Consider the following 55,039-nt stretch of genomic DNA (forward strand, 5'->3'; position numbering starts at 1 on the left):
CAACAGAGCATTAGAGAGAGCTCTTAAAGATAATGGAGTCAAGGGATATGGGGAGAAGGCAGGAACGGGGTACTGATTGTGGATGATCAGTCATGATCCCAATGAACGGCGGTGCTGGCTCGAAGAGCCGAATGGCCTACTCCTGCACCTATTGTCTATTGTAAGGTTTAAAAGATGACGTGATGGGAAAAAGTGGTGATAATGGGCAAAAAAGGAAAATGGGCTTAATGGTTGTAATTATGTAGCTTTGAGGCATTAAGCTGGGAAAATCTGATAAAGACAATAGCTTCCATGACTTGGTAGTTCATGAGTTCTAGGAGCAGAATTAGGCCATTCAGCCCCTCAAGTCTACTCTGCCATTCAATTATGGTTGATCTATCTTTCCCTCTCAACCCCATTCTGCCTTCTCCCCATAACTCCTGACACCCTTACTAATCAAGAATCTCGGCAGCTGGCGTAACACCACTAAAAGAAAAAAAATGTGCTGTGTAAGAGATTAAAATCGGAGGGGTTCAGAAGCAAGTATTTTGACACTGATATTTTAAAATGCTTCATTTTTGAAAAGGAATGAGTTATACAGTAATTCTTAAAGTTATAGCTTCTATTTAATTTAACTTGTAAGCTTCTTCACAAAAAAACAATCCCTGACACTGTATTCAGAATATAAATTCATTTTTGATATTTCCATAAAACCACCACATACAATCTTATATTGCTTCAAAGTACTGGACAGAAATATTAAAACATCCATTAAAAAAGTGTATACCTGCAATAAATTCAACATAAGGTATAAAATGGGCTCTTGAAAATTTAGACTACAGGTACACAACCTTTTATCCGAAAGCCTTGGGACCAGCCACTTCTCGGATTTTGGAATTTTTCGGATTTCGGTATGGAAATTTTTTAGTGTAGATTAGGTAGGTGTGTAGATTAGGTAGGTAGTGCTGGCGGCTTGAAAAGTCTGGAGCGGCTGCCTCCTCCCCGGAGACCGGGGAATCATTGTAAATCATTGCTTAAATGTTAGTCAGTTAGTTTGGAGGGCTTTTATATGAAGGGGGGGGTGAAGGGGGAAACTTTAATTCTTAGTCCCCTACCTGGTCGGAGAGGCGGGGAGCGGGCAATGCTTTACCGGGTCGCCCTGTGGCTGCTGACTCCCAACATCGCGGAGCTGGGGCTGCGGGCGTCCGGCCGCGGGCCGCGCTGGATTTGGAGCGCCCCGCAGCCAGGGGTAGAGTTGCCGGGGTCGGAGCTACAACTGGCGCCGCCCGCAGCCAGATGCCCACAGCCCCAGCTCTGCGATGTTGGGAGTCGGCGGCCACAGCGCTCCGGAGCTTACTGCACGGCGACCCGGTAAGGCATTGCCCGCTCCCCGCCTCTCCGACCAGGTAGGGGCCTAAGAATTTAAGTTTCCCCCTTCACCCCCCCCCTCCTCCCCTCCCATTCACATAAAAGCCCTCCAAACTAACTGACTAACATTTAAGCAATGATTTACAGATGTTTAAGTGTATCCCCGGTCTCCGGGGAGGAGGCAGCCGCTACAGTAGTACAGACCTGCGTTGACCGTGGGTCGTTTTGAGTCAAGTTTGGTGCCAAACGCGAGCTTTGGTGTGCAGATGACATCCTGGAAAAAATGTCGGGTTTTCGGAGCTTTTCGGTTTCCGGAATATCGGATAAAAGGTTGTGCACCTGTATTTAAACTGGTTCAAGTGTAAAGATGTAAAATATGTTAACTGGCATAATATATATTGTAGTAATTTACAATGTCTTAGATATTAATAAAAATCAAACAACAGATTTCCATACTTCATAAATCATAAAATGGTACTATTTAATGGGATATTGGATAATAAAGGATCCTGATGTAAACGAACAAACAAAATATACTCCATACAGAATCGCAAATTAATCTGTTCTGTTCTTCACTTTGGTTTGAATTCAAATTTGGTCACATTCAACAATAGGATTTGACTATTAAATCAGTTATTAACATGCACACCAGATGCCTATCATAAACTGTATGTATTAAATCATTAAAATTAATTCTGATCACACCTAGTGGATTTAGATACGTAAATCTATACAGTACAACCTATTTTCCCCTTTCAGAAAATGTTATATTTCCAATTAAATAAATATACTGCATGCACACCTTTTTTAAAAAATCAGCTCAAATCTTAATCCTAGGTTTTGCAACAATAAAAATGTTAAAAAGGGGTATAAGTAACAAAGTGCAAATAATCTAGAATGATTATTAAAATAAAGGCCAGATTATTAATTGTATCAGTCATTCACATTCATAGTCTACATCATTCATGGTACAAAACGGGCCACACACAAAATTTCCTTTGCGTTGTTTCAATGCCTACAAGGCTGTATCACATGGATTGAAAATAACATCTGTTTTTTGAACATATTGTCATTCATTTTGCTACAGCACAAGGACAGTTTTGCACTTGTAATATAAAATACTTTTTGGTCACATTTTCTTTTTGATTTTGTTTTTTCTTTGTCATAATATATAATTTAAGGTGAAGTAAAACAATGCAAAGTATAAAAATTACATCCATCGTCAATGGTAGCATTACACTAAATGTTTCACAACGTGGTGGGAACAAAGATCTCCAAGTAATTATTAACTTAGAAGCATTGCTTAATACTATTGACTAATGGGTTGAATACCAGGAATGTTAACTCTAGCCACTCGACAGATGAAACGAGGACCAAAAAATCATACACAGAAAACTTGAACCATTATATAAAATCTGTTGCTTGACAAGCAGTTTTACATCATTATAATAGTCATGAAATGTTTAACCCATATATTGTTTGGGGAAAAAAATCACTGTATCACTTAAACAAGGCCACAAATGGGCAAAGCATTTGTGGAATATACCAGGAGAATCAACTTAAAATTTGAAGGTAGACACAAAATGCTGGAGTAACTAAGCAGGTCAGGCAGCATCACTGGAGAAAAATAGGTGATGTTTTGGCTTGGAACCCTTTTTCGGACTGAAAGTATAAACAGGAGGCGAGAAAATTATGCAACACAATACAAAGTTTAGATGTAATTTTATTGTCATTTGGCTGATGCCAATCAAATGACATTCCAAGTCTTGAACGGTTTCATTGACACGATCAACAATTGCATAACAAAGCGAAATGACTACACACCATGGCACAAATCATTTAATTTAATCGTTTTCACACTGGGAGACTTCAGTCTCAAATCATCCATGTGATCACCTGGGATTAACCATGGGCGTATAACACCCCTCCCCCCCCCCCCCACACACACACACACACACACACACACACACACACACACACACACACACACACACACACACACACACACACACACACACACACACACACACACACACACACAGAATTTCATTCGGAAATTAGCAAAAAATGCTCTGGAATTTTATAGCTCCTCAATTCTTTTAGTTTGAGTGAAAATAGTGTTGCCTGTGGATAGCATGATGTACCCCGACCCAATCCCAGTTGTTCTACGTAGACATCTAACAAATCAAACTGGTTTACAGATTTTACTATTTTACCTGCCCTTGACTGATAGTAAAAGGTGAAGTGTGTGGTGTGGTGGGAAACATAAACAACATTTATTTCCACACCTATCCATTGTTCCTAAAATATTCTAGCATATTGTAAGAAATTAATTTCTTGCTTTGGTCAACAACAAGACTGCTATTTGACTACCATACATAATAATTTATTTAAAGTAAAGAACAACCACATTTACAAAACTGCTGAATAACAATCTGTACGCTACTTCGCTTGACCATTTTGTGAAAAAACATCATTGTCAAGATTAGTTTAGAATATATAGATTTCTCTCAGTATTTAACAAAATACAAATTACATTTAAAAATTTGCCATAAATAACATTTTCTAAATAACATTAATTCCATTTTGGTAAGCGATTTATCTTACTCTCACTCATTCTGTTATTTAAGGCAGATTTAAACAGCTCATTGTGCAGATTTTATACTAATATCACCGGGGAAATAATGCAAAGCCCAAAATGGCGACCAAAATCATTACAACACAGGAGTTAATTGGTCCCTGCGTGGACCGTACACACACTTGCTTGGCTATATCTTCATATAATCTATCAAAAATCATATTCTTTGAGTGCAACATTTCATAAACTGTAGTAACATATTCCAAAAGGTATTTCATGAAGCATGGTCCTTGTTAACCACAATAGCCACCACAACAATTCATCATTTCCTTATTACTCTCAAATTAGGCACAGCATGCTTAAATGCAGAGTTACCTCTAGTCATAAGACCCTTATATCTGCAGCAATGTGATATTTTAACAATTCTCAAAAGAGCCATTCCTTGACTAATAGTGACAATTTATTGCCAAATCAGGGGCAGGTTTTGGATTAGTGCCCAGTTTTAACTAAATTAATAAAGATGCTCAAGCTCTTTTAGAATGGATATTTACAACAAAGATAAATGTGCCGATCTGTTCAGACTGACCTGGAGTCTCTGAAACAAAGCATGAATGCGCTTGAAATTTTCCACCGCAGTAACTGGTCTTGTGAATTGTCATTCTGTAATGTCATGTGTGCAGGGGAGGGTGATCTATTAGTGAAATTTAATAGGAACGGAGGGTGGATGAAGAGCAGAAGGAAGGTGGGGAGGGGCAGGACCAGGGAATAGTTTCACAAAATTAGCTCCGGGCAGATACACTGAACAGGAGGGTAATGAAAAGAAAATTGAGCAATTAAAGTTATTGTCTATGAGGCAGCAGTCTATGTCCCTTGCTCCTTGCTGGGATCCTTGGAAAATGAAGGGAGTGGCTGTGGGTTCATCCAAAATTGTTTTAAGTCTGAGTTGTTAGCGGATAATGGCAGAGTGTGCATTGCAGTGCAAATTCACAAAGTAGGTGGTAGTGGTAAGCAAAATACACTAGAAAGGAGAAATGAAAAGTGCTATGATAGGAAGAAATAATGAGCATCATGTCTCGAGAAAATAATAAGATGGAAACAATCAATGTATGGAGCTTCAACTGGAATGCGTATGCAATTGGAAAGGAAGCGAACAAAAAACGTTTTGGAGGAGCAGAGTCTCAGTTGCTGCTTTTCTTGAGGTTATTTCGAGGAAAACAAACAACTGAAGAATGGGGCAGTATACAGTGATCCGGGAGAGTATGTTTCAGTGATATAATTGAACAATGTCTTGCAGTCTCTTGTTGGAATACCTGTGATCGGGGTAGACAAGGTAGGAACAAAACATCAAGCACGACGAGCAGTGAAGTTCAGAGAAGGGCAAGAGGTGAATTCAGTGTCACTGCTAATGTGGTATTAGGAACACATGAGATTGAATGCAGAATTATGAATGAGCTGTCTGTTCATTGGAGAACATGGAGTCAACAATTGTAGGGAGTGAAGAATGGCAACAAGAGAGAGAAATTGGTTAAGTTAAACATATCATTAGCTTAAACAATAGAAAAGCAGAAAATGGAGGACACAGGATAAGACGCAGTTCAATGAATAATACAGAGAAGACAGGATTACCCAAAGCAGAGCTCATTAAAAGACCCAAAACAATGGTGACCCGGCAGATTTCTTATTAGGATTAAACAAAGCAGTTATTTAATGGTATTTCCTCGAATATCTGAAGACTCATGTTTGCTAGCAGTGTGATTTAATTTGTGAGACAAGTGACAAATTATTTATGTACAGTCATTTATGTTTGTTGAATTAAGTGATGTTAAATGTAGCAAATGTGGACAAAATAAGAAAGCTTGATGGATTGGATGCATCACTTGGATTTCTATAAGATTTCTCCTGGAATATTTCCTATTGAAGAATTAGTTGGAACTGAAATTAATCAGCCTTTATGCTCCTGTCCCACTTAGGAAACCTGAACGGAAACCTCTGTGACCTTGCGCCCCACCCAAGGTTTCCATGAGTCGCCAGAGGTTTTGGTCACTTGCCTGGAAAGCCTCGACCGAAGCGTGAGCTGCATCTACTTACCAAAGATCCTACAGGATCTTTGCTACTGACCGCACACGCACACACACACACAAACACATCGCGAAGGTGGGAGCCAGGGACAGCGGAGGAGCACTATCTGCGCGATGAAGAGGAAGGTAAACGGCTGCCACAGTGCACGGTAAGTCCTTTAGAGAGCGCAGGAGGGAGGGAGAGAAGGGGAAAGAAGGGGAGAGAAGGACAGAGAAGGGGAGAGAAGGGGGGGGGAAAGAAGGAGTGGAGACAGTTTTAAGAAGTTTAATAAAGTTAGCGGGCATTTTACCTTCCGGCGGATCTTCTAGGTCCTGAAAACCAAAGATTCTACAGGATCTTTGCTGAAAACTCCAATGAGCCAATCAAAATGGCCAGTTAGTGAAGGAGATTGCCTTCGACTGCCTGTAAGTAAATAACGACCCCACTCCACTGGCTTCGACCAAACGGCAACCTATCTTTAGTCGAGGCCGGTTTTGAATTTGTTGAAATAATCGCAGGAACATAGAAGAAGCCTCGACTACGTGGAAACCACTTTCGACCATTAGGGAGCGCGGCCAAAACCTCCGGGAACCTCACGGAAACCTTGGGTGGGGCGCAAGGTCAATAGAGGTTTCCGTTCAGGTTTCCTAAGTGGGACAGGGGCTTTAAGAGGTGTCTTTATGAAAGGATGATCACATCCCATTCGTACTACTGAACAAATCAAACTGAAATGACACTGCCTAAAGAGCAACAAGCCACAAAAAACGGGGGTCCAAGATTAATGCATTTTCTAATTTTAGTTAATAAACAAAATACATTAACATTTGTTAAATATATCTTTGTAATACCCTTGTGATGATTTCTTCAAGGTTAATGAAGTGTATGCATTTTTCAAGCCATTCCTTGATTTTTTTCTCCAAAACAACATACATTTCAAAACCCACAACACAATTTGAAATAAAAATAATAAATTCAATGATCACCATCTCAAACTGTACAAAATTAAAGCACAATTATAAGCTAGGTGTCATTAAATTCTTAATTTCTGAAACAAATTATTTTTTGGTATTTTGCTGGCTACATTATAAACAATGAGTTTTAACCGATAACCTAATCAATTTTATGTTTTATTAAGTTTTCCAATATTATGCTGATCAGATAATTTTCAAAGATAAATTGGGATGAATATGGTTTAATAACCCGTTTAGCATTACAAACTATTCACGTTCAGAGTTCTTGAAAAGTACGCTTAATTTTGTTTATTTGCCAATTTACAAATTACTATCGTCATAAGGTTTTAAAATAATCTGAACAGCAAACTCAATATATTCATTATTATTTCTAAATCAGTTACACAAAACAAATTCAAAAATTTAACTGAACCATCCCAACCAAGAAATAATGAGTTGCATTTTTCCGTAGCTGTGTTATTATGGCTGATTAGAGAATACAAAAGATATAGCAGAAATTTCAAAAGTTCAATCTTACTCCTGGTTCTGATGGCATTATCAACCCAAATTAGAATTTTGACAGATGGTTTGAGCCCTGTCAAATCATAGTCTTGAAAAAAATTGTACAAAATAAATACATTCTCTCTCCCTTGCTCACACACACGTTTCTACGGTGAGGATTAATGGCCTGTGTACCCATATTGCAATGATGACAACAGATGATCACTTTGTATTTATGTACAGTATGCTCATTATTTAATAATAGTATTGAACAATTAAGTACCTTCATGAGTACTCTGCTTATGGCTAGGTTTGTGTTAATGCGAATGTGGCTTTCATCCAACCTTAGTTAATCTAGATATGGTACTCAAAGTATACTTCCACAAGAGATGCAGAAGGTTTTACTTATGTGTGTTACATGAAAAATGTCATTGGCTTGGATAGAATGCGAGCATACTTTTGGATGACTGGAGAGTCCTTCATAGAAAGCTAAACCCAGTGATTGATGACTGATATTCAGATAGAAGTTCCCCCATGCATTGTTGGAAGTTGATGGAAATCACTGCAAGTTGGAATAGCAACCAACAGAGAAAGAAATTCATTACTGGGCAGACATTATTTCATTTTGTGAGGCATACAAAGAGTCATGAAAACAAACACATGTTTATACTGGCAGAGTTCTGTTGCCTTCAGGCTAGTTTTACTTAAGTGGCAGTTTCAAATTTGTCATAAACTTGCTTTCTTCTAGGTTTATTTCGGATTACTGCAGAGGCAGAATTTTAGAACAATATAAAGGATACCAATTTATTGAGTGTTTGGGCTGTTAAAGCACAACGGGAAACTCCTGTGGTTACGCTGTAGCAAAAATCAATGTGCAAATAACTCTTACCAATTCCTTTTAACTGTTTATATCAATATACCAATAGTCAATGACCAGGCAATAAGCAAAGCATTTAGAATTACTGTAAATTATACTATATTAAATTAGATGCTTATAACATAATTTAATAAAATTAAGTACAACATTTGCATTACACTGAATGGGTTCAGACAAGGTAGTTGCCTCATAAATATTGTTTTAAGTTCTAGAAATACCAGTCAAACAAAAGTAACCATGGGGAAGAAAAGGAAACAACTGTTCATTTTTATGTGGGCCAATTTGTGGTCGTTATGAATCACATGGCATTGGCTCACACATCAAATTAGATTAATGATGAAGTCACCTGACTTTTGTATAAGTACTTAAACTAATGCAAGAGAGAGATTTAACACCTGCAGAGTCAGGGGTTCATCAGGGAATAATTTAGGATGTGAAACAACACATCTTGTAATTGTAATTAGATTTGAAACTCCAGTGTTCATTCAAATGTAGAGAGGAAGAGTGGGACCAAAATAATCCCAACTTTGTTCCAATACAAGGTGTTGGCAACATTCAAGCAAAAATTTATTTAATATAAGTACTCTATAAAACTTCATTACCACAAGAATTAATTTCAAAACAGATGCTCCGGCCTAATCCGTATTCCAGTTTGTTCTATGGGTTTCCTTCTACTCAGTTTACTTCCTTAAGTACTCTAAAATATCAAACATTACTTCCTTGCAAAAAAGGCAGCTAGTCGCTGTTTTTTTATTGGGAGGACATGGAAATCTTGTGAGCTCATTTTCTTTAATTTTATGCCTCTATTTTTGCTGTTTTTTTTGCTGTCTCTGAGCTCAAGTTGAGATTTGACATCGTAACATTGTAAAACAGATTCTTGCGATAAATCTGTCTTGTAAGAAAAGTTTTTTGTAGATACTCCGACAACAGTTTTTATTTTACCACACAGTATAGCTGGACCAGCATCCTTTACAGACACGATAACTTTCGTAGTGTCCGTGCTGCTCAAGGTGTCGGTATTATTGCCAGCTCGCGAGTCATCACTAATTCTATTGTAGTTTTGATCCACTACCCACTTATGCTGGCTTGAAAACTCACAACTATTAGACGTGGTATGTAACACTCCTTCCACTTTCTGTGTACCTATCAGTGGCATTGTGTTAGACCACGATTCACTAGACTGAGGCAGAGCCTCACTGAACAAATTAGCTGGCAGATTAGATGATGTATTACCTGGTAGGTTCTGACTTTCTTTGAATTTCTTGGGTGTTGCAACTGATAAATCCAGCACACCATCCTGTTCAATCTGTTGATAAAAAAACTCATTTTTCTTTACTACAGATGTTCTTTTTATTGAAAGATCAAGAGCCTCTGCTTCAGTATTGAGCTTACAGCTGGTGTGTTGATAATCTTGTACTCCCCGGTGCTGGATGCACTCGAGGACTTTTGCATCTTTTTCAGCTGTCGTCTGAGTTCCTCTGTTTGTAGTGCTGCTACTGAAGGTAGCTTTTCTCTGTGTGTCTGTCAATTTATTGGGATCTGAATCCTTGGCCATGGGAATAGGAATGGGGATGGGGATAGGTATTGGGACTGGAAGAGGAACTATCACTGGATATGGAACAAGAAGAGTAGCCGGAGGAACTAATGGAGCAAGCAGACCGAGGTTCTGGTGTGAAAGCGAGGAAAAACCATTTGACATGGTCTCAGGGCCCAATTGGACATTTGGCAATGATGGCATACTGTGTGGAGGGAAAAAGTCCTGCAGAACAGCAGGAAATCCAGGGATTGGAAGGGGTGGTGGTAGGTCATACTCCTGCGTTTGATTTGAGGATTTCTGGCCCAGTGGTTGAGACTGAATGCAAGAACCAGCAGTGCCTTGCAGAATGTGGTTTTGGACAGAGTTCACAGGACTTGGGGCAGGTGATGCCAGCAGGAGTGGAGAATTTAAATGCTGAATCAAATGCTGCTCCAGTAACACAGATAGTGGTACTGCACCTTGATTAGTCATCACCCAAGGTGCGTTGCTACTAGGTGGCATCTGTGGTGTTGAACTACCAGCTACCTGCAGATGAATTGGTAGGACCATAGGATTTTCTCCTAAACAAATTGGTTGCAGTAAAGTGGCAGCCAATTTAAGTGACATCCCACTTGGTGGGTCTGTTTGCGGTGTCATAAGAGAAGAAGCTGGTACTGCAACTAAAGGGGAAAGAGCCTTCTTCATGATACCTGTAGGATTGATATTCCAAGCTTCTGCTGTGATGAGCTGAGTCACTCCATTCTCCAGTTTATTGTTTGGTATTGTAGGAGATGAAGAGTCTGTAACATCCATCGTCAGGTTAGACTGAGCCTCTTTGTAAAATCGATCCATCTTGTACTGGTTTAAGCATTTCATGCTACAGAACTGAATCTTGCTCTCACTGTCACTGGTGTCCACATTGTCTTTAGTATGGTGAATGTGCTTACACCAATCGCAGGCCTGCAAGTTAAATGGAAACATATTTATTAGTGACCATGACCTTTTAGGTATATTCACCCATGACAATGGAATATAAAAGTTTTAAAAATAAAACATTCTGACCAATTGAATGGAGTGTACACAAGCTATGTTGGAATGCTCGACGTTATTGTAAGTATTTTTAAATTCTCTTTTGTACCTTGGTTCAATAGTTCAGTGAACTAACTGCCCAATAGATAGATCATCCACTCAGTTCGCCACCAAAATCTCAAGTCTCTCAGCTGACCACTTACATTTCCTCAAGCTATCTTCCTTCTATAATCTACAGCTTTATAGCCATCTACCCTCACACAGCCCATGCTTGCTTCCTTCCCAAGATTTGTAAGGATTGTCCAAGAGGTCCCATTGTTTCAGCCCACTCTCACCAAATTGCTTTCAATCTTGATTTCATCCTTTTTCCCCTTGTCCCATCCTTTTGCACTTGCACCCATAACACATTTCATCACCTATGGCATTTTAATAGTTTCCTGGCTCCATTTGGTTCATGTTCTCCACAGACAAACAATCCGTCTCCCCTCCCAATTGCAGAATGGTTCCGTGGCCTTTGCTTCCTCCATGAGGAGGCCTTACGTTCACCTTCACGAATGCAATCATTCACAAAGCATAACTCAATCGTAAATTGAAAAACTACTTTATTTTCGCTCGTATTCTTCAGATCAAAAGGTATAGTGATGGGAACTCACATGACCCCAAGCTATGCCTCGCTTTGTAGGATAGGTGGAAGAATCCTTGCTTCAGTTCTACTCAAATACAGACTGGGTGATCATTTTGCAAAGCACCTCTCTGCAGGTGTGACTCTACACTTCCACTTCCCTGTCACTTGAATTCTACATCCCACTATGGTCTCCTGCACTGGTCCAATGCAAGCTTAATGAACAGCATCTCTTGGCAAGTCTCAGCATGTTACCACCTTCAGGATTCAATATGGAATTCAGATATTTCAGCTAACTTGATTTTTCTGTTTGTATCAGGATTGGACCGATCCATTGTAGAGTAATATAATTGTAATATATTTAACTGTAATATAATTTTTCTCTCTACTGACACTGCTCAATGTTATGGGGATTTCCAGTATTATTTTGGTTTCAGATTCAGTAATAGCTGTAACCTACATTTCATAGCTTTAACATTTCTCTTTGCTTTGTTTCTCTCTTTATTAATCTGTTTAACCAGAGAGCTCTATAAATATTGGACCTAGGTATTTGAGAAACCTCGGCCTCATCCCATGAAATATTTCCCTTTGTATCATCTCCCTCTCTATCCTACACATAACTAACGTATTCTAATTTTCCCAGTTTTCATGAAAGGATCTTTGACCAGAGCTGAAATGTTATATCTGTTTCTCTTTCCAAACATGCTGCCTGACCTGTTGAACATTTCCAGCATTTTATTTCTGCTGCTTCTGCCAAGTTTTGCAAGAATCCACTATCACAAAATCGTACATTGAAGTTAAGTTTGTGGAAAGGGTGTTCATGTCTCACATCATTGGGTATCAGGTCTCAAGAGAGAACATAGAATTGTAGGAGGCCCAATACAAAATAATTTGTGTTTTATGAGATCATTTATATTTGTTTCTTGACTCTTCTTGCTTGATAAATTAGTATTGATGATATTGATAAACTGTCACGTTCAGTCAAAGACTATCCATTAGAAGTACCAATTACGATTACAGAATATTTGTCTTAAATTAATACACTTTTAAACATAATGTGGCATATATATCAATTTTCATTTCAATAGGCCAGTTACTGAAGGGATCATCATCAAGAAGATGGATATTTAATGGCTTTAGCTTTCGTGATGTTTGGAGTACACACTTTCACTATGTACAAACGCTCAAGTATATCTGCTGGTAAACCTCTCTTTACTGTTTTCTTCTTTCCCCTTCTGCATTATACACCATCTGCTGCGACTTGGAAAAATTAATTGAGACCTATGTCATGTTGCCCTGAGTGCCCAAGCAATGTTGTGCATCAGACAATTATCAGCAATATTCATTGGTTTAACTCGTTCACGACCAAGCCAATAACAATATTGGCAATTGTTTATATCTTTTCAAAATTCAAATCTCTCCCTTAATTGTGTAATTGATATGATTGGAGACCTTTAAAAAGAAACTTCAAAACAAGTAATAAAATTACTACATTAGCTTATTTTAATATTTTCTCCTTCAGTACTCCACGTACAAGATTCAGTGTTATTGTTTTTCCAACTTTGTCACTGAAATGAGACAACCCGAGTTGGAACCTTACAACACCTTGTCAGTTAATGATTGGGCAGCCGCAGCCAATAACTGATGGCAAGACAAACCTGCCAAAGTTGTTTCTCATGTATCCCTAAAAACACATATGCATAGAAGTAATTAAACAGATACAGAACATATGAAATGAGATTAATAAAAAAAAATGCGATTAGCCTCTTGGCGTTAGAAGTGATGTTTTAAATTTTTATCATTGCCAATTTTTTTCCAGAACCTCACCCCTTCAAAAGCCCATCATTATAATCCACTGGGATCTCTGCTCTTGACTAATTTTTCTCCTCTTGAGAATTAAGTTTAATTACCCCATGGCTATGCCTTCATATGTCAAGTTTTGCAGTACCTTCCCTAAAACTATCCTTTTAGTTCTTTGCTTCAACATCCAGTTACTGTTTTTCCATCATGCAAAGCTGGAGCAGTACTTCTTGGGCAGCAAACTTTGCATTTCTGCTTGTAACCTCTCATCAGCCTTCACCTGAAGTTGCCAATGCAAATGGATAGGCATAGTGTCTGATATTAGACTTCTATTTATTTTAATAGTAAAATATAGATTTGCCTTGCACAAAAGAAAACAGTTGCAGTTTCTGGAAGTCAATCAACTCTGACACAAGGGTTTCTCAGGGCCATGTCCTTAGCCCAACCATTATCAGCTGCTTCATCAATGACATCCCTACCAGGGCCGGACTTAGGAGGTGCGGGGCCCAATTTGGAACAATTTTGGTGAGCCCCAGGTTCCCTGCCAAGGTCTGTAGAATCATATAAATACAAATAAAGGACTTCCGGGTTGGACATGGAGTGAACAGGTGTGTGTGAGCATGGCTCCCGATTTTGGCTCAAAGTCTACCTGTTCTTTGTCATATGCTTGAGGTAACCCACTATTGAACATTGTGTACGACTCGAGGCATTGCTAGTCACTGAAACGGCAAATAAAATGCACCGCCGAGCTAAAACTGGGGGAAAAGACGGCAAAGTCTCAAACAAGAATGCTGCAGCCATGGCGCCACTGCCTGGTACTGGACATGAGCTACCAGAGGATCTCGAGAGGCTTCGTTCTGCACTCCTTGCCGATATGACACAAGCTATGAACTGCCATAAAAAGAGAACTTGAAGATGCTTTGTCGCTGGTGAACATCACTCTGGAGCAAGTTAAGTCCTACTACGAAACACACGATGAATGCATTCGCGAGGTTGGAGGCGGCCTGAATGACCACAGTGACAGACTGGTGAGCGCCAAAGCCGCTGCAGCTACATTACAGAGTGAAAACGCACTTCTGAAAGGGAAGCTAGATGATCTCGAGAACCGGTCGCGGAGATCCAACCAAAGGGTGGTCGGGATTCCAGAAAATTTGGAAGGTTTGGACCCTGTCAAATTTACGATTGAGTTTTTTGAAAAAGTGCTGGGGGCTGATTTCTTCCCAAGACCTCTCATGCTTTAACATGCCCACCAAGTTGGACCTACACCAAAGAACGTCTCGAATACCAAGCCATCTAGACCAAGAGTGTTCCTGGATCTTTTTCACTACTTTCAGGACAAACATCGCATCATCACCAGACGGAGGCAGGATCTGTCCTTCCGCGGGCACTGGATGTTTTTTCATGAGGATTTTAGCGTGGAGCTTGGGAGAAAACATGCAGCTTTTAGGGAGATAAAATCCCTGCTCTACGAGAAAGGGGTTCGGTTCGGCCTCCTGTATCCTGCCCGGCTTCAGGTCACTTGTGAAGGTAAAAAACATTACTTCGATACACCAGAGGCTGCCAAAGAGTTTTACCACTCACGTTGGGGAGATGACGGCTCTGAGGAGCAATTACTTTTTAGGATATTCATGCGGCATTGGCACGGCCTCCTGCGGTGGTAAACTGTTAATTTTTGTCATTGTGGAACTTGATTGAGCTGAACTGCCATACTGCTGAATCTGATTAACAAGTCGAGGACTTTCAACCAGCGAAAATGTAAACGTCTAGAATTGCTCTCTGGGATACAATTTTTCTTTCTCATAATGCTTTGCTTAACCTGTGTTATCTTTAGCCCATATATCTTAAAGGTAGAACAAACGGCCGTACAATTTTCGAAGAAGGGAGCCACCCTCAATTGGATTTAATGTTTAGTTAAGGAACGCTTTAGAAGTTTTTTGTTTGGTAATGCCTGCGATCGTCCTCAGTTGGGGAAGAAGATCTAGGTTTTGGGGGTAAAATGTTCTTTCTTGTTATTGTAAGGGGATGAGGGAAATGTTTTGGGTAATGGCAGCTTATTCTTTGAATGTCATGAATGCACTAGACTTTTTTTTCTTCCATTGTGTGTTCCCACATGCAGCCTTCGCGCCTTTGGATGGCAGGCCATGTATGTACTTTTTAAATATGTATTTGAAATATGGCTAATGGTGACATTGATGGAGGCTATCCTGTGAGGTTTATATCTTGGAATGTAAAGGGGTTTAATGGTCCTGTTAAAAGAGCTAACGTTTTTTCTCATCTAAAACAATTATAAACAGATATACTACTTCTACGAGAAACTCACTTAAGATTGGAAGATCATAATAGACTGCGTAAAGCGTGGGTTGGTCAGATTTTTCACTCCTGATTTAATAGCAGGTCCAGGGGTGTGGCAATATTAATCGCCAAAAGAATACAGTTTACACCATCTGACGTAGTCAGTGACCTTAATGGTCGGTTTATTATAGTTTCAGTCATCTCAGGGAATCTTTATGCCCCTAATTGGGATGATGTCCACTTTGCAAATAAGGTTTTGTCATTAATACCTGATCTGAACACGCACCAGCTAATTTATTCGGGAGACCTGAACTGTGCTATTGATCTACTGGTTGATGGGTCTAGTTCTAAGGGGATATTGTCTGGTATGGCAATGACCTTCTCACAGTTTGTGCAACAAAATGGTTCTGTGGACCCCTGGAGATTCTTGAACCCAACTGCTAGACAATTCTCTTTTTTCTCATGTTCACCGTTCATTTTCCAGAATAGACTACTTCTTTATAGACAGCTCCTTTATTCCTATGGTTAAAAAAATTGAATATGCTGCTATAGTGATATCAGATCACTCGCCTATGATACTGGACCTAGGTTTTCTTTTAAACATTAGAGAACAACCTCTTTAGAGACTCCCTTTTGGCTTCCAATGAGAAATTCTGCAGTTTTGTATCGGCTAACATCGACACATTCCTCGAGACTAATAAAACCAAGTTGGTATCATCCTCTTTACTTTGGGAAACTGTAAAAGCTTACTTGAGAGGTCAAATCATATCTTATACCTCATACGTCAATAAAGAACGTAAGAAGGAAATGCAAACCCTGTCACAAGGCGAGCTGACTTATGACTCACCAGCTGAAGCGTCAAGCCGCGTCACGACTTATTCCTCAGATAAGAGACACACCAAAACATAACGAGCAATCCAAAAGAAATTAATTGATTGCTCCCAATTGAGCCCTGCGCTAGAGTAATCCAAAGCTACGCTCTAGGATCTTTGGTGTAATCTACTCTCGGCTCGGGTAGATCTACCCCTTTCTTCCCCCTCCACCTCTCTCTCTCCCCCCTTCACCCAGGGTAGATCTACCAGAGCCGAGAGTAGATTACTCCAAAGATGCTAGAGTGGCGTTTTGGATTACTCTAGCGCGGGGCCCAATTGGGAGCAATCAGTCCAATCGGCTTAAGGCCGGCCCTTATCCCTACCAGAATAAGGTCAGACATGGGGATGTAGGCTGATGATAGTACCACAGTCAATTTCTTTTGCAGTTTCTCCACAAAGTAAGTAGTCCCTGTTCAAATGATTAAGTTGTGCAGCATTTAATAGTCAATTTGGGCCACTGTGTCAAGGCCAACCATCACACCTATCTATATTAATCCACTTGACATTAGTTCCATATCCATATTCCATAACCCAGATCATTCAAGTACTATCCAGATGCCTTAAATATTGTTACTATTCCTTCATTCACCATTTTCTCTGGCACCTCATTGCGGATACCAACTATTTTGAGCAAAAAATCTATCCCTCATATTGCCATTAAACTTTTCTTTCACCTCAAACCTATGTGGAATTCTCTGCCACAGAAGGCAGTGGAAGCCAATTCACTGTATGTTTTCAAGAAATTTAGGGCTAAAGGAATCAAGGAATATGGGGGGGGGGGGGGAAAACAAAACAGGAATGGGGTACTGATTTAGATGATCAACCATGATCATATTGAATGGCAGCGCTGGCTCGAAGGGCCGAATGGCCAACTCCTGCACCTATTTTTCCATGTTTCTCTAGTTTTGGATGTTTGCTTATAAGCTCTCAACAGCAACAGCTTTCTCCTGAAGTTGCCCGTGCAGTTGATCAGGCATGGTGTGTGGTATTTGACTTCCATTTATTGTTATTTAAAATATAGATTTGAAGAATAGCCATGCACAAAGGAAAGCAGTTGTAGTTTCTGAAACTCTGCCATGGGAAGCAGGCATTAGCTATCCACCATTCTGTGCCTCTCAGTGCAGCAAAGGTTCGATAAAATTCAAGGATAAGTTGATGTGGCTAAAAACATTGGAATCACAAAGTGCCAGGTGCTGACCATCTTCAATAAGAGAATTCAAAAACCTTCCATTGATATTCCATAGCATTACAAGTACTTCATCTTCATCATCATGGGACGGCACAGTGGTGGAGTTGCTGCCTTACAGCGCTGGAGACCTGTGTTTGATCCCGACTACTGGTGTTGCCTGTACGGAGTTTGTACATTCTCCCCGTGACTGCATGGGTTTTCTCCGAGATCTTCGGTTTCCTCCCACACTCCAAAGACGTACAGGTTTGTAGGTTAATTGGCTTGGTACAAGTGTAAATTGTCCCTTGTGTGTGTAGGACGGTGTTAATGTGCGGGGATCATTGGTCGGTGCGGACTCGGTGTATAGAACATCGACAAATATATGCAATTATTGTTTTAATTTTTCAAAACGTTTCTAATTATTAATCGTTGATGGTAACAGCAAAATACAGAACATTTTTAGTGTACTGAACGTACCAATCATCAATACTTCATAAAGTGCGTTCTGACTGAGCCAAATTATGTTTTTGTCCGCAATAAAGCTTTAACAAAACGTAATTTATCAAAGTATCCTGATGTAAATGAGCTCCCAGGAACTATAAATGACTATTAAAATTAATTCAGATGCAACTCTTAAAACTGTTTTAAAATGCTTTTGAGGGATTTCTTTTTGAGAATAAAAAAAACACGTTCTCTTTTCACAGATTAAAACCTTACACAGAACTATTGATAGGATTTTATAAAACACATTGACTATTCAGCTTAATATATATGACCGACATCCACTATAAACCATTGACTCCCATGACTATCTAGACTACACTTCTTCCCACCCTGCTTCCTGTAAGGACTCCATCCCGTACTCCCAATTCCGCCGTCTGTGCCGCACCTGCTACCAGTACGAGGTGTTCCACACCAGGGCATTGGAGATGTCCTCAATCTTCACGGAATGGGGGTTCCACTCCCCTACCATAGATGAGGCTCTCACCACGGTCTCATCAATACCCCGCAACACTGCTCTCTCTCCCCATCCCCCCCCCCTCGCAACAAGGGCAGAGTCCCCCTGGTCCTCATCTTTCACCCCACTAGCCGTCACATACAACAAATAGTCCTCCGTCATTTTCGCCACCTCCAACGTGACCCCACCACTCGCCACATCTTCCCATCTCCCCCCACCTGCTTTCCGCAAAGACCGCTCCCTCCGTAACTCCCTGGTCAATTATTCCCTTCACTCTCGCACCACCCCCTCCCCGGGCACTTTCCCTTGCAACCGCAAGAGATGCTACACTTGTCGCTTTACCTCCCCCCTCGACTCCATTCAAGGACCCAAGCAGTCATTCCAGGTGTGACAGAGGTTCACCTGCATCTCCTCCAACCTCATCTATTGCATCCGCTGCTCGAGATGTCAGCTGATCTACATCAGGGAGACCAAACGTAGGCTTGGCGATCGTTTCGTCGAACACCTCCGCTCAATCCGCATTAACCAACCTGACCTCCCGGTGGCTCAGCACTTCAACTACCCTCCCATTCTGAATCCGACCTTTCTGTCCTGAGCCTCCTCCATGGCCAGAGTGAGCACCACCAGAAATTGGAGGAGCAGCACTTCATATTCCGCTTGGGCAGTTTGCACCCTCGCGGCATAAACATTGACTTCTCTAATTTCCGGTAGCCTTTGCTGTCTCCTCCCCTTCTCAGCTCTCCCTCAGCCCTGGGGCTCCTCCTCTTCCTTTCTCCTTTCTTCTCCCTCCCCCCCAAAACATTGCCTATTTCCTTCGCTCCATAGATGCTGCTGCACCCGCTGAGTTTCTCCAGCACTTTTGTCTACCTTTGATTTTCCAGCATCTGCAGTTCCTTCTTAAACTGCATAGATTACTATATGGGAAGTATGTAAGTAAGTAAGTAAGTACAGTAAGACAGATTACTAAGCCCTGGACAAGGTATCGTGCCAAAATGTAGTTACATTGGAAGTAATTTTGCAAGGAATTGACTCCGACATCTTTCCGTCTTCATCCGGTACATGCACAGCCCACACAAGGTGCGCTCCTGAAGTATGAAAGTCCAGAGTGATTCTGGTTTAGCTCCCAAGTCCACGAGGCCATATAATACTGAAGAGCCCAAGCCAGTTCTCTATTCATACCTGTATATTACACCAATACAAATAATACAGCCCAACTTCTTGTGTAATGATTCCAACCAGCATGTAGATGCTACAGTTTAACCTCCAGTAATCCAATTGTGGGTGCAAGCACTCTGACAATGAAATCCCAACATACTTCAGTGAAGATATCAATAAGATATGTCAGAAAGTTGTGTTGAAACTGAGCAAAACAAAATATGCAATTCATTGAAATTATTACTACAGATAAAGCAATATTGGAAAGCATTCTCTAATCAATACAATTTTTTGTACAACATTTCAAAGGTTCATAAAAATGTTCAATGGTATTTTATGTTCACTTTATTTTATTATTACCAATTAAGGTACAGTGAAACTCGATTTACCATACAGACATACTATAAAAAGCAACAAGATACACAACTACATAAAAGTTAGCATAAACATCCACCACAGCAGATTCCCCACATTCCTCACTGTGATGGAAGGCAATAAAGACTAATCTTCATTCCTCTTTATTCTTTGATCCAGGAGATTTATGTGAAGGATGATTAATTATTGATTTATTTTCCTTTTATTTTTCAAAAATGAATAGACTTTTGTCAAACAAAAAGCAAGCAACGTATTCTCTGCAGTAAAATTATTCTTGTTTCTATGGTACAAAGCCTTAGCTACTACATTCAGTAGTTTTAATGAAGATATATAATTTAGTTATATCACATCCACAAGCAGAAATGACGATGCACTACCGGTAATACACAAAAAAAAATCAAAGTGATACAGTGTGAAAACCTGCAGTATCACCTGCTAGCCATCAGTATCAATGCAAATATCGGCTTTTACTAAATGTCATAAATTTAAATACAGTTCACCAAATAATTTTTAAACTGATTTTGAACATGGATGTTAAAGTTTAAAATACTAAATGTATACCTTTGTGTTGCGGCAAAGCATTGTGCGATTCCTGATCTGACTTTCCTCCCAAATGGCATCTGAAAATACTGTGTAACAATGGGTACTCATTCTTTCCTTCCATTTGGCTCTTGAATGCCATTATTACCATCTTTTTGATGGTTTTGTTGACATTGCTTGGGAAAGGTACACAATGTGTATTTCATTAGAATCAATGTCAAATACCTCTGCAGCCGAATGTGTTTTACAAGGCTGCAGCTCAAGCTGCACTCTTAGCATGCCTGAACAAATGGGTTCCAATTTATTCTTCCACATTTGTAGCATTTAATGCAGCGTAATTAAATAGTGAAGTTTTGGTGGACAGGTAGTACTCAGTCCTTGCATCCTCCCATTTCACAGTCAATGTAAAATACTAACTATAAAGTGACGAGGTGATGCTGTTGTCAACAAATTGCTCATTTGCAGCAGTCTGTCACTGCAAAAACATTATAGAGAACATCAGTATTATAAAATATCTTAAATTTAAAATTCTCCCTAGCAAAAATTAAGCATTATTTTTGCTGTTGTAATGATCTAGTACTGAGGCACCAAGAACATTAGACAATTACTATTTTTGGTCAATTACTATTGATCGTTCATCTACTCTATTCTGCTGTGGTGTATGGAAATGGCTGATAAAACAAATCTTGGCTCAAACATTTATTTCACACTGGTGATAAAGTTGTTGGGATGCTGTAGATGCATCAGAGGTACATGGTTTTCAAGATACTCTTTTTCTTCTTGCTTCCTCCATTTTCACTTTCTCATACGAAAACACAAAAGCTGCAAGTATATTGTTTAGAGGAGATCTTAAACACAGTGGGTTTGCTGTTTCTGAAGAATATCTGGAAATGGGATCTTTACAGGTGATGGATATGCCTTTGCTTCTTGCCAGAGGTTCCCAACCCAATCAATGCCAATAATAATTCAATGGAAGATACCCTCCTTTAATTTAAGCACCCTCTGTGGAGTTTGCAAGGTGTTTGAGCAATTCCAAAGCTACCCAGTTAGGTCTCCAATATGCCTTGCATATCCTATTAATAAAACGACACAAATACAACAAAATACCATCATGTGCTTTGAGCTGACAACTATGCGAGTTTGAGTCAAGTCATCGGCTGTATCCAAAAGTTCCAATTTCTAGCAGAATGCAAGGAAATGCCCATTGCATGACCAGTGACACATCAGCTGTGTGACTGACACTATTAAAACATTAGGCATACCCAAGCAATTTATAGATGGGTGCAATGTCATCTGGTAATGATGACAAGCCTGAGTGCCGGAAATGGCGGCGCTGCCTGGCAGCTGCGGCTCGCCTGCAGTCCGTCTGTTTTTTTCTTTTTGTTGTTTTTCTTTTGTCCATTTTAGTTAAATTTAGTTTATTAAGTTTTTTAGTTGTGTAGGTGCGGGGGGGCGGGGGAAACTTGTTTTAGTCTCTTTCTTCGGGGGGTGCGACTTTTTCCTGTCGTGTCCCCCGTCTCCGTCTGCGCTGAGGCCTAATGGCTGAGCTGGTGGCCTCGGGGCTGTGGATGTTAAATTTGTGTTTATTGTGTGTTTTTGTTCTCTTTATTATATGTATGACTGCAGGGCACGAAATTTTGTTCAGACTGAAAGGCCTGAATGACAATAAAGGATACTTTGACTTTGACCCAACCTGGATTAAACTGGTTTTCTGCACCAGAAACAGCATAACTAGTTTCCAAGCTCCATTCTTTTTAAACAAAACCTTATTCTGCAAAACATAACATTATAATGGAAAAATGCCTCTTAATCATACCATGAATATCTCAGCATGACAAAAGAGACACTTCACCTCCGATGCAAAATGTGGTCATAATTTCAATCACCAGACGCATGAAATACAACATTCCTCAACATTGTAGTGGCACTGATGGAAGCCCATGAGTGTTCATGTGCCATGTTTAGTTTAGAGATACAGCTTGGAAACAGGCCCTTCGACCCACCGAGTCCACACCGACCAGAGATCTCCACACACTAACTCCATCCTACACACATTAGGAACAATTTACATTAACACCAAGTCAATGAATCTACATAGCTGTATGTCTTTGGAATGTGGGAGGAAACAAATCTCTGAGAAAACCCGCGCGGTCACAAACCTACAAACTCCGTACAAACGGCACCCGTAGTCGGGATTGAACCCGGGTCTCTGGCGCTGCAAGGCAGCAACTCTACCACTGCGCCACTGTGCCGCACCATTGGGTAGCCTTCATTGGGCCACTGGCAATGTATTGTTATCCACTAGTTTCATATATGTATTTTAGTTTTGACATGCTTGCATTCTCAGTTTTGGTGAAATATCTTTATCCTATTTGCTTAATAAAGCCTGGTGTTTTCCATTCGATATGCACCAAAAACATTCAAACAGATTTTAATCCCGTTGTTCTCTTTCATAGAAAGAAATTCCATTCCAAACAATTACTATATGGACACTTGAGATAAGGATCGTTAACTTGTTTTTACAATATGGAAAGCAAGTTAATAAATTTCAGGCAGTCCCCGTTTTCTCCTTCTTTCCCCTCCCCTTCCCAGCTCTCGCACAGCCCATTGTCTCCGCCTCTTCCTTTCTTCTTCCCGGCCCCCCCCACCCCCCTCCCCCACATCAGTCTTGGGAAGGGTCTCGACCCGAAACGTCGCCTATTTCCTTCGCTCCATAGATGCTGCCTCACCCGCTGAGTTTCTCCAGCATTTTTGTCTACCTTTAATAAATTCAATGTTTTCTTCCCAGTTTTGTTAAAATAAGCCATAAAAAGCACACAAATTTAGAAATGATGTATTCTTAGAATTGCACACAATGAAGATCTAGATCAAGCTGAATCTGGAAATAATAGTAGAAGGAATCTGAAAGTTACAGGCATTATACACCCTTTCTTGATTCATTTGTGCATTGTATCATTTAGAGCATTGACAGAAACATAGAAAATATGTGCAGGAGTAGGCCATTCAGCCCTTCGAGCCTGCACCGCCATTCAATATGATCATGGCTGATCATCCAACTCTGTATCCTGTACCTGCCTTCTCTCCATACCCCCTGATCCCTTTAACCACAAGGGCCACATCTAACTCCCTTTTAAATATAGCCAATGAACTGGCCTCAACTACCTGTGTTCAAGAAGGAACTGCAGATGCTGAAAGATCGAAGGTACACAAAAATGCTGGAGAAACTCAGCGGGTGCAGCAGCATCTATGGAGCCTACCTTCTGTGGCAGAGAGTTCCAGAGATTCACCACTCTCTGTGTGAAAAATGTTTTTCTCATCTCGGTCCTAAAGGATTTCCCCTTTATCCTTAAACTGTGACCCCTTGTCCTGGACTTCCCCAACATTGGGAACAATCTTCCTGCATCTAGCCTGTCCAACCCCTTAAGAATTTTGTAAGTTTCTATAAGATCCCCCTTCAATCTTCTAAATTCTAGCGAGTACAAGCCGAGTCTATCCAGTCTTTCTTCGTATGAAAGTCCTGACATCCCAGTAATCAGTCTGGTGAACCTTCTCTGTACTCCCTCTATGGCAAGAATGTCTTTCCTCAGATTTGGAGACCAAAACTGTACACAATACTCCAGGTGTGGTCTCACCAATACCCTGTACAACTGCAGTAGAACCTCCCTGCTCGTATACTCAAATCCTTTTGCTATGAATTGCTTGACGAAAGCATCATGTAGAAAGAGCCAGTTGACTAATTATGGGTCCTTATTATTATAGATAGATCGCATGAAGGAATAGAAATGCCATCCATGAGTCACAAGGGAAAATCTAGTCTAAACAAAATCCATTGAATGTCTGGTAAGCAGCAAAATGAGAGGCCAACATGGTGTCCACAATTCACAGCATGTGGATTAATGCATGGAGGCTGATGTTAAAGTAAGCAATAGGGATCACTGTCAATGATGTCATGCTGCTATATATAAATATGACCGGCCAGGGTTTTAACATCACTATATATGGAAACAAGTGCCAGTCTTTTCACATTATTCACATTTAGTGGAATTATCTCATGCAAGGAGTATAGTTAATTTGAATGGGCATTTTTTTGCTATGGTAAAGCGGGAGACAATAATAGTTCTGGGCTATTATAAAACTATTAAAAACAGCAGCTGAGAGATATGACCAACACACTTGTTGCCATTACAACTTGGCTACTTCAACCAGTTTAACCCCAATAATGGATGAAAACAAATGAGAAAAGCCATAAAAATTAGGCCTTCATACAATTGGCACCGAGCTTGAAGGCAGGATATTCAAAATAAATGTAGTTTAGTTTTGTTTATTGTCACATGTACTGAGGTATAGTGAAAAAGCTTTTGTTGTGTGCTAACCAGTGAGATGAAACACAATACATGTCTACAATCGAGCCATTCACAATGTACAGATATATTATAAAGGGAATAACGTGAATAACATTTAGCGCATGATAAAGCCAGAAAGACCAATCAAAGATTGCCCAAGGGTCTCTAATGAGGTAGATAGTAGTTCAGGGCTGCTCACTAGTTGGGGTAGGATGGTTCAGTTACCCGATAACAGCTGGGATGAAACTGTCCCTGGCTCTTGACGTAGACAAAAATGCTGGGTGAAACTCAGCGGGTGAGGCAGCATCTACAAAGCGACGGAGATGGGCAACGTTTCAGGTCGAGACCCTTCTTCAGACTGATATGAGGGAGGGGGGGGGCGGGGAGAGAACAAAGGAAGAGGCAGAGACAGTGGGCTGAGGGAGAGCTGAGAAGGGGAGAAAGCAGGGACTACCTGAAATTAGAGAAGTCAATGTTCATACCGTTGGGGTGTCAACTGCCCAAGCGAAATATGAGGTGCTGACCCTCCAATTTACAGTGGTCCTCACTCTGGCCATGGAGGAGGCCCAGGACAGAAAGGTCGGATTCGGAATGGGAGGGGGAGTTGAAGTGCTGAACCACATGGCGATCAGGTAGGTTAATGCGGACCGAGCGGAGGTGTTGGGCGAATCGATCACCAAACCTACACTTGGTCTCACCGATGAAGAGCAGCTGAAACCTAGAGCAGCGGATGCAATAGATGAGGTTGGAGGAGGTGCAGGCGAACCTATGCCACACCTGGGAAGACTGCTTGGGACCTTGAATGGAGTCAAGGGGGGAGGTAAAGCGACAAGTGTAGCATTTCCTACGTTTGCAAGGGAAAGTGCCAAGAGAGGGGGTGGTTTGGGTGGGAAGGGACGAATTGACCAGGGAGTTACAATAGACTAGGCCATTCGGCCCTTCGAGCCAGCACCGCCATTCAATGTGATCATGGCTGATCATCCCCAATCAGTACTCAGTTCCCGCCTTCTCCCCATATCCCCTGACTCCGCTATCTTTAAGAGCCCTATCTAACTCTCTTTTGAAAATATCCAGAGACCAAAACTGCACACAATACTCCAGGTGTGGTCTCACTAGGGCCCTGTATAACCGCAGAAGGACCTCTTTGCTCCTATACTCGACATCTCTTGTTATAAAGGCCAACAAGGAGGAAGTGGTCTCGGTCGCAGAAAGCAGATAGGGGAGGAGATGGGAAGATGTGGCCGGCCGTTGGTGGGATCCCGTTGGACGTGGCAAAGATTTCAGAGGATTATTTGTTGTATGTGACAGCTGGTAGGGTGGAAGGTGAGGACAAGAGGGACTCTGCCCTTGTAACAAGAGGGGGGGGGGGGAGATGGGGAGTGAGAGCAGAGTTACGGGGTATAAAAGAGACCCTGGTGAGAGCCTCATCTATAGTAGAAGAGGGGAATCCCCGTTCCCTGAAGAATGAGGACATCTCCGATGCCCTGGTGTGAAACACCTCATCCTGGGTGCAGATGCGGCATAGACGGAGGAATTAGGAGTAGGGGATGGAGTCGTTACAGGAAGCAGGGTGGGAAGAAGTGTAGTCCAGACTGCCATGGGAGTCAGTGGGTTTATAGTGGATGTTGGTCAGTAGTCTATCACCTGCGTTGGAGATAGTGAGGTCTAGAAATGGTAGGGAAATGGTCTAGGTGCCGGATGAGTGCCAGATGGAAGTTAGTGGTGAAATGGATGAAGTCAGTGAGTTGTGTGTGGGTGCAGGAGGTAGCACCAATGCAGGTGTTCCACACCAGGGCAACGGAGCTGTCCTCATTCCTCAGTTTTCAACCATCTCTACTTCGGCACTGTCAATGCAAACTCGGTATGTGCATCACTTCGCTGAAGTCGATCACTGTTTCCTGACTTGCTGACATTGAGAGAAGGTTGTTGTCTCGACACCAGGACACAAGATTCTTAATCCCTTTCCCGTACTCTGTCTCATTATTATTTGTTATCTGACCCACAATGGTGGTGTCATCTGTGAATTTGTACATTGAATTAGATTTGTACATGGCTGTACTGTCGTGGGTGTACGTGGCTCCCGGTGTTCCTGTCTGCCAGACCTGCGGTTGGAGCCTCCGAATCTCCGGGGGTCAGGTCACAGCAGCGCGCCACCACCGCTCCACCCACTCCGGACTCGGCCAGCTTCGTAATGGTACGTAGGTCCGCAGCTCCGCGACTGGAGCCCCAGGTCGTTCCTGCTGGAGGCCGCTCCACGTTGCAGCCCCAATGACAACGGAGACCAGACAAAGAAAAGGTCGGGTCTCCCATGCAGGGGAAAGATTTTAAAGATTTTCAAGATAGTCAAACTCATGCATGGTGGAAAGCTGTGACATGTCCCCCATTCTTCTTCTTCAAACTAAAAACTACTCGCGTCTGCACGAGAATCCCAGCTGCAAACACGCCTCTGACTACGTAATAAATCCCACCCACATAATTACAGGCAGATAAAATTTAAAGGTAACTGGTTATAGATATAACATACCGAGTTAAGCTAAATAGCTACTACAATGTCAAAGAAGGTGGAATTTACCTCATCACCCCACTTTTCACAATTTTTCTTGCTGCCATGTTTCACCTCACCTCCAGTAAATTTCAAAATGGAATGGAGTAATCTTCAGAACTTTAGAGAAACTGTTAATCTAATGGTGACTACCCTTCAGAACCAAGCATACATGAACCTCACTGCAGCAACTGCAGCATGCAAATTCAGCTTGCACCTGGGAGACCAAGCTCTAACACTTCACTGAGTAGTTCACTGAAGGATACGAGAGGATGGCCTTGACTTCAATATCGGCAGGATCAATCACCTTCCACAAGTGTGCTTCTGCTGCACCACACTGTCTTCCAACATTAAATGGTTTGTGGCAAAACTATGGAATACACAGCACTATCTTGTAACTTCATGATCACGGTTAATTCAATTTTGTTCTCAACACCACTCCCCCATTCAAATCCCACTTTATGCTACAAAATGTAAATCAGGTAATTTCAGTCAACAAATGCAAAAAAAGTTTTACTGTGGCAAATCTCTGAATTATTCCCCTATAAAAATGCAGAAGGGGTGGATCAAAAGGAAAAAAAAATGGGTTCGAATCAAGGACGAGGACTTATCTAGGTAAAATTCATTGGCGCTACAAGATTTATGGGGCTTCGTATGAATGGAAATTCCTGCCACTGCTTCTAAGTCCCGTTTGGAGTATGTTAATGTAGAAGTTGATAACATGGGAAATGCGGTGGAAAGTTAAGGGGCTGTCCCACTGCGGCGACCAAATTGGCGAGTTTAGAAGTGTTTGAAAAAGTGTCACATTGAAGACCTCCTTCGACTTTGTGGAAGACCTCCTTCGACCATGTTGAAGACTAGCTTTGGGAAAATTGGACACCAAATAGTGGAGAGTGAAGACGACCTCCTTCGATCTCCCTTCGACTATGTTGAAGGCTATCTATGACTACCTTCGACTACTCTTGATTACCTACAAATAACATGCCGACCTACCTCGACTAAACCTACGAGTAAAAATAAAAATATTGATTTTTTCCATGGCGAATTGTTTTTACTCGCGGGCAATTTTCAGCATGTTGAAAAATACGCCGCGACCTAGCTGAGGCCTCAAGTACGCGGGGACTACTATCAAGCATGAAGGAGAGTTACAAAGACCTCCTAGGACCTCGTGTCGACCATACTGCGAGTATGTCGAGGGCAAACTCCTCTGAACTCGCGGAATAGGTTGCCGCAGTGGGACAGCCCCTTAATACCTTAACAAGTGGCCTTGGACATGAAGGAAGGTGAATCTCCTCTCTCTACAATAATGAAAGCAAAGAGGTGATCCAATAGAGGTGCAAAAAGATGCAGGGTTTTGAAAATATAAATATGGAACCGTTATTTCCATTGGATATCCTGCCTTCAATGAACCTTGGTTCTAGATACAGGGATAACTATTCTTACCCCCTTCCTGTGAACTTTGAACATATTCCAGAAATAAACATTTATAACCAATGCTTAAAATTGCCCAGTAAAACCCATCCAAGAATAGTTTTATACTACAAAAATAAATATGTTTACTTTCTAGGACATTCCATTCATGTTTGAAATAATTCTATTTGCATGATGTGGTGATAACTAGTTAATGACAGCTGGAATCAATTGCACAAACGCATCTGAACACATATATTGTTTACACCAGGATCAAGTGTGCAGTTTCCATTTTATGAAGGTCCACTGCTGATGGGGAGAGGGGAGAGGGGAGAGGGGAGAGGGGTCCAAGGCCACTTTATTTCAAATAATCTAATCCCTCCAATCACAGTCTTTGATGCAAAAGAAACATTCAAAATTATTTTAAGAAAGACCACTGGCATTTTTTAGGCATCACACCCAATATTTATTTGTCAACTCACATCACTAAAAACAGACCAAGTTGAATTGTACCATTTTTATTGATATTAGTTGAGAGATAAATATTGAGATGTAGTTGAGAAGAGAGGTCCAGTGGAGTGAAGTTGGGGAGCCTTTGAGCCCTGTCCCACGGTATGAGTTCATTCCAAGAGCTCTCCCGAGTTTGCCCCGATTCGGTAATGGCCACTCGTCGGTACTCGGGGTTCTCGTGGACATTTTTCAACATGTTGAAAAATCTTCAAGAGTCTTCCCCTGCTTACCTGCCGTTAGCGAGTCTTCCCAAGTACCTGCCGTTAGCATTAAGAGCTGCTAAGAGACGTCCCCGAGCTCCGACGTGCTGCTACGTTCATTCTCCATGCTTACCACGAGTTAGATTCAATTTTAACTCGGGAGAGCTCTTGGAATGAACTCGTACCGTGGGACAGGGCTTTTAGCAACAAATGCCTGGGCTGCCTTTGCCAGAAGCAAAGCTGGGGGAGGGCAGATCTTTGCCTCCTGTCAAAATCTGAGGGGCTTCTATTAAACTGTTCTTAAATGACTGATTTTTAGATTAAAATTGATTAAACTTTTCTTAAATGTAATTAAAATTGCTGTAAAACTTACCAAAGTAAAAGACAGTTAAAATAATTAAAAGGCCGTACGGGGGGAAAGACAACGTGGAATCCAATAATGGAGTACAGTGGTGGGTGCACTGGTGTCTATGAACCAGCCCATCCCATGCTTACAGCAGTTCTTTAGAATATGCTTGGGAGCAACCATGCACTGGCAAATCTTTTTTGGAACTGCTGGCAGATGCTGCACAATTCTGTTCAATAAACCACTACTGTTCAGTGCCCTTGGCTTGGGCAAACAACTGCTATGCTTTCTGAATTACAAAGGAATTTAATTAGCTGCAAAATACTTTGCAACACCCCAAGGCCAGAAAAAGGCATGATGTAAATTTGTTATTTTATTTTCTTGATTTTGGTAGGCTCTTTTTACCAGATTGAAGTGGGAACTGTTCACAGCAAACAGCTCAATCATCATGCATAACTATAAATGCACCACAGGGGGGTTCGATAAATAACGTAATTAACTTCCAGCACAGTGGCACCATGATAGATTTGCTGCCTCAGTGCCAGAGATCAGGGTTCGACCCGGACTACGGGTGCTGTCTGTACGGAGCTTGTACGTTCTCCCCGTGTCAGCATGGGTTTTCTCCCACATTCCACAGACGTACAGGTTTGAAGGTTAATGTACCTAGTGTGTAGGATAGTACTAGGGTGCAGGGATCGCTGAACGGTATGGACTCGCTGTGCCGAAGAGCCCGTTTCCGTGCTATATATCTAAACTAAAATATACCAAACATGAATCATATTGAACCATGGAATAGAAGCTCTACTCCCCAAATAAAATGACAATGTTCAAGTAGCAGAAAAAGATTACAAACAAATCAATAGAACTCTACAATGTAAAAATGCACAGATGAAGAATAAATACATGAAATAACAATAAAAGTTAGAAATAATTGAAAACACAATGACAAAATTTTTATGCAGATTTTTATGCAGTCATTGTAATAAGAGCAATATTACTATTGCAAATAGTAACATGGCAAACTAATTTTAGAATTAAATAGAGTCAACCGTTAAAAGAATCAAGGACCACAAAACAGCATGGTTAAGCAAAACAAAAAAAGTGTATTATAAAAAGCCATGTTACTATATCTGTTAAACCCCAAATACTGAATAATGTTAAATCTTGAGGTTAAGTAAGTAAAATATTTCAAAGTTCTCACAGACAATGTTTTGGATTTGAATACTTAAAATGAAACTCTACTTCAATCAGAAGACAAAGCAAAAAGAATTCTAAAATAAAACACAGTAAATAAGTCATCAAGTTTTTGCTATACATAATTAAAGTGACCACAGAATTTAGAGAAATTGCAGTTGAATAGCGGGAAAATCGAACAAACCTTTTTGAAATGTCTGAATAACTGAAGTAGATGAAAGAATCTACAGAGAAACGTACATGGTCTTTAATAAAAGGAGACCATTACCTAGAGTTGAAACCTGCAAATTAGGACTCTAATATTCATGATGTTATTTATTGACTTGAAGAACACAATATCAACTATTGTCAATGACAAAAACATGGTAGTTGATTAAGTGATGGCAATGGTAGCTCAAAAAAAAAAAAATCAATAAAATCTGTGCCTAGAAATTTATCCCCAGTTGTTCGTGTTAAACGCATTGCATAGAAGCAGATTACATTCTGCCTTTGAATAAATCTATTGATGTTAGGACATTTATACAACATGATATCTTTCCCATTATTGACTGGGATGAATTGATGGGCATTGGTATGTAAAATGAGATGGTGATGCAGTGGCATGTTGATTTCAATGCTGAGGAATGAGGTAAAATATCTGGATTAAAAAAACAAAGAGTAAATGTTACTCAAAAGGAGCAGTAGACAATCCAAAAGGGATTTAGGGTTCCAAGCAGTTCACAATAACAGTGGTCAACTACAAATCAAAATGGGCACCATGGAGCTATCCATCATAACTGACAAACTATTACAAAAAAGATGTATTTTGTATAGCCTGCAAATTAAAAGGAATATTTGATTGTGATTGATATGGTTGTGAAATAGACCAATAAATGAGAAAAAACATTGACCATTTATAGGGAAAAGTGTCAGAAAGGGTTACAAATTGAACTCCAAGCCACCCAGTCAGGAAACTAACTGTAGAACTCCTGCAAAACAACAAGATCCCACCTGAAGTACCAACTTTAAATTTAGAATTTAGTTTAGAGATACAGTATGGAAACAGGCCTTTTGGCCCACCGAGTCCACGCTGATTGGTAATCTCCCGGTACATTAGTTATATCCTACAAACTAGGGACAATTTATAGAAGCCAATTAACCTACACATTTTTGGTATATACGAGGAAACCGGAAAACCTAGTGAAAACCCACGCGGTGACAGGAAGAACGTACAAGTCGTACAGATAGCTCCCGAGATCAGGTTGAACCCAGGTCCCTGGTGCTATAAGGCAGCAACTCTCTGCTGTGCCACTGTGCAGTTTATTAATTATGTATTGTATTAATGTAGTGTCTAATTAATTAGAATAAATTTCAATTACAAACAAGGTCTCAAATCATGCAATAATTTATATACACTTTGTAACAGGATCCTTTGGTTGATTGCTTTTGACCCATGTCCCATTACTCTGTACTAAAACCAACTTTTAACACACTTCTGTTCAAAATAGTCTTTGAAATGTTACCTACTGCGACTTTCTCAATTTTGTACTTGATAGTTTCCTTGTACAGTCTCAGTTTTTTTTTTCCCCCAAAGCACAGTTGTAAAATAATTATAAGGCTATTTCAAATTATTTTTTAATTTTTTAATTTTTTTAAAGTCTCCTAAGTGTTGTATTAGTCTGGCTGCTAGGGTTTAGGAACCTACCAGCTGTCCGTTTCAGGTGGTCCGTCTCACACATTAGCAAGATCATGTCGATCTGCAGAATAAACCATTTTTAACCGATCCAAATCCCAGCAGCCTGAGATTCACAAGTGGCAGTGGTGCAGCGGTAGAGTTGCTGCCTTACAACCCAGATATCAGGGTTTTACTAAAGGTGCTGTCTGTACGGAGTTGGTACGTTCTTCCTGTGACTGCGTGGGTTTTCTCCAGGTGCTCGTTTCCTCCCACACTCCAAAGCCGTACAGGTTTGTAGGTTAATTGGCTTTGTTAAAATTGTAAGTTGACCCCAATGTGCAAGATAAAACTAGTGTCCGAGGTGATTGCTGGTCGGAGTAGAATTGGTGGGCCGAGGTGCTGGTTTCCGTGCTAAACTAAAAAGTATAATAAATCATTTTTGGTTGGACAGAGATGCATCAACTGAGCTTGAATGCTAAATTATTGCCAATTAATGGCAAATACACGATTTTACATTGTACAGTTAAAGACGTGATTATTAAAGACTCTCTTGATGCATTTCATAGTCAGTAGAACAATGTGATCAATTTGGATGAGTATCAACAGCACAGATCCGCTCTGCCATGCAGATCCTCGTTTTCTAACTCAATTCACAGGCGTAACAACACTTTCCAACTTAAGCATGAACTTAAGACTCAAAGCTGGAATGGAAACAGGCCCTTCGATCCAATTCGCCCATGCCAACCAACCATGCTGTCCCACTGCGGCGACCTAATCTGCGAGTTTAAAAGAGTTTGCCCTCGACTCAAACTTGCAGCATTGTCGACGTGGTCCTAGGAGGTCCTATGAGGTCACTGGAACTCTCCTTCATGCTTGAGGGAAGTTCCTGAATACTCGTGGCTTCAGCTAGGTCGTGAAAATTTTTCCGCGGGTAAAAATTGGTCGGCATGGTTCTTTTGAACTTGTAGTGCAGTGGAGTGGGGTTGCTATTTATTTACAGGCAGTAGAGGGCAGTCTCCTTCGCTGACCGGGCATTTTAATTGGCTCACTGGAGTCTTCAGGACCAAGGAAAACCGACTGTTAATGTTAAATGCCTGCTAAACTTTATTAAACGTTGTCTAACTCCTTAAAAGCGTCTCCACTCCTTCTACCCCCCTCTATTTCTCCCCTCTCCCCCACCCTCTGTAAAGGACGCCGTAATTATGCCAGCCATCGGGTGTGTGTGTGTGTGTGTGTGTGTGTGTGTGTGTGTGTGTGTGTGTGTGTGTGTGTGTGTGTGTGTGTGTGTGTGTATGTGTGTGTTTATATATATGCTTAAAAGTATCATATGGTGTTGATAACAGAACTGTGAACATTAATTGGCAATATCAACAAATTAAAAATGTTACTTTTTTACATCTTTGTTTAAAATATGTGTATGTTAAAAGTATCTGCCAACATCTATTTTTCTTCCACTTTAGAGATTCTAAACTCCACTAAACCCCACTTAGAAGCTGTCGGGACAGAAGACGTTATCACACTGAGCGGCGAACAGGCTTGCGAAGCAAAAAGGGCTGTTGAGCCAAAACCAAAGAGGCCAACATCAGGCAATGCCATTGTAGTTGCGCGAGACTCCATTGTGAGATGTAGGGACCGGGGTTTCTGCAGCAACAGACGGGATTCGAGGATGGTGTGCTGCCTTCCTGGTGCCAGGATCCAGGATGTCACGGACAGAGTGCAGAAAATCCTCAAGGGCGAAGGTGAACAGCAGAAAGTGGTAGTGCATGTCGGCACAAACGATGTCGGAAAGAAGGGGATGAATATTCTGCAGCGTGACTTTAGAGAGCTCGGAAAAATGCTGAAAAGCAGGACCTCCAGGGTTGTTATCTCTGGTTTGCTTCCAGTTCCTCGTGCTGGCGAGAGCAGGAACAGGGAGATACGGGATCTGAATGTGTGGCTAAGGAACTGGTGCAGGGGGCAGGGATTTAGATTCTTAGATCACTGGGATCTGTTTTGGAGTAAGGGGGAACTGTACAAAAGGGATGGATTGCATCTTAACAGGTGGGGGACCAGCATTCTGGCAGGCAGGTTTGCCACTGCTACACGGGTGGTTTTAAACTGAATAAGGGGGGTGGGGTGTCAAATGGGATAGTCGAGGACGGAGTTAAAGGGAAAGAGAGTAAAGGGATGGTTAATGACCCCAGAATTAACGGGAAACGAAGCTCATAAAGGGATAGGAGAGTATGGCCAAGTGCAATAGAGATTGATGTGAAAGGTGAGATGCTTAATGAATTAAAAGTAATATATATGAATGCGCGAAGTATAAGAAGTAAAGTAGATGAGCTTGAGGCTCAGTTAGAAGTTGGTAGATATGACATTGTGGGGATTACTGAGACGTGGCTGCAGGAGGATCGGGCCTTTGAACTTAATATTCAGGGTTATACATCCTATAGAAAGGACAGGCAGGTGGGCAGAGGAGAGGGGGGGGTAGCTCTGCTGGTGATGGAATTCAGTCCCTTTTGAGGGAAGACATAGGGACTTATGAGTCACTGTGGATTGAGTTGAGGAATTGCAAAGGCAAGAAGACACTAATTGGTGTTATCTACAGATCCCCAAATAGTAGCCCAGATGTAGGGTGTAAGTTGCAGCAGGAGTTAAAACTGGCATGTAACAAAGGTAATGCCACTGTGGTGATGGGGGATTTCAATATGCAGGTAGACTGGGAAAATCAGGTTGGTTCAGGACCCCAAGAAAGAGAGTTTGTAGAATGCCTCCGAGATGGATTCTTAGAGCAGCTTGTAATGGAGCTGACCAGAGAAGGCAATTCTGGATTTAGTGTTGTCCAATGAACCAGATATGATAAGGAGGTAGTGATCATAATTTTAAAAATCCACAATATTTTGTGAAAATCCTTCATGCCAATTTGCCTGGAAATTCACTTTTTTTTGTGTTTTATTCCAACAAGTCTCATTCCAAACTCCAACTGTGATTGTTACAATTACATTGTGTTCCTCTACAGGATCAGAATCACATTATACTTCTGGCAGTACGAAAGATGCCTGGCAGGCAAACATTCATTATATTAATCAATACTTCAGATGTGTTATGTAATTGCAATCTTTTACATATGAAAGGCATGGTGGCCTATATTTGGTGCTAAAGTGGATTTTATTGCTTTTCTGTCACTCTTTTTTTGGCAGATTACAGTTATTCTCAGCTGTTATTAAATGAGATGTGAATGAATGGAATTAATACAATTATTTGTCCTTCACATCACCTTTGTATTTATAATCAAGAGCCAAGTCCAAACAATATAAAGGATGCAATAATGTACATCGAAAATTATGAATTAAGGCCATACCACTAGCTGGCTACTGCTCTATTTAATTGCTCATCTGATCAGTGTGAACAAGATGCAACCTATCCCTGCAGGACTTGAAGACATTTCAGTAGCTTCTGGATACTTGCCACCCCTTCATGTAGGAAGGAACTGCAGATGCTGGTTTAAACTGGGTAGACACAAAAAGCTGGAGTAACTCAGCGGGTCATACAGTATCTCTGGACAAAATAGGTGACGTTTCGTGTCGAGACCCTTCTTCAGACACTTTGTGGTTGGATGGAAGAGCACACTCAGCAACTAGAAGCCGTCAAAACTTTCCCCTGCCATCCCATCGATGAAAGTAGGTTCATGGATCCTCGGCTTTCCCCTCCTGAAGTCTGAAGAAGGATTTCGACCCGAAATATCACCCATTCCTTCTCTCCAGAGATGCTGCCTTTCCCGCTGAGTTACTCCAGCTATTTGTGTCTATCTTCGGTCAACAATCAACTCCTTGGTTTTTGCTAATGTTGTTCTGGCATCAGATTTTTAGTCTCCTCCTATACTCAGTCTTATTGTTACTGATTATTCGTACAGCAATAGTGGCAGTGTATGCAAATTTAGACATAGCGCTGGAGCTGTATCTAGCCATAGAATCATGGGTATAGAGAGATTAGATCACGGGACTGAGCACACAGCCTTAAGGTGCTCCTGTGCTAATGGTTATTGAGGAGGAAGTGTTGTGGCAATTCATACAAATTGTGGTCTGCCGGAGGAATTAGAGGATGCAATTCCATATGGATGAACAGATGCAATTTTCAGAGTTTAAATGATATGTTTGGAGGAGTTAATGGTGTTATCAAAATATTAATACAATTTATCACACCACAGATGGCACCTGACCTGCTGTTTATCACCAATATCCATAGTATTTTACTTTTCTGCAAACGTGTAAACCGATCAGTTTGAGATTCTGAAATGGCACAAATTCAGTTTTAACTCATATAAATTTCCCGTGTAATTCATACCATTTTACTTTTGCATCTCTCCCATTATAATAATAATATATTTTATTGTCATTGCACATATGTGCAACGAGATTTGGTATGCAGCTTCCATCCGATGTCATAACTTAAACAACTAATTAAATTAGATTTAGATACCCCGAGAATATGGTTTATAAAAAGAACAGTAAAACAGTCAAAACAGTCTAAAGTGCAAATGTGTCTGTGCGACGTGACCATCTGAGGGAGACAGTTCATGGGGGTGAGGGGCACTCAGCAGGGCCGGTTCAGAGCAGCTATAGCTCTGGGAATGAAGCTGTTCCTGAGTCTAGAGGTGCGGGCGTAGAAGGCCTTGTAACATCTGCCGGAAGGTAGGAGTTCGAACAGTCCATTACAAGGGTGTGAGGAGTCTTTATGGATGTTGAGGGCCTTCCTGAGGCACCGTGCGTGGTAGATGCACTCAAAGGCTGGTAGCTGTGTCCCAATAATCTTCTGTACTCTGTGGACGACGCGCTGAAGAGCTCTCCTCTCCGCCTCCGTGCAGGTGAGATACCACACAGAGATGCCATGCATTAGTATGCTCTGTCGTGCAGCGGTAGAAGGGTGTCAGCAGCTGTTGGGGCAGACCAGTCTTTTTCAATGTTCTCAGGAAGAACAGTCGTTGCTGTGCCTTCTTGACCAGCGCAACGGTGTTGGTGGACCATGTGAGGTCCTCTGAGATGCGAGTGCCCAGAAACTTAAAGCTGTACACTCTCCACACCGTCCCCATAGATGGAGATTGGGGCGTATTCCCCATTAAGTGTCCTCCTGAAGTCGATAATCAGCTCCTTGGTCTTGGAGGCATTTAGGGACAATTTGTTACGCGAGCACCACTCCGCTCTGTAGTTTGTTTCATCACCGTTGGTGATCAGCCCGATCACCGTTGTGTCGTCTGCAAACTTGACAATGGTGTTGGAGTCGAATACAGGACGACAGTCGTGTGTGAAGAGGGAGTAGAGCATGGGGCTCAATACACAGCCCTGTGGTGTGCCGATGCTCAGGGTGATAGTTGAGGGCAGGTGCGGGTCCATTCTCACTGCCTGCGGTCGCTCTGTCAGAAAATTCAGGATCCAGTCGCATATCGGCGAGCTGAGGCCTAGCTGGTGGAGTTTGGTGGTGAGCTTGGTGGGGATGTTGTTGAAGGCAGAGCTATAGTCTATGAAGAGCATCCTCACCAGCTTCCACCGCCCTCCGAGGCAGAGAATTCTACAGACACAACCCTCTGTATGAGAAAGTGTTTCCTCATCTCCTTTCTAAATGGCTTACCTCTTATTCTTAAACTGTGGCCCCTGGTTCTGGACTCCAACACCGGAAACATGTTTCCTGCCTCTAGCGTGTCCAAACCCTTAATAATCTTATAGGTTTCAATAAGATCCCCTCTCATCCTCCTAAACTCCAGAGTGTACAAGCCCAACTGCTCCATTCTCTCAGCATATGACAGTCCCGCAATCCTGGAAATTAACCTTGTGAACCTACGCTGCACTCCCTCAATAGTAAGAATGTCCTTCCACAAATTAGGGGACCAAAACTGCACACAATACTCACATTAAAACATTTCACCGATTTACATAAAATTCCAGGAAAGAATGACTGCACGTATGTGAGGATGTTAAGAGACGATTACATAATGCAATTATTTATCAATACTCTTCTGTACAATAAAGGTAACTTGTTTGCAAGTAGAAAATAAACAGATGAGGAAATAAAATATAAATTCTAAAAATAGGTTAAATTGGTGGCTGAAAGAATATGGGTGCCTGGGATGGGGACTAAGGTTTACAGACAGGTTTAACTCCATGTGGTTATTTCTCTGTATTTACATACAACAAATCCTTCAGTGGTCTGTTTTTGCACAAGTGTTCCATAAACACAGTATTCACCAACAATCTTTTGTAATTCCACATATAATAGACGTTCTTATTCTCAGGATAGCAAACAACATTTTGCTTTTAAGAAAAAAGCAAATAATATTTTTAAAAATTGTCAGAATAGACAATAGGTGCAGGAGTAGGCCATTCGGCCCTTCGAGCATGCACCACCATTCAATATGATCATGGCTGATCATCCCCAATCCATACCTCGTTCCTGCCTTCTCCCCATATCTCCTGACTCTGCTATCTTTAAGAGCCCTATCTAGCTCTCTCTTGCAAGAATCCAGAGAACCAGCTTCCACCGCCCTCCGAGGCAGAGAATTCTACAGACACAACCCTCTGTATGAGAAAGTGTTTCCTCATCTCCTTTCTAAATGGCTTACCTCTTATTCTTAAACTGTGGCCCCTGGTTCTGGACTCCAACACCGGGAACATGTTTCCTGCCTCTAGCGTATCCAAACCCTTAATAATCTTATAGGTTTCAATAAGATCCCCTCTCATCCTCCTAAACTCCAGAGTGTACAAGCCCAACTGCTCCATTCTCTCAGCATATGACAGTCCCGCAATCCTGGAAATTAACCTTGTGAACCTACGCTGCACTCCCTCAATAGTAAGAATGTCCTTCCACAAATTAGGGGACCAAAACTGCACACAATACTCACATTAAAACATTTCACCGATTTACATAAAATTCCAGGAAAGAATGACTGCACAAAGTGAAAAACATTTGAGTATTCTCCCAGCAAAGTTAACAAGGAGTCATTCTGAAAGCAACACAAACTATTAGCACAACATTTTATTCTCTGGTGACAGATTTTATAAACTTGCTCACAAAGCAGTAATTCCTTAATTTGTGCTTTACTTCTATTGACATTTGGGGATTTGTGTATTCCCTTTATACTCTCTGCCCAAGAGGCACTTTGCAGAATTCCCCATGCCATGGGGTTTTCAGTGTCCTCCTTGTTATCATATTAAACAACTCAGAGGATGCAATCTCACTGGCTCTCCAATCTGCACAGGACCATTCGGACATTAAGAACACGTACATCAGTTTGCTACTCATTGACTACAGTTCAGCGTTCCAAACTATCAGCCCCTAGCATCAAACTCAAAAAGATTTTCCAAAAGAGAAGCATATCATTGAGGAAAGTGACCATTTTCCAAAGCCAGCATACAATGCAGATGAGATGGGGCCTTTTGGCAGATGCTACACCTCACACCTTGAGCGAAAATATTTCTAGGCTTCGGAACAATTAAAAATACATCTTATTCAACTGCTTAATGTGCGCAGGCACTGCTGAGTGTGGCTCAGAGCTTAAGCCTCTCCTCATAACCTCTGATTCTCTTACTAAGAGATTTCAGGCCCACAAAGGGTATAGTCAATGGTTAATCTTCCTGTGATGTGGCAATCTGATAAAATAACTGGATGAACAGAAATGTTGTTACAAGTTAATAACCACATTACGTCTCTCCTGCTTAATTGAATAATAATGAGAGAACTGTATTTTGCTCCCAGTTAACAATATCTCTGGATATCCATTCATCATCAAGGACAAGTCTGACACCATTCGGGTAATATTTTGACCACACTTTGTTCTTACAACCCATGGATGAGGATGTTTCCATTATATTCAAGGCCATACGACCTTTAATGCATCATAATGTGTGCCATTTTGGAATCCAACAAATGATCATAAATAACACTGTAGAAATATAGAATTTGTACAAACTAAGATAGCCAAGGACTACTCAGTCTCTCCAGGAACAATGTAACCCATGCAAGGATAAATGGTACTTGGAAGAAATTATGGTCAATAAGCACTCATGCATCCTGCCTTAAATATGGCCCCACGATGGAAGATTATATGTTTTGCTAAGCGTCTTTATCATAGAAAAATGGACAATTGGAGCAGGAAGAGACTATTCAGTCCTTTGCTTGCCATTTATAACATGATGGATCATCAGTCTCAATTTTATTGTTTTGCTTCCTCCCCACACATATTGGTGCTTCTTGAAAAACAAAGGAAAAAGAGGATATACGAACTTCTACTAACATCCCTTTAACCATTTTTATCAGCCATTTGGAAGCAAGGACATCACACAAAGAAATGTCAATATCTCAAACTCCATCAAACCCAGGTTTGCCGTCCAAAAACCAACAAGAATAATAATAATAATATAATAATAATAATAACGCTTATGCCTGCACCCACTCTACACAGCCTCTCCTCTGCCAATGCCACTAAAAAGTGCAAATGTAACCTCAATTTGCTTAATTAAGTTAACAGGAATGGACTTTGATTTTCCTGGAATGTTGCTTTTCAAAAATTAAGAAATTACTGCATTGGTTTCACATAATTAGATAAATCATTTTAATAAACCAAAATATGATGGCAGTAGTTCAAACAGCATCTAGACAGAGAAACACCAAGCTAAACATTTCAGGTTGATGAATATTCTTTAGCTCACAGCAGGACTAGTGTCATAATTAAAAAGTAATGCCTTGAAAATACAGGTTTCTAATGCAACAGCTGGAATGTTTGATATGACATTTTGTAAGATCATCAACACTCCAGTCAGGGTCAATGTCGTCTGTCTACTTCAGTTTGCAAATTACACCAATTAGTAAATCTCACATTTTTGCAATTTTGGCACTGATTTCTGTAACTGGGTTACACTTATTTTTTAAAACAATATTTTCCTGCAACTTTTGAAAACTATTGCATAGGTGTACATGCCTTCTAGTTTTACGGCATATTTCTCCAGAGCCAAATCATTAAATGCGCGGGGAAAATGTACATGAATGGATTAATAATCTTTTCCATCATTGGTTCAAAAAGAATTATTAATGAGACGACTAAAGCGAAAAGTACATATCTCCATCTTCTTTTGCCAACTTTAAAGCAAGTCTTCATTTAAATAATCTGTATTGTTTATGAGCCGTCAATCTAAATACCAACCTCTCCAACATTCAGATAACCAGTAGCTAAATAATCAGGCTAATTGGCATTTAACAAGCCAACACAATTCCCAAAACAGAATCCAAGCAAACATGGGTGATACAGACAAAAGACAGGTATGAGGAGTTGAATATTCATGCCATTTTTTTTCTGCTTTGACATCTTTCGGTACATTTTTATTAAATTATTGAATTAAATTATATTAACTGACCAAGAAAAAGTATCTCAGATGAAAAGTAATTTATTTCACGAGGCTCATTTTCTGATCGACTGAAATTCAGTTGTCACAGTGTCACAATTAACAGATGCCAAACTAGAGTACGAGTTGCTCTTGGTAATAAAAGGCATTGGCTTACACAGGCCTTCATTTGACATGAGTGTAAAGACAGCCAAACATGAGAATATAATCCATATCAAATGTTACACTATAAAATAACTATTCCAACTTTACTAAGGAACAGACTCATAAAATTAACATGAAATGCCACTGAAGATTCTGTCCGAAATTTGCCAAAAATACTACATTCATGAGACTATTTCGTCAGAAAATAAATTGCAGTTGTTATTGCTAGGTCACCTCTAAATCATTGCATGTTTATGCATTAGCATTCTTCCACTGGATAGAATAGAAACATAGAAAATAGGTGCAGGAGTAGGCACCGCCATTCAATATGATCATGGCTGATCATCCAAAATCAGTACCCCATTCCTGCTTTCTCCCCATATCCCTTGATTCCATTAGCCCTAAGAGATATATCAAATGCCCCTGAACCATTTAGGAAACCTGAATGGAAACCTCTGGTGACCTTGCGCTCCACTCAAGATTTCCGTGAGGTTCCCGGAGGTTTTGGTCACTCTCCCTAATGGTCGAAAGTAGTTTCCGCGTAATTGAGGCTTCTTCTATCTTCCTGCGATTATTTCAACAAAACCAAAACCGAACTAGACTAAAAATAGGTTGCCGTTTGGTCGAAGCCAGTGGAGTGGGGTTGCTATTTACTTACAGGCAGTCGAAGACAATCTCCTTCGCTGACCGTCCATTTTGATTGGCTCATTGGAGTTTTCAGCAAAGATCCTATAGGATCTCTGGTTTTCAGGACCTAGAAGATCCACCAGAAGGTAAAATGCCCGCTAACTTTATTAAACTTCTTTAAACTGTCTCCACTCCTTCTTCTACCCCACCCCCCCACCCCTCTCGCGCTCTCTAAAGGACTTACCGTGCTCTGTGGCAGCCGTTTATCTTCCTCTGCTGTCCCTGGCCCCCACCTTCGCGATGTGCGTGCGCATGTGTGTGTGTGTGCGCGGTCCGTAGCAAAGATCCTGTAGAATCTTTGGTCAGTAGATGTAGCTCACGCTTCGGTCGAGGCTTTCCAGGCGAGTGACCAAAACCTCTGGTGACTCATGGAAACCTTGGGTGGGGCGCAAGGTCACCAGAAGTTTCCGTTCAGGTTTCCTAAGTGGGACAGGGGCACAACTCTCTCTTGACTCATCATTATGTCATTATTTTTCCTGGGGTTTCGCTGGCTGAGAAAACATTGGCATTAATCGGAAACAAGTCTAATTTAATCCTATGAAAATTACAAAGATCCAAAGCAGCTAGTTACAAATAGACTTTGTTTATCTATATTTCTTGAAAAATCTCCTCCTGTAAATTTATTTGTGTTTATCAAATATACCAATGAAAACTGATTTGGCTGATCCTTGGGTCAATTACTGGTCTCAGAATTCATTCCCCACCAGTACCAAACATGAAACTTTAATGTTTATCAATTAATGCAGGCCTTTATCATTATTGCCTGAAACCTTCTCCAGACTGAGAGTCAGGGGAGAGGGAAAACAGAGGTATGAAAAGGTACAGAACAATCAGAGCCAGCACTGATGACCCTGGAAAGGTGAAGACCACAATGGTCCATTGTTGACTGTGGAAGAGATCCAAGAGCTTTCTGTCACTATCTCTACCACTCCCTTCCGCACCTGGTTCTATCTGCTCATCAACACCTTCTCACCTGGATTCACCCATCACTTGCCAATTCCCACCTCAACCCTCTCATCTATCTCTTTATAATAGCCATCTCCTCTTTACACTCATTCCTGATGCAAAGTAATTTCCCAAAATATCGATTGTCCATTTCTTACCACAAATGTTCCCCAATCCACTAAGATCCACTGGCAGTTTTTCCACTCCAGATTAAATCATCCACTGTCTCTTGTATTTTGATGATCTTCAGCAAGGGACCCAGCAACTTCAACGTTAGGGCACGGCATTTCCCATTGTACCCTCCAACTGCGACCTTACTAATTCCTGCAGTTAAACTAAGATGGAATGAGTCTACATCACTCCATTAGGTTACCATGGCTACTTTGTGTAGGAAGCAATTGCAGATGCTGGTTTACATCGAAGATAGGCACAAAATGCTGGAGTAACTCAGCAGGACAGGCAGCATCTCTGGAAAGAAAGAATGGGTGATGATTCAGGTCCAGACCCTTCTCCTTCTGAAGCAGGGTCTCCACCTGAAACATCACCCATCCATTTTCTCCAGAGATGCTGCCTGTCCCGCTGAGCAGTATTTAGTGCCTACCATAGCTACTTTATCATGCTTCACACAAGGCTTCTCTTGACAAAGTATTTGCTCATCCTTTCTGCATCTCCTGCATAATTTCAAAACACACATTTTAACCAAGCTTCCACTCGCCCTTTTAATCTGAAACCAGACCTGCACAACCCTTGGATGAATCACTCTAGTCAAATCCATACTCTACCCCTCACCGTCAAACCTATATTTCCCACCCTTTATCCAATTCCAAAACAAATCTGTAAATGTTTCAAACCCACTGTGTGAACATCAAAATCTTATACACAAATCAAGCACAGAATCAGTACAAAGCCGCTCTGAGAGCTCATGTTAATTATTCAAATGAGTTGACCTCTTCAAATTGCAGTCAGTCAGTCTCCTTTGGTTTAGTAGGAGCAAAATCGTGAATAAAGATTAGGCTGCAATCGACAAATCACTTTGGCTTACTTGACCATGTTCAATACATCTGGAATGATTGATAGGTTTGATGACACATTAAATCTGACGAGCCATGAGTTACTTTCAGGTACAATTATCATTATTCCAATGTGGTACATTTGGAAATTAAAGGAATATACAAGCAAGAGGGAAGCAGTTCGGATTGAAATCACCTGTTTTTGTTTTTAAACCTGCTTTGTAATCCACTGATAACATTGTTATTGTAACAAAACTGATCATAATTCAAAAACAACACAGAGAACGAGGCATGTATTAATCTATAGATGAGTCTATTGTCTCATACACCAGGAGCAATTACATTTCTTGTTCAGAGGCAGTTCAGAGTAAACAGCATACATAGTAATGATACAGTGCCCTCCATAATGTTTGGGACAAAGACCCATCATTTATTTATTTGCCTCTGTACTCCACAATTTGAGATTTGCAATAGAAAAAAAAAAATCACATGTGGTTAAAGTGCACATTGTCAGATTTTATTAAAAGGGTATTTTTATACATTTTGGTTTCACCATTGTAGAAATTACAACCGTGTTTATACATAGTCCCCCCCCATTTCAGGGCACCATAATGTTTGGGACACAAGGCTTAACATGCGTTTGTAATTGCTCAGTGATGTTTAAATACCTCCTTAATCAGGCATGAGAGCTCTCAGCACCGAGTCTCTCCTTCAGTCTTTCCATTACCATTGGAAACTTTTATTGCTGTTTATCCACACGAGGGCCAAAGTTGTGCCAATGAAAGTCAAAGAAGCCAATATGAGACTGAGAAATAAGAATAAAATCGTTGGAGACATCAGCCAAACCTTAGGCTTCCCAAAGTCAACTGTTTGGAACATCAAGAGGAAAGAGAGAACTGGTGAGCTTACTAATCGCAAAGGGACTGGCAGGCCAAGGAAGACCTCCACAGCTGATGACAGAAGAATTATCTCTATAATAAAGAAAAATCCCCAAACACCTGTCCGACAGATCAGAAACACTCTTCAGGAGGCAGTTGTGGATTTGTCAATGACCACTGTCCGCAGAAGACTTCATGGACAGAAATAGTACAAGATGCAAACAACTGGTTAGCTGCAAAAATAGGATGGCCAGGTTAGTTTGCCAAGAAGTACCATATTTCCTGGCAATGAAGACGCACCTGCATCGTAGACACACCCCCATTTTGAATTGGAAATTTTTGAATTCTTGAGTGGCCAAGTCAATCACTCAATCTGAACCCAATTGAGCATGCCTTTTATATGCTAAAGGGGACTAGCCCCCAAAACAAGCATAAGCTAAAGATGGCTGCAACACAGGCCTGGCAGAGCATCACCAGAGAAGACACCCAGCAACTGGTGATGTCCATGAATCGCAAACTTCAAACAGTCATTTAATGCAAAGGGTATGCAGCAAAATACTAAACACGACTGCTTTAATTTACATGACATTGCGGTGTCCCAACCATTATGGTGCCCTGAAATGGGGGGGACTATGTATAAACACTGCTGTAATTTCTACACGGTGAAACCAAAATGCATAAAAATGGCCTTTATTAAAATCTGACAATGTGCACTTTAGCCACATGTGATTTTTTTCTATTACAAATATCTCAAATTGTGGAGTACAATGGCAAATAAATAAATGATGGGTCTTTGTCCCAAACATTATGGAGGGCACTGTATTTACAGATACAAGTTGCACATTAAAACATTTTTAAAAATCGTTAAAAACATTATGGATTTCAACCAATATGCATTAATAAAGTACAGCACACCAGAATCAGTTATTGCAGTTAAAATTACCGTTATGGTATTTCTTTTGAGCAAAATACCAATCTACAGAGCACAAAAGTGGAAGCAGACACTGTGGGACTCCTGACTGCATGGTAATTGATAGTAACAAAATAAAGTTGATTTGATGACATTTACATCATTGTAAACGTTTACATAATTTTCTATTACAAATCTCAAATTGTGGAGTACAGAGGAAAATAAATAAATTATGACTCTTTGTCCCAAACATTATGGAGGGCACTGTATATAGAACAATGAAATGAAAGCCGCAAAATGTGAAGATTGTACTGTGTTGTGAAGTAGTGCAAAAAAAACCCCAACTAAAATGACTGGATAACCGAATGAAGTAGAATTAAGAGCAGGAATACACGGCAGCACCTCCAAGAAGTGGGTTTGGAACAGTTGATTGGTTCAGGAGTCTTATAGCAGCTGGGAAGATGCTGTTCTCGTCTGGAAAGCTTTCACTTAAAGTCAAAATAAAATTGCCTTACATGTTCGGCAAGTGATTTATTCTATAGTGATCCAGTTGTAATTAAAATGTCTATTCCAAGGAGGCTTGTTCAAGTTCCAATATTGAAAATATCGCAAATGCACCAACCTCAGTCCAGAGTTATATTATCACTGTGCCAAATCCATTTGATAAAAGAAAAACTTAACACAAACCAATTACTGCACTTTCAGGAAAGGAAATCCTGACAGGTATCTCACATTCTGCTGAGTGCACTATTTCCACTTATATTGTGGATTAGTCTAGCGTGCTTGCTCAAAGGAAAATGTGGAAGTAAAACCTAGGTATTTAAAACAATAGCAAGTGTGGAAATCAATTATTTAGAATATTTTATCAAAGTATTAAAATCAATTGAACTATTTAAATGTCACATCTGTGTAATTCAACTATTGCATGTAATTTGCATAAATTACAAGATAACAGTTGATGAACAAGCACATGTGTCTGTGCACACACACCAAAACTCAGGTCTCCAATTCAAATTCTAATGCATTTTACAGCTAGCAATGTTGATTGATATTTGCTTTAAAATAATAAGGACATAAGAAAGATATAATAGGAGCAGGCCATATGGCCTATTGAACCTGCTCCACCATTCAATAACGTGGATGATGCGCTTTCCTGACTATTCCCCATAATCCTTCATTCCACCGAGTGCAAAAATCCATCTCAGTCTTGAATATATTTTATGACTCAGTCACCAGAGCTTTTTGGGGCAAACAAACAAAACTGTACACTGTATTTCAGGTGATGTCTCAATGGCAATATATAGAGCTGCAAACAAAATGTCCCTGCTTTTATAATGTCCACCTCCTTTGTATTAAAGGTCAACAATCGATTTGCATTCCTAAATACTTGCTATATCTGCATGCTTACTTTACACTTGCAAGGCCACATAGATTCCTTTGTACAGCAGCATTCTACAAGCTCTCCCCAATTAAACAATATCATGTTTCTCTATTCTTTCTATCACGTGAAGAGCATTGTATTTCTCCTCATTAAACTCCCAAGGCCATATTTTTGCCTATTCGCTGAATTTATTCATATCTTTTGCAGACTGTGTCCTCCTCACAAGTTGCTTTCCCACATATCTTTGTACATTCTTCAAATTTGGCAACAATACCTTGAACCCTTGCCTAGATGGGAAATAATTGAAGCTGTAGCACTGACCCCTAATGCCCCTGTCCCACTTAGGAAACCTGAACGGAAACCTCTGGAGACTTTGAGCCCCACCCAAGGTTTCTGTGCGGTTCCCGGAGGTTGCAGGTGGTTGCAGGTAGTGGAAGCAGGTAGGGAGACTGACAAAAACCTCCGGGAACCGCATGGAAACCTTGGGTGGGGCGCAAAGTCTCCAGAGGTTTCTTAAGTGGGACAGGGGCATAAGGCTCCTCAACATAGAAAATAGGTGCAGGAGTAGGCCATTCGGCCCTTCGAGCCAGCACCGCCATTCAATATGATCATGGCTGATCATCCAACTCAGTATCCTGTACCTGCCTTCTCTACATACTCCCTGATCCCTTTAGCCACAAGGGCCACATCTAACTCCCTCTTAAATATAGCCAATGAACTGGCCTCAACTACCTTCTGCGGCAGAGAATTCCACAGATTCACAATTGTCATGTGCCAATCTAACAGTGATGGATATAACCCACTACTGCTTTGTGGGAATTAACCTGTGTTCTATGCATTCAGACATATTATCCTCAACTGCAGAATGACATAACCTGTGCAGCGACCTTTTACATGATACCTTAGTGAGAATGTCTATTGTAAAGTCATATCCCAAATGTGACATATACAATTCTTCCTATTCGGTGCATCTTCAAAAACTCACATAAATTTGTCCAGTACAATTTTTATTTCATAAAAGCATGCTATCTCTACCTATTTGCATTATGATTTTCTAAATCACCTGCTACACTTCGCCAAAAATCCACCATGACTGAATATACTTTAATGAGGCAAAAATAGAAAATTCTGAATATACTCAGCATTCCTATGTCATCAAACTGAAATGTTGATTTATTTCTCACAGATGCTGTCTGACCTGCTGAGTATTTTCATCATTTTCTAATTTGGGTTTTGATTTCCAGCTTCAGAAATTTTTGAAGTGTTTTAAAGAAAGTTTTTTTTCAATGGACAGGTACAGAAAATCATTGGAATCATGCATTTACGAAATACATGGCATATGCAATTACTCTGTTCACATTCATTTGTTGTTTTTGTAGATTCTGTGTTCAATGTTTTTTCTCCATATATACATTTATGTTTTACTTGAACTTTACAAAGTGGTGGATCTATCCTTGCAGTCTGAAATACATAGTTGCTTATATATTCCCACGTTAAGTATACATCTATACCAGGATATTTTACATGACTACACAATTCCCTCAGAATCCCTTAACACCTGTCAAGTGCTTGTGTTCTATTCACTTAGGAGTCACTATTGTGGGCAACCCAGAAATTAAAGAACTCCTACTGGGTATTCTTAGTTCACATGTTTACATAGCTCCTTGTATATCAGCCAGTATCGTTGTTGAATAGAGAGGATCCTTATTTAGTCCATGATGAATGTTAACTCCATTGAGAATGTCATATCAAAAGCTGCAGATGTTGGTTAAAAAAAGACAAAGTGCTGGAGTAACTCAGCAGGCCAGGCTGCATCTCTGAAGAACATAGATAGGTGATGTTTTATGTTGGGACTCATCGTCAGACTCCATTGACCTTTGGTGCCAACTCAAGGACTTGCTGATGGTAGCTTTTCCAAAAGGAATGACAGATAACACAGAAGGGCTGGCATGATTGTGCCTTCCTCCTGTAATCTCCTTGCTCATAATATGTATTCTTCAGTTTGCCAACCTTTAAAAAAAAAACCTTTGTGGACATACATCCCTTTAGGGGAGTTAGAGAAAGAGAAAAACAAAATCACTCAGCTCTGCCCAAACCAATACATTGATCAAATGAAGTGATTACCCAAATGCTTCCATCATCTTAAAATAGAAGCAAATCGTTCCTTAACTGCTCGGATTATTTTTGTTGCAAACAGCGTCAGCCGATTTACTTCATTCGATTGGACTTGCATAACACAGCCAATTATATAATGAATAACCATTAACTTAAAAAAATACCCATAAGATGCGATATTGCTGGCGACAACATTCGTTAACAATCCTTCATTCCGCCTGAACTTTGAAAGCAGTTAAAAGTAAACCACATTGGTGTGTCAGGCGTCACCAGAAAACTCGGCGGAGTTCCTTCCCTGAACGACATTTTATCAGATTAGGTTTTGACAAGGCGTTCTATTCAGACAGAGCACATACGAAATAAGTGTAACTATGGGGTTATTTCAATATCTCCTCGACGTTGCCTGAAGGGCAGTTTTGTGGTCCATTCTTCTCGCACATCAAAGGGCGACTTTGTCTTTGATTAATAAACTGACGGCGAATTTCACTTTTTTTTGACGAAAGCGAGATATAGAGGGAACCAGGTGGGAGGCAAAACCCGAAGGAAAATTGGAACAAGCTCGAGAGGTCACACAATAAACTACTTCAATTCCTTACTCATCCTCCCCCCCCCCCTTACCCCCTCTCAAAAAAAACCACACGGTAATAAAATTCGTCCTTCTCAAACAAAACTTCACTTAAAATAGTCTGGGATTAATTAATTAATACAACGACTGCAGCAAATTTATGCACATCGCACAGATATGAATAAACACCCGGCGGCGACGCTCGCTCACATGACATTTCGCGGGGTGTTTTCAAACACCAGGTAGTCCAAATAATGTACTAAATCGACAGTTACTTCACCCCTAAAGTCAAATATCACTTTTTTTTTTTTTGCAATTCACCGTTATATTGCTTTGCTAGAAATAAACAGACACCAATGTGTTTTACTCAGATGAAGGGGAGATCTCACACGCACCTGAAACTATGCAGCCCAGCCAATCCAAGCATCGATGGTCGATTTATCTTCTAGACAGCATGTTGGCGGTGACGTTTGGAGCCGGAGTCCATCACAGGGACGCCGACAACCAAGGGTAGATTGTAAACCTTCTTGTGGAGACTCTGGCAGATACACCTCTCCAACTGGCCGGGTCCGAGGGGTGGCGGGGTGGCCAGCGGCGCCCGTCAATAATGTTGTCAGCTAGAGAGAGAGCGTCGGCAGCGGGGCTTCCACCCGCCTCTAAACACAGCGCGGTTCCCGATTCCTTCTGCCGCACGAAACCGCACCGCACATCCTCGCGTGTGAACGAGAGAGAGTGGGCAGGGTTTTGATGAGTAATCCTCCGGATTTGCATAAAGGTGTGAAAGTGGGAAAGCAGTCGTTGACAGCTTTCAATAAATCACCTTTAGCATTTCAGTTATTTCCCTTTAAAAAATATAAAACGTGTTCCGAAAAAAAAGACGCACTTTCTGCATTTGTCAATATTTTGACGGGGACGACGGCATGAATCTGATTATTCATTGCCTTTATAAATGTACGTTTAAACAAAAATGGACAGGGTATAATTAATGCCACCGCATTACGAGTTTCGTTAAATGAATGCGTAGGTTTACGCAAATAGCGAAGAGGGGGGAACCTCGATTTCCACAGGATTGCGAGCCTATTTACCCAACGCAGTGTTTGTTCAACAAAAGAAAAAACAGCATTTTTCACCCCTCAGGAACAACTGAATCGGAATAAGAAGAGAGCCCTCAGGGAGCGGGAGAATTTCGACCGCTAGTGCTCAAGATGCAAGATATGACAAAAAATGAGAAAATAAATATATTCCCTCACTAACAGAAGGATCAAGGCAGCCCCGGGCTTCCATTCCCCGGCCGCAGCCTGGCCTTTGAAAGTGGTGACAATGTATCAGTGTCAAACTGCAGCTGAATATTTGATGACACTGACTCATTTTTTTTAATGTTTCATGAAAGGTTCCCGTGCAGGATGTTGGGTTTTATTTCCACACTCACCTTGTTGTTGTCATTCATCGCTGGCGTTCAAGGATACAGCGTAATATCCAATATTTATACACAACGGATGCTTCGCTTGTGTGTGTGAGTTTCCTCTGGGTTACATGTCCTTCTCTTGCTTGGCACGGCGGATGATGAAGAGGGTCTCTCTTTAACCCTCCCCGGTTTTAGGGGGTGGGTGGTGTTGGTGCGGTCAAGGGACGGATGTCTTGTGATCTGCGACCTGGAGCCGCGTCGCTAACCGAGGCGAGGCGACAAGCTGTGCACTCTCCGCTCTGCTCTGCCCCGCCCCGTCGCATCACATCCCATCCCGCCCATAGCCGACTGCAATGGAAGTCCCTCCATGCCGGGCACAGCCCTCACACGTCCGGAATCACGTTGTCAGCCATGGACTCTGCAACTGCACTGTCGGCTCTTCAAACCCGGGTGAGGAGAGAATAGGTGCAAATTCATATCGGTCTCCAATTCACAAATGTCTCCCTCAAGAGCTCATATTACCTGGGTAATTAATATAGTGAAATAACCACATCATGCATTAACCTACCGCGTCTACCTGCGGGTCATTTGCGGTTTAACACATTGCTCGTTTTACCTCATATGGTAGTAGATGACGTTGGATAGACAGCACTGGACTCCGTTCTTCAAAATATAACATGGAAAAGGAAGAGCCTGATAAATACATAAATAAATAAGGGTATATCTTGTGGTTAGATTTTAGCGCTGAAACAGGCTCTTCGGCCCAGCGAGTCCGCGCAGACCAGCGATCACCGTACACTTTAAGGACATTTTAATATTTTACCGAAAAACACTAGGTGCAGGTTTGTATGATTTTAGAGTGGGTGGTACCCGGGGAAAACCCATGTGGTCACGAGGAGAACTTACAGCACCCGCAGTCAGGATCGAAACCGGATCTCTGGTGATTTAAGGCAGCAACTTTACCGCTAATTAAAGTTTCCAAAAATATTGTTTTCAGCTATTTTCTAAAATCACCAATGACCTCAGTGTATTAAGGCGATTGCTGTGTGGTTTAATTGCTTTAAAGTCTAAAGTATATAAACTCATGAATACCCGCGGAATAAGGCTAATTGTTACTTTTTTAAGGTGAGAATAATTCAGCCAAAAATCACAACAAAGTTTTAAATCATTTTCTTCTAATTATAATAGATGCTGTATTTCGTTTGCTTTCTAAAAATGTGCATTTTAATCTAATGCATCCCTGTGTTTTTTTTCATTTTCACTTTTTTTTTTGCCAATGTTCTGTGCACTTGGTCTAGTATATATATATCTTCTATTATATCTATAAAACTCTGGGGCTATCCGTCCGGCTGCCGTCCGGTTCCCTTTCTGCCTTTTGATTCGTGCCCGATACTCGCAGATGTCCAATCGGAATGGCCGATGCTCGCAGATGTCCAATCGGAATGGATCCATTTGCATGTACGCCTGCCGGCTGCATTTCTTCCTTTGATTAATTGCCACGCCCAATCCAGACGCTCAATCTCCGAGATATTTTCCATTTCGGTAGAGATTTCGCTTTTCTTTCTAAGTATCCGCTCCTCATTACATTTCGTCGTGTTGAAGTACACGTTTTTAATCAAATCCTTCTCCCCCCCACCCACCCCCAAGTATTTCAAAAACAAACTGGCTTCTCCATTTACATGTCAGCTTCCAACACACTTCAAAACAAAGTTGCAAGACAGGAACACTCTGAACTTTTCACCAAAGATCCTAGAGGAGCAAGATAGACCACTCCTTCGAAATCCAATGGACTGGCGTGTAGTACGTGACGGAACGTCACGGCCGCCATTTTTCAATGCGACACACGACTTCCGGTATGCCGCCCGCTGTGATCCAAAGCAAAGATTATAGAGCTCCGCTATCATCTTTGATCCAAAGCAAAGATCCTCGAGTATCTTGTAGCGGGAACAGCCCCCTCCTTTCCGTAGTTTCCCTTGCATTGTATTGCTTTAACACACACTGCACAAAATTAAATTTAACGTATACATATATATATTTATATGAATGTGTGTCTGTGTGTGAGAGGCAAGTTAGAGATAGTCAAGTTTGTTCTCATGGATCAGAAGCAACTTTGATTTAAATAATCACTATTAATTTATTTGTCTTGTAAGATGATATACATAAACCATAAAGGCAATTATATATATAATTATATAGTAATAATATATATATGCATATATATATTTATACACACATATATATACACATACATATATACACACATACATATATACACACACATACATACGTATACACATACATATGCACACATACAAATACACACATACATATGGATACATTTATATGCATACATACACACATATAAACATATATATACATACATATATACACACATATACATATACATGCATATATACACATACATGCATATATATACACATACATATATATTTATACATATGATTAACATGTAGAGGAACCAACGAGAGAGCAGGCTATTTTAGACTGGGTATTGAGTAATGAGGAAGGGTTAGTTAGCAATCTTGTTGTACGTGCCCCCTTCGGCAAGAGTGACCATAATATGGTTGAGTTCTTCATTAGGCAGGCAGTGACTAGTGGGGTACCGCAAGGCTCAGTGCTGGGACCCCAGCTATTTACAATATATATTAATGATCTGGATGAGGGAATTGAAGGCAATATCTCCAAGTTTGCGGATGACACTAAGCTGGGGGGCAGTGTTAGCTGTGAGGAGGATGCTAGGAGACTGCAAGGTGACTTGGATAGGCTGGGTGAG

At 40.9% G+C, this 55,039-nt stretch overlaps 1 protein-coding gene across 2 annotated transcripts; it reads right to left on the reverse strand.

The window, feature by feature from the left end:
• Window positions 1–6,235: 6,235 nt before the first annotated feature.
• On the reverse strand, window positions 6,236–52,513 carry si:ch211-161f7.2 (retinoic acid-induced protein 2). 2 transcript variants are annotated; one of them, XM_055644922.1, is made up of 2 exons: window positions 52,270–52,513; window positions 6,236–10,787 (listed from the first exon to the last, which is right to left on the reverse strand). In XM_055644922.1, exons 1-2 carry the CDS (start codon window positions 52,285–52,287, stop codon window positions 9,024–9,026), a joined length of 1,782 nt encoding a protein of 593 aa, XP_055500897.1. In that variant the 5' UTR covers window positions 52,288–52,513; the 3' UTR covers window positions 6,236–9,023. The 2 variants fall into 2 exon arrangements, with proteins under 2 accessions (XP_055500897.1, XP_055500898.1); XM_055644923.1 differs by lacking the exon at window positions 52,270–52,513 and adding an exon at window positions 51,236–52,204.
• Window positions 52,514–55,039: the final 2,526 nt, after the last annotated feature.

This window comes from Leucoraja erinacea, chromosome 13 (assembly GCF_028641065.1).
Source record: "Leucoraja erinacea ecotype New England chromosome 13, Leri_hhj_1, whole genome shotgun sequence".
NCBI classification, from domain to species: domain Eukaryota; kingdom Metazoa; phylum Chordata; class Chondrichthyes; order Rajiformes; family Rajidae; genus Leucoraja; species Leucoraja erinaceus.